Source organism: Dipodomys merriami, unplaced genomic scaffold, assembly GCF_024711535.1.
Source record: "Dipodomys merriami isolate MVZ:Mamm:240054 unplaced genomic scaffold, mDipMer1.0.p SCAF_242, whole genome shotgun sequence".
NCBI lineage: Eukaryota > Metazoa > Chordata > Mammalia > Rodentia > Heteromyidae > Dipodomys > Dipodomys merriami.
The window spans coordinates 1,646,436-1,718,524 of NW_027203849.1; the positions used below are offsets into that span (position 1 = coordinate 1,646,436).

Sequence of the window (72,089 nt, forward strand, 5' to 3'; positions counted from 1 at the left end):
GAGCAGTATCCTTTTACTTGCAAGAGCTGAGTGTACACATCTCTCTATCTCTACCCCCTGTGATATCACATTTGTCAAGTAAGAGTGTATAGGTCACAGAAATCAGGAAACATTACAAATCAAGACTTTTCCCTTGGAGAGCTGACATTAAATATTTTCTAGCATGTTCCTGAGCACAGACCACTTCTCTAGTCCCAGAGAAAAGCATTGTGGGAGCATCACAAGTTTTCTTAAGAAGGTTGCTTTTACAAAATGATAGGATGGCCTTTGGGTCATACCTGGGACAGTAAAAAATGAGATACCACTGACCTACCTGCAATCCAGAATGGTTTCCTGTCACAGGATGCTTTTCAGAAGCAGAGCTCTGTAAACTGAAAGAGTTTGAGGTGATTGGACAGGGTAAATCAGGGATGTCCATCGTTTTATCCATGGTCAGATACTATTGTCTGGTCCTGGAGCAAAGAATAAAGGTATCCAAAATCTAATTCCCCTGTCCCCCCACAAAAACTAGCAGTTACTTAGCAATAGAAGACAGGTACAAATGAAAGGTATGGCAAAGCTTTGAAATAATGAGTGAATTAATCAGTGTACAAAGACCTTTCTCTAGTCAACACATGGACCACTTGGCCACGCGAGATAAAGTGTCTCTTAGACCTTTTGTTGAGGGAGGAAGTGATGTTGTGTCTCCACTGGCCTGGTCCTGTTGGGTGTCACTGAAGATCAAATCTTACTTGGAGGAAGTTAGGAACCACAATATAGCCGCCACACTCATGGCTTAGTCGCGCCTCCGACCATTGTTCTCCTTTAGCTCATGTGCATTGTTTCCGCCTCAGCAGATGTTCCTTGTGACAAATGGAAAGTAAAAAAATCTGGAAAGAATGAATACACTCAAGAGAGAGCAGGTAGCATGAAAGGAGATGGTGGGAGGCACGTACAACTCTGGATACTAGGCACAAAGAAGGAGGCTTTGAGAGAAATCCCTGTGGTTCTCTGTAACCCAGGGCACCAGAGAGTGGTTGGCCAGCTCCCTTGTGAAGGCATGCAGCCCCATACAGCCTCAGGCACTACCTTCAGCTCTGAATCACTCATTTGGGCAGTGGAGTGCCTTGACCAAACCTACTTACCCTAGCCGGGCTCAAGCAAGCCTCATAAACCCTTTTTTTCTTTTTTTAGGTTTGATACCAGAATTTGAACTCAGAATCTGATGCTTTTGCTTATTGGCTAGCGCTCTACCACAAAGCATGAACCATGCTTCTAATCCCCCTCATGTACCTTCTTAAATGTTCTGCGTCTTGGACTCGCATCTGCAGAATAGGGGTGATATAATTGTACTTAACTCACAGTGTTATCAGGATTAATAGTATACATCAAGTGCTAAGACCTGAACATGGCCAATAGTACACCTACGGGAGCCCTGCCTTTTATTACTACAAGTGACAAATGACACTTGGCCTCCAGCAGTTCCTGTTCTGAAGAGGGTACCACAGTCTCATTTCTTAGTCAACTGAAAGGCTGGCAATTATGCTTTTAATCATTTTGCTTGTTCCTCTTCAGATTTCAGGCAGGGATATTGCTGCCCCCTTGGGGTTGTTATTTCTGGTTTGCTCATTTCCTGTGCTCTAGAAGAGGGAGGTGGAGATATGCCTGTCTTGGGGGGAGGGTGGGGTGTGTAGCTGAGAGGAAAGTTTGATTGAACTCCTGATGACTCACGTATCGCTGGCTGGATGCTTGACTTGGCAGGCTGAAGTCACAGCACAGACAGCACACCAAGCTCAGGTTTCTTGGCCAAGAAATAGAGCTATGTCTACATGAGTGATGCTTCACAGCCTTAGAGGTAATTGGACTCTACACAGTACATTCCTCTGAACAAAAGAGGAATCTGATGATCCTACATGCAAACATGGGCAGAATTGCTTCATTTGGCTTCTGGGTATGGAGGCCCATCTTATTTGTTCCGTATTCAATTTCTCAAAGATCATATGGCTCCCTGAAAAGCCACAGAGTGAATTATTTTGAACAATCCAGGCTTAGTCCTCTAAGAGGCAGGCTCTGTGACAGAGATCTATGCAGAGGACGTTTTTGGGGACTGTGGCTCAGGGCTGGCACCAGCATGGGAAGGGAAAGACACATGAGGGATAGAAGGAGAAGCCATATTCAAAGGCCATCAGAGCAAAGGCTAGTGGATCTCTGAAGGTAAGAAGTCTCTACCTATGGGAAAACCCACAGGCCCACTCCGTATCCCTGAATGGATGGTCAGATGTAGGTGTCCAGGAATTGAGAGAGGAAGCCAGTATAAGCCAGCTGACATCCCAGGCAGAGCTGGAGCAGGGAAGTTCTGGGCCAGGTCCCTCTGCAGAGCCTGTGGATGGCTCTTAGGTTTCCCTCCTGTTTCCTTGTGTCCTCTTCTTTTAGATCTGAGAGTATATGATTGAGGGTATGGCTTTGAAGTCTGACAGCTTGTGCTCCAATTCCACTTCCGTCATGTATTCAACATAATTTACATTTCAAATACTATTCAAGACACAGAGAGCGCTGCAGTGGATAAAAGATGTCACCTCCTGCTCGGAGGCTTACACTCTGAGTGGCAGGGGACATAGACCATTAACAAAGAATGAGTCATTTTGTGCTTTGTAATAATGTGTTTATGATTATACCTGGAAAGAATAAGAGGGTTTGTGGAAGAGGGAGGGTGACAGTGGAGTGGTGCATTGTATGGAGGTCAGGGAGGAGGTGACATTTGGGTAGAAATGAAGAGGAGATGGCAACACAGATGTGGGAACAGCGGGTTTCTGGTGGAGGAAAGCAAGCAGGCTAGGAGCACTCAAGGCCCACAGGAGAAGGGAGGTGTTTCAGGAACAGAGATACAATCAGAGAGGGTTATGGGAAATATTAACAACAGGAAAATCTGCAGAGCGAAGCAGGTGGCAACATGGGAGATTGCCCAGGGCTGGATTTGGGATGTGGGATTCTTTCCAAAATGATGAAAATGTAGAATTCACTGAGATGATGACTACATAGCTATACGAATGCAAAAACCTACACAACTGCATACTTTGAGTGAATTGTAGACATGTGAAGGATTTTTTTTTTTTAATGCTGGTCCTGGGGCTTGAGCTCAGGATCTGGGTGCTATCCCTGACTTTTTTTTTTAAATTGTTATTACAAAGGTGATGTACATAGGGATTACAGTTATATAAATCAGGTAATGAGTACATTTTTCTTTTTGGATAACATCATCCCTACCCTCTCTTTAACATCACCACTACCCTCTCCCTCTCTCTCTCAGTTTTTCCCTCCCATCTTCACCTACAAGTTACAGAGTTAATTTTCAACATAGTGTCTAGTGAGTAACACTGCTGCATTTGTTTCACCTTTTGTCTCTAGACTTCTGTGCCTAACCCTGAGCTTTTATGCTCAAGGCTAACACTACAACTTGAGCCACACTTCTACTTCCAGCATTTCTGGTAATTAATTGGAAATAAGAGTCTCATGGACTTTTTTGCTTGGGCTAGCTTTGAACCATAATTCTCAGAACTCAGCCTCTTGAATAGCTAGGATCACAGGCATGAGCCACTAGTGCCTGGCTAAGAAGGATATCTTAATATAGCTCTTAAAATTCAGAGCAGTGATTGGTGGGGGATTGTATAGTCATTGTGAGAATTTATACTTTTATGCACTAGGTTTGCTTTCAGACAGAACAGTGAATGGCTGGATCTATATTGTGAAGGACTCTGGGGCTAGGGGGTGTGGTTCAAGTTGTTGAGTACTACCCTAGTACCACTATAAATACCCTAAACTTCATTTTTATTTATACACTTTATAATTAAGCCAGCATACAAGAGAGATATCTATACACATGCTTATTATAGCACTATTCACAATGACCAAGTCAAGAATCGGCCTAGATGCTTCACAACCAGAGGATTATTCAGCATATACACATAATGGAATTTTATTCAGCAATAAGAGGAGCGAAATCACATTATTTGCAGGAAAATAGATGAAACGGCAAATGATCATATTGAATAAATCAAGTTTAGAAAGACAAATATTGCATGTTCTCATTCAAAAGCAGAATCTAGTTGTAAAAATTTCAGCCAGGTGCCCATGACTCATGCCTATAATCCTAGCTACTCAGGAGGCTGAGATCTGAAGATCAAGATTCAAAGCAAGCCCAAGCAGGAAAGTCTGTATGACTCTTATCTTCAATTAACCACCGGAAAACCAGAAGTGATGCTGTGGCTCAAGAGATAGAGCTCTAGCCTTGAGCTGAAGAACTCAGGGACAGTGCCCAGGCCCACAACTGACAAAAAAATAAAAATAAAAATATAAAAATAAAAATTCACATGGTGGTTTTATATACACACCTGTATATCTATATCTATATCTATATCTAGTACATGGTGACAGATAAGGGTCCAATCTTCAGTATTTCCCAACACTATTTGTTGAAGAGACTATCTTCAACAAATATACTTCCAACATATACTTTTTATTCCCAGGTAAAGGGTGACATAGTCCAAAAGGAAATATACTCTTTGCCTGATTACTTATGTAACTATAACCTGTTTTGGTTTTTTTCCCCCGCATTTTCAAATAAAAATGTAAAAACAGCAGATGGCTGTAGGTATGAATTCATTTCCATATTTTCTAGTCTGTTCCGTTGGTCTTCAGATCTGTTTTGGCTAGTACCAAGCTGTGTTTATCTATGACTGTAATAGATTTTTGAGGTTTAGAGTTGTGATAACTCTAGCATTGCTCTTCCCCACCCTAGGATTGGCTTGGTTTGGCTATTTGAGGCCTTTTTTGATTCCATATGAATTTTTTGATAGTCCTTGGATTTGAACTCGACCTAGGCACTATCTCTGAGCTTCTTTTTGCTCAAGGCCAGCACTGTTACCACTTGAGCCACAGCTCCACTCCTGGCCTTTTCTGTTTATGTGGTACTGAGGAATTGAATCCAGGGCTTTATGTATTTTAGGTAAGCATTTTATCACTAAGCCACATTTCCAGCCAGCTTCCATATGAACTTTCAGATTGTTTTCTCTATTTCTATAAAGAATGACATTGATATTTTGAATGATAGTATATTGAATTTATAGATCACCTTTGGTAGTATTGTCATTTTCACATGATTAATTCTACTGATGGACATTTGTCACAGAGTTCCTCAAGTCATGTTATGGAAGCCCTACCTCTCATAGCTGAGTACTGGAAGGTGAATAATGGACAAAAAACTCAGTGGGTAGCTCTCTCCTCATGAATTTTTGTCTCCGGTTCTTCAGATAACAGTGAGTTGCCTGTTCAGTTCAATGTGGATCTTATGCTCTAGTATTATAATTTCTCTCCTTGATCTGGTCATGAGCACTGACAATAAGTCAAATAAACATCTTGATCCATACTTTCTACCCTCCAAGGATGCACTACCCAAGGAACAAACCAAGTTTTTGATAATATGTGGCAAACTCTTTAAGAATTAAACAGGAACAATCTCTGGCTAGGATTGAGTAGACATTAATTCAGATTTGGAGACATTTGTGAGGACCCAGCAAGGAACCAGAACATGGGCTTACCACCAAAAAGTGTGTTGGGTAGAGATGAAGGACAGAGCAGACAGGGGCAAGCAGGAGGGAAGGCAACTGGGCCTTTGTGACAGGAAAGACCTCTAGGAATCCTTTGTGGTTAAAGGGAGGGATGGTGTTTGTAGGAATGGGAAGAGGGATCTTAGACTGTATGAGTCTGTAGATGTAAGTGCATTGCTTAGTTTGGACCTGGTAATATGCCTCACAGGTCTCTGTGTTAAATGGCATCATTGAGAGATGGTAGAACCTTTGAGGGGTAGGCCTGAGTCCTTTGGTCAATTGGGGAGTGTTCTCCAAGCAGATTGTAGGACCCTGGTCCACTTTGCTACCTTGCTTTCTGGCCATGAAATGGTTTTGCTCTGCCATGTTCTCCCACCCTGATGTACAAGCAAGTGGGCCAACTGATCATGGGCTGTAATCTCCAAAACTGTGAGCCAAAGAAACCTCTTCTCCTTATTGGCCAATTATCTCAAGTATTTCCTTATAGTAACAGGAAGCTGACTAACACTGGCATTCCATTTTAACATCCTGTACAAATGGACACATCTTCAACTTGTCTGGTTACCCAGAGTTGCTCTCCTAGGGTGCAAGCAGCCTGGGGTCTTTTGGTTCCTCTTACCCGAGGTCTATCATATTAACTCACCAGCATCACTGAGCTAGCCATTTCCTGCCTATCCACTCATGGCCTCGTCTCCTTTTGGGCCTCTCCTGTGGTCTCATCCTCAATTGGTTTGCCTCTTTGGCTTTTTATCTTATTATTTTATAAAACCCTAATTCAGGATTAGTTCAATAGCTTCTCTCCCCCTATTTCAAGGTGTTGATGTAGCTGGACAATAATCCCTTAATTGTACGTTGTAGCAGTTTCAGCTGGGTTGTCACTAGTGTCACTTTGTGTCCATTCTCTTATACATCATTAACAACCTTAACTTCCCATTCATAACACAGGAAATGGCTTTGGAGTTCATGCATCCTCAATTGTATGTTTTCCCTGTATGTAAACTTGTCTATATACACTAGTTATCCATTCCTACATAACAAATTACCCCTACATTAGTAGCTGAAACCAACAAGCATTATCTTGTTATTATAGTCCTGCTCATCCACTTCATGAGGTTTTAGTTGGCTTTGAGCATTTTTTTTTGGTAAAATTGCAATCAAATGGCTGATATGCAATCATCTCCTCTTCATATCACTTGACATAGCTACCTTGAATGATCCAAGGGAAAAAGACAGTGTTTGAGATTGAAGCCACAGTCTTTTAATAACCTAAGATCAGAAGTGACATACTCTCATGTGTACAGTGTTCTTGTTCAGTGTTTTACTCATTAGAACTGAGTGAATAAGTTTGGCCCCCACTCAAGGGGAATACCCAATGGCAAGAATACCTGGAGGCACAGATCCTTGGGCTCATCTTGGAAACTGTGTGCCACAACTTCTTCCCTCCTTTCTATCTTCCTACTCCTCTTTAGGGCTGGTTCCTTACTATTTGCAAATGTTCTGTCTTTTGCCTCTAGTTCTTATAAAGTAACATCATTCCACTGGCTTCTTCCTTAACCTTAAAGCACGTTTGTGAATCTCCCAAGTTAAAGATAAACCTCTTCATCTTGATCTCTGATCTCTGATAGTCCCTTCCCTCCTCCCCTAGTCTTCTTGAGAATGTGACCTTTATTCCCTGCCTTCATGTCCACCTCCATGGCACAGCTCTGCCATAGTCATCAGTGACCTCATAAATGTCAGATCACATGGTTGCCTCTCAATCTTTATCTAAGTTGACTTCTGCAGCTCTTCTCCTCCCCTGCCTTTTGCTGTACTGAGTGAGGATTGAACCTGGAGCCTCACCCCTGCTAAGCAGGCACTAAACCAACAAGATACACCCTTAGCCCTTTCTGCGCTAGTGCTAACTCTTCTCTTCAGTTTCTCCTGTCTGGATAACTTCAGCCTCTTTTTTCTTCACTTACCCTTAAATCTGAGATTTGCCAAGGCTCTGCCAACTCTTCTTGGCTTCACTTCCTCTGAATCCTCATCCTCCACTAGTCTTTGCTCCTCAGTGTTTTGTTATAGAATCGTAGTTTCCACCTTTGATGTGAAGGAAATAACATACATCTTGGCCTTGTTTAAATCATCTTCAATCGGAAATTACTCTCCATAGTTATTGAATGACTGACTCCCTTCTGCTCAGGGATGTGCCAAGGCCAGCTCTTCCTGGGAGGAAGAGTTTTGTTGCTTACCGCAAAGACATTTCTGGCAAAGCGAATATTCCTAACCCTGGGAACCATCTTCCTGACTATACCAATCAATTGTTCTTTTTTTTTTTTTTTTTCTTGGTCACCAACTTGTAGAGCTTAGAGCAACACAAACTAATTTTCTGGAGAGCTTGGCAGTGAGTTTTTCTGTCTCATGAGTCTGTAAGAGGCTCACAGAGATTTTAAAAAAATTACTTAATGATACAGCTGATTGGGAACTGTGGCTTTGGATCTGCTCCAAGGGAATTTGCTCTGTAGAACAGCTCACCAGGCAAGACCTGGCAGGCTACTGAGCACAAGACCACAAGAGACTTTAAAGGAGAGCCTGAAGGGCAAGGCTGCACATCAGGTAAGCTGTAGGCAGTCTGCTGTAGGCAGGAGAGTACAGTTGATTGGAGAGTTCCTCCAGCCTGACAGCCCCTCTCATGGGGCTATAAAGCCAGATTCCTAACAGTGATTTGTAAAGTTGACTAGACTGCTGTGAAATTTCAGTTTACAGCTGGAGCTTCATCAGGGCATTTCTCTTGGCCTCTGTGCATCTCCACGTGGTAGACTTGAGGAAAAGCTCTGAATCTGAAGTCAGGACCATCTCCTGTCAGCCTCCTCTGGTGTTCTGAGTTGAATAGTGACAATACGATCTGCCTTTCAACCAAGAAAGGTATGCATGATCCTCCACTCTCTGCGCGCGCCCCTCCCTCCCCCGCCAAATTCTACTTGGTCCTGTCTACCTCTAAAACCTCTTGAAACATTGTTTCTTCATGTTGCTTTCGTTTCTTTCTTTCTCATCTCTTAGCTGGACCACAGCTGGGCCTTCTCATCATCTCTCTGCCTCTATGTCTTCCTCTGCTATCCATGAGAAATGAAACTGCTTAGATTGCCACCCAAATACACATAATACCTCCACACAGACTTATTGTAACATCCAATTTCCAGATCCTCCATTCTTTGCAGTAGTAATTTTCTCTATACTACTATCTACTCTTCCACCCTTCTCCATCTTTTATCTGGAAAACTCAGTGATCTTCCAACTTTCAATCTTATTATTATTCTTTTTCTAGCACCCTTTGTGCTCTGCTGACAACAGCAGAGCCTAATCTAGATGGCTTGTTAGCCAATATTCTACTAGAGAAAGGGTATTTCAGAGTAGGGACAAGGTTCTCATTTGTGGTTTGGGTGCCTAGCTCAATGCTCAGTGACCTCAGGGGCGTGATCAACATACATGGAATGAATAGCCTCATGGCTACTGCATCCCAATGGCCCTCAACAACATAACCTTGTCAAACTGGTCTCATCCCTCCATCACCTGGTGACATTGGTTGAAGATGTCACAGGGAATTTAATGGTGCTTTCCCTCTGGGGTGCTCAGCGGGAGGCAGGCAAAACAGGCATCTCTGAAAGCAATGAGTGGGCCTTGCTAGGGAGTGACTTCTTTGTGCAACCTCAGGCCCTCCTTCAAATCAGACTTGATCGCCTTCACTTCCTGTGTTCAAGGAGATTAGATACTGCCTAACCAAGGGTGATTTTTTTCTCTTAATATTTGAAACTACCAAGTACCAGTTGCTATCCAAGTGGGTGGCTTTCAGAAATCCCCTCTTTTCTGGTGTTTGACTTCTTGTGTTTCAAGAATCTATTTGGAAAGAACCTGTACTTACAAGCCTTTGAACTGCTGTTAATTCCTAACAAGAAGTGACTTAGGACCATGCTAATCCCTAGGAGAGATGGGAGGAGTGAGGTACAGGTGCATCTAGTATGGGTGACTATAAATCATTCCTGTAGCTCTTTACTCTGGTGGGTGCTTTACAGATCTTGCTGGATCTGTAATCAGGATGTCTGTTTACATTGTCTACTACAATCCAGTGGGATGGCACTAAATTCAAGTCTTGGGATGGCACAGAAAGGCTTGCTACTGAGCTTTCTCATCTCAGCCTCACTTGTTTTAATCTTTAAGTAGATGAAGAACAGTTAAGTGAAATTTCATAAGAACTCAATGAATCCTACACATTTCTCCATATAAACTGTTCTGAAGTGTACTTGAGAAGGACTTGGTGGTAATGCAAAGGCCATATATCTTTATATCATTGAGCAGGGAGGTGGAGATCTATAAGTCTGGCTATGAGACACACTGATGTCCTTACTCTAATGATATATTTCTAAGAAAGGAGATGTGCACATGAGTCAAGTACCACACATAGCACATGGCATATGCAAGTTCATAACATGCCACCCAGATTGATTGAATTCTACTATGTCAGGAATTTTTGGGTTACCTCTTTTTTTGCTTGTTTCTATTTTATTTTGCAATGCTAGGGGCCAAAGACCCAAAACCTTATACGTGCTAAGCAAAGACAACCAGTGAACGATCCTGAACGACACTGAGCCACTCCCTAAAGTTATTTGTAAACATTTAACAAGAATAAGAAATTGACCCATAAAGAGCTAACATTACTCAAATATAAGTATAAACAAAATGTTTAATAATGTTTATATAATGTTAGGAAAACAACGAATACATCAAAGAAGCATGGTTTTAGATTGCGGGGCCAATCACAATCATTTACAGAATGCTTCTTCCATGAACCTAGCTCTTAGCACATGAATGTTACCTTTGGTAGTATTTGTTAGTGTATTTTGAGTGATTATATTTTATTATGGATATCTCTTGTATACATTAGACATCTGATGGTGGTAGGACACTGAGATCTGAGGTTCATGTTTCAAAACCAGCCTGGACAGGAAAGTCTTTGAGCCTCTTATCTCCAATTAACCACAGAACAATAACATTTGTGGACCATTTTGACAAGTTAATTTTCAGGTCTGAGTAGAGCATGGTTCATGCATCAAGCAGAAATTATTTTTGTTCAAACCATCAGTTTTAGGACAGAAGCTAGTCAGAAGCAGCTTTCTTGGGGAGCTATGTGGATATACTGCTAATTAGTATCTGTTTTGACTTGCAACTAATTTTGCTCATTTCAATTTACTGTCCAGGATACTTTGGTTGCCATACAATAACTAGGTAAAACAGTGAGTTGTATTAGGAAGAATCACAGCATGGTTGTTTTGATTTTAGGACTAAAGAAATATCCCATTGCCATTTATATCACCTGACAAGTGGCCATAGACACAAAATGGTACTCAGAAGTGCAAAAGGCTATTTTCAATGTCTGTAAGAAACTGGCACCACTGGGTTACTTCCTTTAATCCAAGTGACTTTTAGAGATAGGTTCTGTTATTGAAGCACAGGGAGATTAAGTAACTTCTATGGCTCCTCAGTCAACAAGTAAGTTGCAGGGATGGAACTTGAGCCTAGGCAGCATGACTGCAGAGACTCAAACTCCGTTATGCTGCCTCTCCTACTAAACAGGTATAGCTAGTGCCATCATATAGATATGTTACAAAGAACCCAAGGAGAGCAAGCAACTTGCCCAGGATCTCACAAGTGGTGAAATATAGCCAAGGTATCTTCCTAGTATAACAATACCTATTTTTTGGAAGTCATCTTTCACTTCCTTCTTCCACAATCTTGATTTCTGCTCCCTAGAGGTAAACATTCTAAACATTTAAAAAACTTTTCCCCTATTATTCACTTATATAACTTTTTTTCTTTTTTCCCTTCCTTCCCTCCCTCCTTTTCTTGCAGTCTCTTAATATGTAGCCCAGGATGGCCTTTAACTCGTGATCCTCTTTCCTCTTCCTCCTCTTATATGCTGGGATTACAGGTGTGCCCATCATGTCCAATATCACTTTTACAATCTAAATATGCTTATCAGAATCTGTTTCACTAGGCACTGGTGGCTCACTCCTGTAATCCTAGCTACTCAGGAGGCTGAGATCTGTATTGCAGTTCAAAGCCAGCTGGGGCAGGAAAGAGTATGAGACTCTTATCTCCAATTAACTACCAGAAAACTGGAAGTGGTGCTGTGGCTCAAAGTGGTAGAGCACTAGCTTTGAGCAAAAGAGCTCAAGGACAGCACTCAGGCCCCGAGTTCAACTCCATGATTGACACCCCCCCACCTCCCCCCCAAAAAATGATTTTAGATTTCTCAGTTTTATGCAGTTTCTGCTTTTTACCTCTGAAGACAAGATTTCATTCTTTTACTCTGTCTTCCCTCACTCTGGAATCCTTCTGAACAGCTATAATTTTTTGTTAGCTCAATATTCTCTTACTTACATTAAGATTATGTGAGGAGCTGGGAACGTGGTTTAGTGGTAGAGTGCTTCCCTAGCATGCATTAAGCCCTAGGTTTGGTTCCTCAGTACCACATAAACAGAAAAAACCAGAAGTGGTGCTGTTGCTCAAGTGTTAAGAGTGCTAACCTTGAGCAAAAAGCAGCAGGCCCTGAGTTCAAGCCCCAGGACTGGCAAAAGAAAAAAAAAAAGACTATGTGAACATACATGGTTGAGTCACATGGTATACTGCAGTTACATATTTTTACTGGCTTAGAAGAACAATGCTGGCAATATCATAATACTTAATTTTTAAATATGCTACCAAACGACAGAACTGTACTACACGAGCATATACTACAGTAATAAAATCAACATGGTACCAGCATAAAACCAAGACTTGCAGACCAAAGAAACAGAAGACAGAAATAAGCCCAAGCAGGTATTGCCACTTGATTCTTAACAAAGGGAACAAAAGCATACAAGTGGTAGGAAAAATGTGTATCCATGTGTAGAAAATTTAAATTAGGTCTCTATCTCCCATCATATACAAAAATCAACTCAAAATTGGTGTAAGTCCATAATTTAAGACCTGAAACGTTTGAAACTAGAGAAAAACTTAAGGGAAACACTTGATCAATGCTAGGCAAGAATTTGAACAGGATTCTTCAATTGTTCAGGAAGAGCAAGAATTGAAAAATGCGACTGTATTCTGCTTCTGCAGAACAAAAGCAAACAGTCAACAGAGTGGACACAGCTGATAGAATGGGAGAAAATACTTGCTAGATCTCTGACAGATTAATATCTTGAATTTACAAAGAACTGAAAGATTAAACTGTAAAAATGCAAACACTTTAATATTGTTCTTAATTTCATTGCACACTTTTATTTTGTGAGGTAGGGTATTGCTTCCTGCCCTGGGCAGTAGCTGGACCATAATCCTATTTTTTGCTTATCATAGCTAGGATGACAACATGTGCTACCAAGAGGCATAATAATGTAACAGGTTCTGTGCTTCTAGGAATATTACCCTAGGCTTGATTGCTAAATGCACTTGTGTCCAGCCATTAAGTTTCTTGTAACTGGTTTTTTTTTTTTTTTTGGGTCGGTCGTGGGGGTTGAACTCTGGACCTGGGCGCTGTCCCTCAGCTCTTCAGCTCAAGGCGAGCGCTCTACCACTTGAGCTACAGCACCACTTCCCCATTAAGTTTCTTATTGGCTTAGGCTGGCAACAAAGTTGACAGAATTTTTCCTGTAATATTTGACACAGATGCCTCAAGTGACCTATTCATGAAAAGTGTGGTCAGATAATCTAAAAGGACATTGAGACTTCTTTAAACTTAAGAGCCAGGTATATAAACTGCTGTTACTACTTGCTATTAAATGTTTAATGAGAAATTCTGGGTAAGGCAAATAGTCTGACCTTTGCCATATTAGAAAGTTAGGAAATAACATTACCTAGCTAATTGGTTGTTGGAAAAATTTAATTGGTTGTTGGAAAAATTATGAAGACTTCTAGTACTTCTGAGTTACTCTCAATTATCACTCAACCATCACCTATTTATCAAAGCAAGTTTATTTGATTACTTATTCCAGATAAATAAGGCTTATGTGTACAACTAAGAAATAAGACAATTCAAATAAATGGCAGGAAAAATTACTGTGGACTATATAAACAGCTGTCTAGAAAGCAACAGCAGCTGCATTCATTTTACAGAATACTGTGGGATGATGTTGTATCATTTATAAAGATATCCTAAGTAGTTTATAAAATAATTGCATGGGTCTTTGCTACAATGTAGCAGTAGCTTAAAAATTACCATAAACTGAATAACTTTATATTCAACTAGTTTCAAAAGATTATGTAAAAATTATTCCAGAAAAAATATAGGGAATTTGAGAGGGAACCTTGTACAATTCTTTCAGAAAACCCTAAGGAAATAATTATCACTATTGAGACTGGCTTCCTTCCATCATCTATTTACATTATTTGTTCTGTTCACAACTGATTTAAATGATACATTTTGGACAATTTATTAGGTAGTTGTCTAGTTAAATACAATTTTATTTATATAAAAATAGATATTTAGAGCTAAAGAATTTGCATGTATTCATCTGTTCAGTCTGTTCTAGAATGAATAAACTTGGGGAGGACCAAGTGAGAACTTTAAAGCTATTAAGCTCAAAGGATTAGGATCTTCTATTTCCTACCACTTCTAATAATTACTCTAACGCATTCACTTGGCCCACCTTTCAGTTAAATTTATGACACTTGCTTTTGACCTTGTTAATGAACCTAAGTTAACATGAGAACACTTCTAAATCTAATGATAAACATTTTTCAATACACAGGCCACATTGCCTTTTCATCTGAAGTCTATAAAGAACCTTAGAAACACAATGTTTATGAAACTGTACCAGCCCCTTTTATTAGTTAGGAGCTACAGTACATTTTTAGAAATATACTGCAGTGAAATTAAATGGTGAAAACTGTTAATATTCTAGGACTGTTCAATTCTGGTGATTCCTACTCCTCCCCTTTTGGAGGTCATGAATCACTGATGAAAGTTATAACTTCCCTCTAGAATTGCATATAAATAAAAACATATATAATGATACAAAGGAATTCCTAAAGATTCATGATCCTCAAGTTAGGATTTCCTATTTCAAAACTGTAGAACGTAGTGAAAAGTAACTTTAGCCCTTTTGACACTGCCATTTTCACTGTTACCATAGTAAGCATTTAAATAATATAATAAATGGCTGCCTTAAGGGAAAAAAGTCTTTTTTTAGCACCAATATAAACTTTGAAAGTTTGTTTTCCTGCCCCCGTTTTACAAGATGTTATCATAGTACCTTTGGTCTCAAATTGTTTTTGAAGTTTAAAGCAACATATAACTATTTTTTCCCTTTGATATATGCCATTTTCTAGAACCAGTCTTTTAAAAGTGAGCAGATTAATACTTTATGAAAACAACATGTGTCTATGTTGAAGAATGGGCTGAGTTCATAGAATATATTTCTTGTTATAGTTTCACACTTGAAACAAGTATGAAACACATGTAGTTAATACCTCTGAATGTAACATTTAATTCTACGCCCTATCTTCTCCTTTTACTTGGAACAAATCAAACAGGCCTCCCACTATGATAATGAAATGTAATGAAAGTCCTTTCTACTGGTCATTATAGGAAAACACTTCCTTTCAGAACAAACCTACCATCTCTAAAGCAGCTGATTAACTCAGAAGCTGCCAAGTAGGTTGAATAATAAATGTCTTTAATGATTCTGATATTCAATTATTGACGATGTCTGAATAGCATGGTGAATGAAACTTTAATCCAAGAGAAATGACTCTATGATAGTATAGGACTACACTTGTTTTATTCCTGAAGAAAAAACTCATCACTCCAAAACAGTATCCTTACGGATACATAAAGAATTCTTAAGAGACTGTAAAGGCTGATTTAAAAGCAGAGGATACGAAATATACAAATGTATATGTATCAAAAATATAAAATTTAATCAAATCCATTACCAAATAAATTTTCAGAATTCAAAGTTATATGACAATTATTAGGTCCTAGGTTTACTTTTGTTCAAATACAGTACTTATAGAACAAATTCAAAATATCTGAATTTAAGAAAGAGGTTGGCTAAACAGAAGCTGTATCTTTGTGATGAGATTTCATTCTTGTCTTTTGCTGCTGTGTAAAAAATGAATAGTAGAACAATCTCATTGCTTTTCTTTACTTCGTTTCTTTATGTTTCCTTTGTAAAAGTCAAAACGTAAGAATTTTCACATCAGAGACTTTGGGGTCAAGAAAAAGGAGTGGAAAAGAGATAATACTACACTCTGACAACCTGAATTCAAGAACTTAAACTCAAAGGTAAAGGGTTTGCAAGTAAAACAGATTTCTGTACCTGCATGAACTAGATGGCATCCCATGAGTCCAATAAAGAAAACATCCAGGTATTTCCCCCTCACAAAATGTACCACTTGTGTTTTTCTTGCTGGACCTACTAACTGCTGGATAAGAGATGAAGAAGTTAATATATTCTGGCACTCCTGACTGTGATTCTATAAATTTTCATTTTAAATATAATTCAAGTATAATGCACATTAAAAAATTAGACTAAAGATAGACAGTAAAGATTTTAAACGTTTCTCTTTGAAAAGATGTATCTTACAGTACATACAAAAATACTCTGAAAATACATACGACTTCATTTACAAAACACTGAATCAACATATTACAAGAATTACATGGTTATGGATTTTAATAAACAGCATGCATTCATGAAACTTAAAAAATATTAAGAAATGCACTGAAAAAAGCAGTGTAAAAAAGGACAACTCATAGTTAAATAAAAATTACAAAGGACCTGAGCCAATTGATGGTTGGTAACAGTGTCATCCAAAAATGCCTTTAGGTTTCAATAAATTCCATTGCTTATTTCTGCATGCCTAGTCTTTGAAGAAACTGTTGGTGGAGTTGTGGGGTAAGTTATGGTCAGTATTATCATGCTGAGTGAATTTTACACCTCAAAAAATACAAGTTGGCCATACTTAAGATATCTTACCATTGATGGTAAAATGAGTTGTTCCTCAATATAAAATACCAATTAACAAGAATGGCATGAAATAGGATATGGAATAATTTCACCATTCATATACTGACTTTCAGTATCCTGGTTACATTTTGATTTTTAATAAAGATGCATTTTTAGGGCCTCCATGGGAGGCAAAAAATAGAGAATTTATGGTGTCCAACTCTTTTGTAATCACTGGACTAATCTCCCTGGTAATGATGCAAATATTTGGACAGAAAAGTACAAAAAAATAAATATTCCATATGCCAATCTGGAAAATAATAATTTAAAACAACAGGACAATACATCTACACAAATGAAAAAAGCAAAAAAAAATTATCTCACATTCATTAATCTCAGGTTTCACAAATTGGCATCAATGTTAAAGTAAACACATTAATACTTAGAAAATTACAAGAGAATTTTTTGTTTTCTGCTTTTTCAGCATTATACAATGATTACAACATAAGACTTAAAAAAAAGATAAAAAGAAAAAATGGTTCAGGACTTTTTATAACACTGTCCAAGAGGCCAAGAACTGGCTCCCATAACAGAGAAACAAACAAAAAGTTAAGGCAGTAAAACCTCCAAATGCATGTTGTAGATGACAATCTGGTAGCAGGTGATCCTCAGAGGAGTGTGTGTAGCAATCAGTGAGGGAATGCTACAGCATCTGCAGGTCAAAGTGAGTTCAAAAACCACTTCAAGGTTGTTAGACTGAAGACTGTAACTCACCTATTTTATGGACGGCAGCCATTTCTACTTTGAAGAGTAGCTGCACCTATGCTACTATCTGACTGCATGTTCACATAAGTGAGGAGATACTGCTTTTACCGATTAAGGGTCAATCGAATGGAATTTTTGATAACACGTATGTTATTTGCTGGAACTGGAGATGATGAATCTGGTAGTTCTTTACTGGGTAGTCTCTATTAAAAAGAAACAGAAAAAAAAGGTTAACGAGTATTTATCTATCTACAAACACAAAATTAATCTAATAAATCAGCCACAGAATTATTCTTAAGGTGTTCTTCTTTTTTCTTTTGTATCTCTTAAGCTCCTAAATATTAAAGTGTGTTTTAAGTACTTCCTTCTGATGTTCACATTTCTTGCTTTTGAAACTTTTAAAATAGTTAAAAAGTTGAAAAGCAGGAACAGGGACAAGGGAAGCAGCATGGGTACGAATATAAACAGGAAAAAGCACTTTGTTAACTCAATCACCATTCCTGGATTTAAAAATGCATAAATAAACCTCCAGCGTTGCCACCTTTATGCTAGAGGATGGCATTGAGAAATAGGAAGCTCATGATGATAGAACAGGAAACTCATAGGCATGAAATGAAAAATTAGTGTTACAAGGGAAGGCTTAATAGCCAAGTTAATAGCCCTCAACTAGTGTCTATAATACATTCATGGAGAACACTAACCCAATTTTGAGATAACTTTCCTGAAGTCTGGCTAGGTGACTTTACTGTGTGAGAAATTCTGAGAACACTAAAATAATTATATAAGAAATCTAAGAAACTAATCTAAGAAACTGAGAAACAAAGACTCCTAAAAAATTAATTTTGTGCCAGGTGCCAATGGCTCATGCCTGTAATCCTAGCTGATACTCAGGAGGCTGAGATCTGAAGATAGCAGTTCAAAACCAGGCCAGGCAGGAAAATCTGTGAGACTCTTATCTCCAATTAACCAGAAAACTGGAAGTGGTGCTGTGGCTCAAGTGGCAAAGTGCCTGCCTTGAGCTGAAGAGCTCAGGGACAGTGCCCAGGCCCAGAGTTCAAGTCCCATGACTTGTGATAGATACTTACTCTTTATATTTGAAATACTTTAAAGCCCAAACATGATATTTCATCTTTATATTTTAATATGTACCTCAGTTTTTTCTTACATATAATTAGTATAGTTATATACCAACATTTTTTTTTGTCACTCAATCTTGTGTTTACAAATTCTGTAACTGATAGACGATGAGACTATTATTCTACTTTATAAGGGCCAATAATACATCCTGGGGAACCTGATAGGGTAACAGTTTCGCTCAAGGCTATTCCTCTACCATTTGGGCCACAGTTCTACTTCTGGCTTTTTAGTGGTTAAGAGTCTCATGCACTTTCTTGCCCAGGCTGGCTTTGAACTATGATCCTCTTATCTCCAGAACAGCTGGGCCTATGAATATGTGCTACCTGTCCAGCTTATGCTTTAAAATTTTTGCTTATTTACATTTTTTGTAGGTTGTGGGGCTTGAACCAGCCACCAGCTCCACAAGTTATCAGTGCCTGGCTTTTTGACATGCACCACTACATGTGGTTCCTCCAAACACTAATGTGTATGATTTCTAATATTCAAATGAAATAATGCTTCATTTGACAATAGTGTACAGAACAAAAGCTAAATTTTCATTTCTGTAAGAAACTCCTGTTCTTAGTTACCAAGTATTCCTCTACAGATAAATAAAAACAAGGTATGGGCTGGCACCAGTGGCTCATGTCTGTAATCCTGGCTATTCAGGAAGCTGAGATCCAAGGATCACCATTTGAAGCCAGCCTGGGCAAGAAAGTCCATAGACTCTTATCTCCAATTAAGCACCAAAAAAATTGGAAGTAGAGCTCAAGTGGTATAGTGCTAGTTTTGAGCAAAAAAGCTAAGGCATAGTCTAGGATCTCAGTTAAAGCAGGACCTGCACAAAAACAACAACAACAAAAAACCCCCCAAAAATTAGAAACAAAAAACAGGAATGAATATAAAGAAATCATTATGCCTTTTTAAGCAACTCTCCCTTTGATGTATGAATGTTCAAGACTATACAATTTGTTTGCTACCTCCAACCTTAAGGGTAAATATACTACTAGGACTTGAGAACAGGGACAAAGGTTTTTTGTTGTTATTGTTTTTTGTTTTCCCATGTTAGGCTCTTAATATGCCTTTTTTAATTCATTTTAACCTATGTAATAAGACTTATTACCTTTTTACGTGATGTATCAATAGTTGGAATAGGCATAGATTCTCCTCCAATAGTATCCTAAGAAAAGAATAATTATATACAAGTTTAAACTTTACTATATGCAACACACTGATACTTAAAACATAATGAAAACTTGACAGACCTGATCTGACTTGCTTTCTAAATAAAGTATTTTATTGTGTTAGTATTAGGGCTTGAACTCAGGGTATAGGTGTTGTCCCTTAGCTTTTTCACTAGAAGCTGACATTCTGCCCCTTGAGCCACAGTTCCACTTCTGGCCATTTGGTGGTTAACTAAAGATAAGAGGATCCCTGAGTGGGCTGGGTTCAAACTGTGATTCTCAGATCTCAGCCTTCCTGAGTAGCTAGGATTACTATTTAGTAAATCAGCCACTGGTGAAGAGTTAAAAGTGCTTTTCTAATCTTTAAAAGTAAATATTCTAAAAACATATTATTAATGTATTTACCACTGATTTTCCTGTTCTCTCTTCAGCAACACGGGGGTCCTTAAATGCTGATTCAAGTCGAATAAACTAAGATGATAAACATTAAAAGAAAGTTGCTATTATGTATCTGCAAAAATCATAGAAATATATGTAAACTGGGAAATTATAATCAAAAACTACTAAAATTTAATTTATTACAATTTAAATTAGAATGAATTTAACCACTGTTCTTAATTTTTACGTTTTAATTTAAAATTTTACATTTTAATTTTAAAATCAATTCAGTCTAAGGAAAAAAAAAAAGTTTTGCTACCCCCTACTGGAAATACCAAATATTCAAGAAATAACATAATTGGTTTACCAATAGTGACTTTTGTGTGAATTGAGGAGAAACTTAGATCAATCATTAAAATATTCAGCCAGTGCCAATGGCTCACAGTTGTAATCCTAGCTACCCAAGAGGCTGAGATCTGAGGACTGTGGGTGGAAGCCAATCAGGTTTAAAGTTTGTAAGACTCTTATCTCCAATTAACTACCAAAAAAGGAAAGTGGAATTGCGGCTCAAGTGGTAGAGCACTAGCCTTGAGCATAAAATCTCAGGAATAACACCTAAGCCTCTAAGTTCTCAGCATCCAGGATGGGCACCATAAACAAAATAAATAAAAATTCAGACCCATCAGTAATTTGAATTAAAGATAACAATAAATATTGTCCTCTAAAGTCAACTTCTTATGGAAAACTAAAATATGTACAGCAAATTTGAGTTTTTCTACTATTACTTTAACATAAAAAGTTTTAATTTACCTTTTCTATATCTTTCAACCTCTTAGAAGTTCCATCTATGGACGGAGAATGGGATCTTTTGGGTATAAGATTCTTAGCTATATTTGACATTCCATTTAGATGTGGTTGTCCCTGGGTAGGGTTGTGGGATGTTGTGATTCTAGGAATGACATTTCGTCCTACTACAGTAGGAATGGTACACACAGCTGGGGTTGATACAGCTTTTACCGTAGCGTCAACCTCTGAAAAGGAGAAAAACAATTTTAATAATTAAATATTTGTGAAATTAAATAATTAATAATGGAAGCTTAGATACCTACTTGCACCAATGACTGGAATAGATAGTCCTTGAGCTGGTGGGACATGCAGTGGCTTCTCCACAATTATACTAGCAGGCTCAGCACTAGTCCTAATGAAAGTGTCAAATGATAATCATTAAATGATTTAAATGTTCCTTATTTTTAAAAGCTTTAAACATAGAATTACTTCTTTCTAGTACTGTTATTTTATTCAATGAAGGAAAGGGAGAGAAAGGTAGAGGTCTCAATGAGGATTAGCAGAAAAAGCTAAGCACAAAATCTCTTTCTTCATACTTGATTCCTACATGCTCTGAACCTCATGTTCTCTCCCACAGCTCTACAACAGGTTGTCAAGTACTTAGCCAAGTTATGGAAAAGTCCCTATTATTCATAAATAACTGAACAGGAGACTGAAAGTAGTATTTTGATATACACACCTTTCTGTTTCTCCAGGAGGGCTATCTGGTTTGGAAGGTTTGTTTGTAGACAACGGAGAATTAAAAGGTGTTCCATTGTCAGTATCTCTGGAGCTATCCAGACAACTGCTATCCAGAGATAATCTTTTGGATTGACATCCACCTGAACTTCGACTGACATCAGAGAGACTTTGCTGAAAGAAAGAACAGTTATTAGAATTTCAAAAAGCATCTAAGAATAAAAAGTCTAGCTTTAATTCTAAAGTGCATTTAGGCAAATTATCTCTTGTGATTACTGAAGCTAAAGATTTTAGTCCTAAGACTGAATTGTCTACATCTTTTCTCTTTTTCTCAATAGATTTGGAAAATATATAACTTAAAATGTGGTCCCAGGATCATTTGCATGAGTGGAACTATGAGAGTGAGTTAAGATTATAAACTCACCTTTTTCTTCTTTTGAAGAATCTCTGCTGGAAGGTAGTGATGAAGTTGTTTTTTCTTTACATGAGTTGCTTCAATTTTCATTCCATCCTTCAGCATATTTATATTGTTTGCCTGTCTGTACACTGTAACAATGTAAATATATTAAATGGGAAACTTCTGAATCAAGAAGTTCTCTTTTTCTGGAGTGCATATACCTTTAGTATTTCCCCCAACACATATACAAATACAGATACATGTCTTACAAGTATTTCGAAAACACTTTCATCATGCCACAATCCTATTCAAGAATTGACTAGTTCTACCTGGTTCATCTTATTAAGACTTTCCCATAATCAAAGCTTGTTAACAAAATAAACAGAAGACAGTACTTTTCCCCCAAAAGCTTTCTCCAAATCTTGACTTATTAATTTTCCCCAAAGGGAAACTCTTCTAATTATTTGCCCAAGGCAAAGCTAATTCTCAGGAGAAGAGGGGGAAAATGCAGAAAAATCCAATATATATCCTACAAAATTAAGAGTAAGGGAAGAGATGGGTAGGGGAGTGATAGATAAGAATGTTGACAGTTGTGACTTTGACCAAGATACATTGTATTCATTTTGTTGCTTTGTTAAATGGCAAGCTCCTCTGTACAACTACTTAAAAGATACTTTAAAAAGGTATAAATTAAAAAACTAATTCTTATACCAAATATCCAAGACGCAAATAACAGCTCTCCCTCTTCCATGTTGTTTCTTTTACTTTTGTAGCTCACATCAATCACAGAATCTAAGATTCCAAAAACTTTATAGGTATATTTTTAGTATAGGTGGAAAAAGGTAATCAACAGGCCTGAACACCTTGCCTGGATCATAATACAATAGCTCTGAATTCTCATTCTATAGTGCTTCTTATAACTTGCTATGGGCCAGTTATATTAATTCTTACACAAATTAATATATTTTAACTGTGAATACTCAGAAAATAAGTGCTCTGAAAGCAGGGACGCTGAGGCTTGTTTTGCATAACAATTACTTGTAAAAATGGTCAATTATTTAATCCTTTACACCACAATTTTCCACATCTGGAACACAATGTTTTAGAATTCTATTGTAAATAGAGTATCTCAACCACCTTTTTGAAAAAACTGAGTTGTAATTAAAGTGGAAAAATGTATATCTATGTTTTTATTGTAGATTGCTTATAATGATCAGCAGTGCTTGTTCAAACTGCAGATACTCTGAGTTCTTCTTCCAAAGTATAATTTAGCAGTTTTAAGCTGAAGCTTAGGGAAATATATTATCATGATAAATATGAAGGCTAGTTCCAAAAAGGTTAGAAACTCAGATGGACGAATAATAACTGTCGGGGAGTATACTATTCCAGATTAATACAAGCCTAAATTTATAAATGATTAAAATGTTCTAGGGAGCTGTGATTGGGAGCTAGGTGAAAGATATTCTTATCATTGAAATGTATTCAAGTAAGACTATCTACTGATTTTTTTTCATATAAAAAAAACAAAAAATCAAGTCATCTTTATGACTGTGATTACAATCCCTGGCTGTGCACACATACAGAATCACCTGTGGAATTTGTTTTCTTTCTGCTTAAAACAGGTAATACAGTTAAATGGTACAAAACTCAAAAGAGTTTGAGTATTTACAGAAGTCTCCTCATCCCATTCCTTGGACACATTGGCTGGTTCCCTTACCTAGAAGCAACTGCCTTTGCCATGCTTTTTATTTTATTTTTTTAAATTAACTATCCTTTCTGAGGTGTTCTACACATTTTAAGTAAACATGTGTGTGTGTGTGTGTGTGTGTTTTTCCTTTAAATATATGGAAGCACACTAGACATATAGTTCTATAATTCCCTTAATATGTCTTAGCAATTGCATAATCATGCTTTTCATTATTTTAACAGCAGCACAGATCTCCACAATATGGATACACTGTTTCATTTAACCAATTGTGGGACTTGAAAATATATAGCCAGCTAGATCCTAGACAGATGATGCTGAGTTACAGCCAAAGTTGAGAATCACAGTTCTATGATGACAAAATCTTACCTGTATCAGTAAATGACTGTATATCATATGTCAAGTCTATGTTAACACTTTCTGCATTTTCTACTCTCCGAAAAATTATCCCGAGGAACCACATTGATACGTAATTGTTGCTATAAAGTAAAATTTAAGAATTTCCATTAATTGTTTTTATAATTTTACAGATGCTATTTGGTAATTAAAACTTAAGTTACTAATGTCTCTATCTCATTAATAGAGATTTCAGTGATTTGGCCATATTCTTCAAGATTACCATCCAGATCACTGATACTCTATATTGGTCTAACGAGGATTAAGTGGCCCTGAAAATGACTCTCTGAATATATTCTTATAGATGCTCTAAATATTGTAATGGAGGTGCTGGAGTCTATTGGCTATTGAAGTAGTACATACTCATTTTTCACCAGTGGTCACTTACACAAACATGTACTACATCCTCCCCTGTCAAGGCCTTTTTTAATGACAATCTCACAACTAATCTGAAATAATGCATATGCTTAATAACATTGTTTAAGAAACACCGTATTAAAATCAACTTACTCTTTATGGTGTTCCTTATTTCCTGGAAATGACTGGGGATTCACATGGGCAAGAGTAATAAATTCATTCCGTTCCAAGTTTCCAACAAGTACACGGATTTTAGACTCTACTAATCCAACCCTAAAACAAACAGGCAAGATTTTTCTTATGACCACATCAAAATTGGAAACCACATTGAAGTAAATCAAACAGCATATCAACTATGAAAATTTACATTTATTAAAAAAAACTAGCCCAATTATAGTAGGTACGCTTCAAAATACCAACCAAGTGATAAATTTAATAAGTTTTTGTGTGTTTTTAGAAAAATTGATCTACACAAAGCATGCGTCAATCTAAAATACCCTGTCTGTCTTGGTAAGACTATAAATCTTGATTGGGCATGAACAAAAATTTTGGTTAATTTGATCTTCAATCTTTTTTTCTATTTTGAAATTTTATGTTGCTAACAACTGGAACATAAATTTATGAAATCAGTATGTTTTGCACAAAATTCAAATCAGACATTGGAAAAAAATTTCATCAGATTGCTTCAATGTCATTTTCTACCTCACTTAAATGTGACTGTCAAATTTACTAGTGATTTTATGAAGTAAAATAAGGTCAAGAACACTAAAATTTTCTCAAACAGAAAAAGCTTACAACATTGTATGCTTCAACATGTATATAGTGACATATATACATATATTTATATACACATATATAAGCATATATATGTATATAAAAGCATATGTATATATCTGAGTTATTGTAGTGTTAGCTAAATGAAAATTGGCAATGTTTTTCTGTGAAGGGCCAAATACTGAGTATTTTAAGCTTGTCTCTGTTTTAACTATTCAACTTTGTTGTGAAGCATGGAAATAGTCAGACAACATATTATTGAACAAACATTCTTGGGTTCCACTAAAACTTGAGCCAACCTAGAAATATTAAATACTGTTTCAGTAAAAGAATTATTATCAATGAAACAGGATTAAATCTTTGGAGTAACAGTAAGACAGTATTATGCTTTTTTTTCCCTAAAGTCAGACCCAAGAAAAGTATAACTATCTCTGGTGGCTTAATAGCTGGTCCAGGTATGTGACTATATTAGAAGGAACAAGTTTAGATTTCACTAGAATGGATATGCTGCTTCTTGGTCCTAAACATGTCTTATCTGTTTTCTAATTCAACTGTCTCTTAAATTAAAAGGATTTATACAAGCCAGGTGCAGGTGGCTCATGGCTGTAATCTTACCTACTCAAGATGCTGAGATCTGGGAATCATGGTCTGAAGCCAAGCAAGGCAGGAAAGTCTACGGCAATCTTATCTCCAATTAACCACCATAAAGCTAGAAGTAGAGCTGTGGCTCAAGTGGTAGAATGCTTACCTTGAGCACAAAAGCTCAGGGACAGTGCCCAGGCCCTGAATTCAAGCCCAAAGAATGGCACAAAGAAAAAGAAAAAAAAAGGATATACAAAATGTCTTGAGTTTTGGACAAAACAATGATAAAATGAAGAAACTGGGTGTCAGGATCATTCAGACTACTTCAAAATTTTGCTTTCTCATTCTGAAAGCAATAAGCATGATCTGTACATATATAAAGATACCTCAGGTCCCACATGATTCTGAAATACAAATGTGATAACATTTTGTAGTCCCTGAATGCTCCACGGACATGTACATATCACCAATAAGATAAATAATATGAAAACCAACAAAAAACTGCTTTAAGTGATAAAGCACCATATAAATAAATTATTAATAACTAGGCACAGGCAGAGAATTTGAAATGTAAGCTTACCATTCTAGATGGTGTTCTTCTGTTGATGCACTGGCAGTCAATACTATATAATGTCTGTGAAGAATGTGCAGTAACAATCAGAAAAACAAAATAAACAACAGAAACAAACTATTAAGACTATTTTTCCATCATTCATATTTCCTTCTTTCCAATGAGAAGAGTATTACAAGCATGCAGTTTAAGAAAATGCAAGTATGTTCTAATTTTCACAAAATTTTGCACCTTATAATTAAGTAAAATCCTTAATACTGGAATCTACTTGTAGAATAAAGAAACTCTATTACCACTTAGGATTTCTATTATTCTCTACTTGCTTACAAAATGTAAGTAATAGCTGTCACCTATCATTTATTAACTCTAAATGTAGCCAAAAGTAGCCTTCTTCAATGCTTGTGTACCATTTCAGGAAATAACTAGATTTTTTAAAAAAATGTTTCTCACTGCATCTTTGATCCGGTCTTTATTCAACTAAGCTGTTCCATACTATTTGGCCTTTATGTCATTAAATAGATTTTAACAGTTGATGTAGCAGGCTTCTTTTCTTCTGTGGTAAGTTTCTTTTCAGCTGTTGGTTTCTTGGTAGCAGCTGCCTTTTCCCCTAAGGCTGCTTCTGGTTTTTAACATCAGCAGCCTTCGTTCCTTTCTTACTCACCATAGGCTTCTTCTCTCAAGCTCCCTTTTCTGCAGCTGCCTTTTCATCTAATTTGGCTGTGAGTGCTGCTGCTTTCTTCAGTTAGATTTTGGGATTTCTTGTCTGGCAAAGAATGGTGTTCTGGAGGTCTTTGCATATGGGTTCAATTTCAACATGATTCTCAGGTTTTTCAGTAGATTCTTCTGCAATGAATCTTCTTGCATGATTCTGTAAGGGCTCTTCGGATCTCTGGACTTTGCAAGGTTCTGCTGAAATCTTTATTGATCATCTTGCACAGAGGGAGGTCACAGTTACTCTTGAAACAGCTTTATATCAAGTGCCATACAATTCATTCAAATTTCCAGAAAGCACTTTCAGTCCAAATGCAGAAACACCCCACATGGCCACTAGGAGCAAGTCTTAAAATGTTCTGTTTGCTTACATTAAGCAAAGTAATTCCAGGAATGTTCCTGAAGGCCTTGCGCTGGTTCTATTGACAGTTTCTCATTTGCCCTTGCCCACACTCATTTGCTGAGAGGTATAGACCTTTTTGATGTCATTCTAGGCTTTCAGTTTCTTAAGAAACAAAACAGTCTCTATGGTTTTCTTGTAACCTTCAACTTCATCTTTGACTACCAAAGGAAGTTCAGGAACTTCCTCAGTTTGATGACCTTTAGACATGACCAAAGCTGGTAACGCTGAGACAGCCAGGGCAGAACAGATGGCATACTGCTTCTGGGTTGCTAACAACACCAGGTTTTGGTTGGTGGAAATATGACCTCCTTGACACATATTTCCAAAGGCACCCCTGGCCCAAACAGTGGTTCCCACCACCTCACAATCTGGGAATATGAGCCATAGTTCTACCTGTATTCCTAGACTCAGCACTGGTCTGATGACCTGCTAACCCACTGACAGCATAGGGGTGCCTGCTGTTTTTATGCAAGTTCGTATGAACATAGTTTACAATATCTGGTCAAATGAGAGCCTTAAACATGGCAGGTAAAGTGACATTTTTGCCAGATGACTCCTCTTTTCCGAAGTACACTGGTAATGGGATGAGTACATGCCATGGAAAGGAGAGTAGAGAGTGATGTTCCTCTCATCCCTGTGGCTCCAACAGGAAAAGCTAGCTCTGGTATTTTTTTTATAAAAGCTTTGCATATTAAATAACAGTGTACTTCAGAAGAACTGAAAACCAGTAACTCTGGAATCCATTAGTTATAGTGCTTTTCAATAGGTAAAGTAAGGATTTTTTTGTTACTTGTAATTAAGAGTTCCTTAATTTGTGAGAAACATCTCTAAAAAGTATGTTTTGGCTTAAAATGCTCATACATGCATACACACAAGACAAAATTTCAAATACCTATATTTTTGAAAGAAATTTGGTGGCTCAAGTAGTTTGGACCAATCTGATTTCCCTTGAAGAATTTCATCTGTAACTGCAAGACCTAAACAAAAACATTAAGAGAAACATGTCCGATTTTTGAAAACTGAGCAACATGTGTATTACTCTATCCTAACCTCAACAGAAAATCACATACCTCCTACCACACTCCAGCAAAACTGGGGTTTGAATTCAGGGCTTCATATTAGCAGGAAATTACTCAACCAGTTGAGCCACATGCCCAGTCTTTTTTCTCTGGTTCTCTTTGAAATAGAATTTCAATTTTATGACTGTGCCAGCCTAGACTTGATCCTACTTACACTTCCACCTCTAGCTGGGATGATAGGGACTTAGAATATTTTTTCTAGCCGGGTGCCGGTGGCTCACGCCTATAATCCTAGCTACTCAGGAGGCTAAGATCTGAGGATCGCGGTTCAAAGCCAGCCTGGGCAGGAAAGACCATGAGACTCCTATCTCCAATAAACCACTAGAAAACCGGAAGTGGCGCTGTAGCTCAAGTGGTAGAGCGCTCACCTTGAGCTGAAGAGCTGAGGGACAGTGCCCAAGCCCAGAGTTCAAGCCCCATGACCGACAAAAAAAAAAAAAAAAGAATATTTTTTCTGTTGGGATGGGATGTCCCATGAATGTCTTTTCCCAAGTGGCCTGGAACCACAGTCCTCCTAATCTTAGTTTTCTGCACAGCTAGGATGATGAGTGTGTGTCATCATGCCTCATTACTAGTTAAGATGGGCTCTTTGAAATTTTTTGCCTGGACTGGCCTCCAACCTCAATCTTCCTGATGATCTCTGTCTCCCAAGTAGCTACATTATGAGCAGAAGCCAACAAGTTCTTGACTTACAAAATATAAATATGATACTTCTTAGGACACATAAATTAAGTTCAACCACACCAAACTGGCTTAAGTTAGAAATTCCAACTACCAATTTATAGTTGCAAAAGAAACTTGTTAACCAAAATCTTGTGGGAATATGTTAAAGGGTAATAAGGCCAATATGTTTACCTTGTTTAAATTCTTCTACCATTACTGTTCGAGTTGATGTGGATACATTATATGTAGAATTCTGTTGTGGGTAGGCAGGGGTGATTATGGGCATGAGATGGTATCTATCTGATGGATTTACCTGTGAAATTAGAAGAGGAATGATTAATATCTTATTTCAGATGTCCGTATTTCATTTCCCTAAAGGTTTGAAGAATGAAATATAAATCTAATAGTTTATGAACTCAATCTAAGAAGTATATTTTTCTTCACCCAACTACATTTCTTTCTTGTCAGATGGTCATAGTCAAAAGGATTGCACTTTGTTTTTCCTTGGAAAAGTTGTTAAAACTGATGGTGCATTATAAACAATGGTCTTTTAGAATCAAGAAAATATACTATCACTAACTACTAAAAGGATTATCTAGTTTTAGGGCACTCAATCTTTTCTCTGCACTACTTCAGTGATGGCTTTCCCTTGTCTATGAAGAGGAATGACCATTCACTCTACAACCAAATTAAATTCACTACATATATTAAGAATTATGCTATTTTGGAACTATGAATCTGCTTTAACCTTCATTGAAAAATAAAATTTTTATATATCTTAGTGTAAGTAATTATTAGGCAGTTTTTCTACAATGGATTATGATACTGTTGATGGTTTATCCCACTCATCTAGTCTTATATGATTTTTTTAGTGACGTAACATTTCATCAGCATTAGAGATCCAAGTCATCTGAACCCCAAAATATGGCAAATAAAGTATAATCGCCATACAGAACAAAGAGAAGGAATAAGAATCTTTAGATGGTGATGGGAGAAATGCCTTCTTCCTAAAAGATTTAATACAATTCCATAGTAAGTCACATACCCGAGGATCCCAGACAGGCAAATTCAAATTGCTTTCTTCTGGCTGTTTCAAGAGCACAGGATTTGGCCATTCCCTAACACAAATAAGACAAATTAGCTCATATACAGTCACATTTGACATGCTACCCAAAATACTAAAATCATTAGATAGTTCTAATCTTCATACATCAAAAAGAAAAAATGGGCACCAGAAAAAAGGACAAGGCTATTTTGAAGTAGTAATCTCTGAAAAGGCAAATATAGTACTTTGCTTATGTAATTCATATGCACCGGAATCTCTTCCTTCTCATTTACTTTCATGGATTTAATTCTGATAATTTAGTAGCAGCAAAACTAACATTTGTTGAAAAAACCAGCAAATCAATGTCATAGTTATGATTATCATTTCCACTCAAACAACTTCTACAAAGTTGATAAATGTGCGCAGTCAAATCTATAATAATTACTCAAACTAAAGCTCCACTATATTTTTAAAAATATTTTTTCCTTCTTTTTTAAAAATTAATTTTATTCATGTTTTGTCTGTATGGTACTGAAGAATTGAACCTAGGGCTTCATGCATGCTAGGCAAGCACTCTACCACTAAGCTACATTCCCAGCCCGAAAGTCCGTTGTATTTATAAGCCCTGGAAGTATCACACAACTTAGCTATTAAAAAAATGGGATGAAGCTGGACTTGGTGACTCAGGCCTATTTAATTCAACTATTTTGGGACGTGGAGATAGGGGTATGGTGGTTCAAGGCAAACCTGGGCATAAAAATTCATGAGAGGCTAGGTGCCAGTGGTTCATGCTTGTAATCCTAGCTGTATTCAGGAAGCTGAGATCATGGTTCAAAGACAGACCAAGCAGGGAAGTCCATGAGACTCTTTAACTAGCTACCAAAAAACTAGAAGTGGAGCTGTGGTTCAAGTGTTATGAATGTTAGCCTTGAGAAAAAAAACAAAAAAAAAATAGGGAGAGTACCTAGGTCCGAAGTTCAAGCCCTAGGACTGGCACGTACAAGTGCACATGCTTACATATACCCACACCCAATTCATGAGTCAATCTTGACTAGGTACAGTGGTGTGTACCTATTTTCTTAGCTATGAAAACAGCACAATGGCTGGGTAAGCCTGTTATCCCCAGTGACACAGGGAAGTATAAATAGGCAGATCACAGACAAGCTGATCTGAGCAAAGGGAGACCTCCCTTGAAAATAATCAATGCAAAAAGGAGCTAGAGGTATTAGCTCAAGTGACAGAAGGCCTGCCTAGCAAGTGTAAGAACCTGAATGTGCTGGGCGCCAGTGGCTCATGCCTGTAATTTTAGCTACTCAGGAGGCTGAGATCTGAGGATTGAGGTTCAAAGCCAGCCTGGTCAAGAAAGTCCGTGAAACTCTTATCTCCAATAAACCACCAGAAGTGGCGCCATAGCTCAAGTGGTAGAGCACTAGCCTTGAGCAGAAGAGTTGAAAGACAGAGCTCAGGCCCAGAGTTCAAGCCCCATGACCAAAAGAAAAAAAAAAAAAAGACCCTGAATGTAATTAATTCCTAGTATTCCTGTACCCCAAAAAGGAGAGGGGAGGAGACTAGAGCTTGTCTTTTGGGTCAATATGGATGAAACTAGAGGTCATTATATAAACTGGAATAGGGCAGACATAGAAGACAGAAACTACATGATCATATATTGTACTGATCTTATAGAAGGACAGAATATAATAGTAGTTGCCAAGGATGGGGTGGCAGACTATAGGTAATGTTGAATATACTGTCTACTTAATTTTAAAAAGCTGGATGCCAGTGGCTTACAGCTATAGTCCTAACTACTCAGAAGGTTCAGATATGAAGATCACGGTGCCAAGCCAAGTTGAATAGGAAAGTCTTTGAGACTTATTGCCAATTAACAACAAAAAGCTAAAAGTGAAATTGCAGTTCAAGTGGTAGAGCACTAGTTGTGAGCAAAAAAACCTCAGGGAGAGCACTCAGGAACCAAGTTCAAGCTCTAGGACCAGGAAAAAAAATTTTGTTTTTTTAAGATTTTGAACATTTTTACCATAAAAAAATATGTTTGAGGAGATTCATATGCCTACCCTGATTTGAATAACATCCAATGTCCATATGTATCAAAACATCATGGTACCTTACAAATGTACAATTTTTGTGTCAATTTTACAAAGAAAGAAAAAAAAAGAACATGCCATGTAGGTGTTCCATAATTGCCTCAAATTTAGTAAAATTTTAAACTTTTAACTTAAGGAATGTAAAAAACAGAAAGTTTATGTATAGCCTTTAAATTTCCAGATGAATTTACATATAGGCAGAAGTTAGTCAACAGTCAAAGTACATATATAGTACATATGTACATATACTTACCATTTGGAAAAAACTAAAAAAAACTTATGAACTAAAGTTGATGCTGCTGCATTTGGATACAATTGGCAAGTTCTGGCAACTAGCATGGCCCAGGAGACTCCACCAAGGAAACCCAGCATGTTGGAATAAATACCACGACCTACAAAATTAACATCTAATTACTGTTAGAATCTACTATTCTTGGCATTCTATAATAACTGCTTTCTTTTTTAAAAATTATTGTTACCATAAAGGTGATGCACAGAAGGTTACAGTTACATAAGTCAGGTAAAGAGTACATTTCTTTTAATAACTGCATTCTTAAGATTGTATTTAAGACTTTTTCCTCTCTGAAAACATTGAAACCAAAGGGCAAAAATTTCATTCTAGACTTATAATTGATTAGTAAACCAGTTTACTTGTAAACCACTTCTACTTTGCCCTCAGATACAGATATTTCAGTGACCTGCTTCGGAACAATAGATTTCCGAAATTACACTGAAATTCTCCTTTTAATGAGGGAAAAATAAAAGGAAGGCGGAACCATCAGGAGATCCTATGAGAAAAATAAACATTTGCTAGTAATCACAATCATGGTAGCAAGACCAAGTATAAAGGTGGTAACTAACTTCAGTGATTTACAGAATTTGGATACCTCTCATTGCAGTAGAATCTAGCACTGATATTAGAATCATTTTTCATAATTGTGGCTACTATAATCTATTAAAATTATTACAATATGTCACTAAATTTAAAATGCTCTCATTTATATAAAGTGACATTATTTTATGCCTCTGAAAAGACCACTGTAATTTCTTGACATGTTAAATGTGAAAAATATACATTTAAAAACTGACAAAACAGTATTTAACCTGTAAGAAAAGATGAATTGTTCAGGTTATCCTTTCACTGCAAGTCTCACGGACTTCCATGCTTGGGCTCATCTCTGAACTGCGATCTTCAGATCTCAACCTTCTGAGTAGTTATGACTACAAGTGTGAGCCACAGCAAACAGCTTTAATGAGATTCTTAAAAAGTTTGAAAAAAGAGACCTCTAGCAGTAAAAGGTGGTAGCTTAACCTCTTCCATCTTAGGAGCCACTCCACTATCTTAGGCCTTGATGTAAAAGCATGGCCTTTCTTAAAATCTGTGACACAGGCCCTTCCCTGAAATTAGCTGACTCAGGCCTTATCTTATCAGGGGACACAGGCAGCTACAACCATAAACCTTAGCCTAGCCACAACAAAATCCCCTGCTCTCATGCACCTCACAAATTCCATGTCTCACACAAACCAGACTGCAGAGTACCCTCCTGCCCCTGGTAAAATTCTCCACTCCAAGCCCCCTAGCCATATAACCCCTTGCTCAAGAACAAGTGCTGTCCCTGTATGGGAGGGTCAGCCTGTCAGCTTGTTGACAATAAACTTTGCTGTATGTGCCTTGGTGTCTGTGTGGTCATTGGTGCCTTAACTCAGATCTAGGCTCCCCTGGTAAGTTTTGCTCTTCCCCTTTGGGAATCTGAGCTGACCTGGGGACCTTGGGACCTGACAACCACCAAGGTGAATTCCTCCAGACCAAGTGCCTTTCCTGCATTCGACACCGATAATTCACCCCTCTTTCGTGGTGAGTGACAGTTCAGGGCTCAAAGCACAAGGGTAAAAGCTCAGCACTGAGTTCCAAGTCTAGCCCAGGAGGCCTAGGCTGCTCACTGGCTAGGATAGGCCAGGGATTGAACAACGGCAGGTGACGAATCCTCTTGCTGCTTGCTCCCTCAATCAGTTGACCAGAGTTCCTCTGGGGAGGCCCATGGAAGCTCTAGCATCAACTCCCCACACTCATCTAAATGGAGAGGAGCTCCATCTAAAAATTCTTCAGAATTCTCCTCTAGGCTGCATAATTTGGAGACTTTAAAGATCCTGCCTGACCTTAAGCCTCATAAGCTTATATGCTTATACAATCAAATTTGGCTCCAATATTCACTGGACAATTAGTCCATGTAGCCCCTTTTTGGGACACTGGACCCCAATATTTTACAGGACTTAACATAATTTCTATGAGTACTTGGGCAAATGGAGGGAAATCATCTATGTACAGGCTTTTCCTTTCTCTCTCTCTTTCTCCCTGCCCCCCTCTGCCTTTCTGCTTGTGTCTTTGAGGGTTGAGACACAGGCTGGGTCCCAAGGATCCTCCTCTAAGTTTCCTCTCAAGGCTAGATACCCTGACTTAAATTCCCGTAGCTAAAACCATCTCTCTATTTCTCCTTGAGTATACCCACATTGTTAACAGTGTTACCTTGCCTTTTTGTCTTTCTGCTTGCTTACCTAATAAAGTTTCACCAAGTCCTTCTCTGACCTCCACTACAGAGGCCCTCCACCATGTTCTCTTGCCGTGCTTAACAAGTCCTTCTCTGTCATAAGCCTCCCAGCCATCTCCTCAAGAAAGGTAACTTTCCTTGTCTTGTAGCAAGCTCCATCTCTCCCTCCCCCTTCTTTCTGTCTATTTCTTTCTCTGATAACCTCCAAACTGGAGATTATTTGCCATTAAATTGCCTCCATTCCAGCCAAAGTTTCTCCGATTAAATGGCCAGTGGTGGCCCTAAGCCTTTTTTCCATCCTTGTTAAAAAGCAAAACAACCTCTTTCCCTCATGTAAGTTTACCAAACTGACAGCTTTGCAGTTTATCACAAACTTTGCTGAAGTTCATTGACAACCTTGAGGTTTATCATCAGCTGTACTGAGCTGCTGTATTAGCCAGAAATCCTTGCTAACAAAGTTGTTAACGAGATAAGGAAGAAAACAAAGGGTGGGATGTAATGAGTTTTACAAGACAGAGCTTATAAAACAATATAAGGAAAGGCTTTGGAAAGAGAATTGAGGAAATAGAAAAATGGTTTCCTTTAGAAGGATTTTAGAAAGTAAGAATTGTCTTAAAATGTTTGCTCAGAAGGGAGAAATTAAGACAAACCACAGAATGTTCAAGTTAGGAGAAGATAGTGTGAGTATGTGTTGAGTTTTAGGACAGCTTATCTTTGTAGAACACCTAGTGGCATCTACAATGCTGTTAATCTTATTTAGTAAATGACTAAATTGTTAAATAAGTTGTTTCAAACTTCCAACATAACTACTCTCAAGTCTTTTGTCATTGCAGACTTAATCCTCTGTAGCATTCAAGTCAGACTCAGACAAAAGTGCCTGGCCAAATGCATAACAGCAATCTCTCAGCCTGCAACTCTTTCACTGGATAACATTAGAATTTTATGTCATATAAAAGACTTGTGATACTTGCGTTTTGCCCATAATTTGACTGCTCTGAGGGTGAGTCTAAATGTTTCTTTATTTGGCACTAAATGTAAAATCTCATCAGTAACTCTGCATCCTGAAAAAGATAAAACATTCATTTTTCACTATAAAATGAACTAGTTAATTCAAATGTCCCCCTCCCCCCTTAGCTCACACTAAAAAAATGAAAGAGTAATATGGCAGAATTTATTTTGTCTGAGTATTTGAAATTTAGTACTTCTGTATTAGAAAGTATTTTGTTCTTGAGAAGTTAAAAAATGGTCAATTAAATTCATATTAAATAGAGATTAATTGGAATACCATTTTGGTTTTCTTCCACATCTGACGTTGTTAATCAAATGTCTCAAAGTTAAAAGACTATTAACTGTTCAAAACAAACTTCATCCATAAATAGTATGATTTACTGTTATATTCTGGAAGTACAGGAAGGTCTATGATCAACCAAAAGATATTCCAAAGCAGTGGTTCCTCAAACCCTGAGGATCTGTGAGGTTGCCTTGTCTTTTTCACTATGTTAACATCTGCATTGATGGTGCAAAAGCAATGGTGGATAAAAGTGCTATTACTTTAACTGTGAATTAAGACATTGGTAACAAACTATACAATATACAAGACAGCTTCCAGTAGACAAGAATATGTGTTATTATTTGGGTTGTTAGCTAGACCTTTTTTTTTTAATGGAACATCAATTTTACTTAAAAGTATGATTGAAAAAGATGGAAATTCAGTTAAGCACTCATCAGATATTCTATAATATATGAACTAAGTGAGCAACTCCAAGAAAAGTAAATGATATCATTTATTGTAAATAGTAAATTTAAGCTTTCAAGTTCCATAGAATTTTGGATGAAAACTCTTATCTGCCATTGTGAACTTGAAAACTTTCTAATAAATACTTTCCTGAAAAAACTGGTGGTGACATTAATGAATGCAACAATTATAATACTAATAATAATAATAACAATTTGTTGTTGTTGTTGTTGGTCATGGGGCCTGAACTCTGGGCCTTGACACTGTCCCTCAGCTCTTCAGCTCAAGGCTGGCATTCTACCACTTGAACCACAGCACCACTTCCAGCTTTTTCTGCTTATTTGGTGCTGAGGAATCGAACCCAGGGCTTCATGCATGCAAGGCAGGCACTCTACCACTGAGCCACCTTCACAGCCCTAAACAATTATTTTATAATGAAATGTGCGTTAAAATTTGGAAGATCTAAATAGCTTTGTGAACCAATATTTTCCAAATAGCTATGCACTGGTAAAAGTTCTATTTAAAAGACCAGACAGCCTATTTAATGTGATTGAATAGAAAATTTCCATACATGGTTTTTAGAATCCATATTCTAAAAAGAGAAAAAGGCTTGGTGGTAGAGTACCTGTCTAGCAAACATAAGGCCCAGAGTCCAAAATATAATTACTAATATGCATGAAGCTCACAAACATTACATTAAGTGGAAGATGAAAGGCAAAAGTGGGCTGGGAAGGTGGCTCAGTGGTAGAGCGCCTGCCTTGCATGCATGAGGCCCTGGGTTTGATTCCTCAGCACCACATAAGCAAAAAGAAAAAAGCCAGAAGTGGCGCTGTGGCTCAAGTGGTAGAGCGCTAGCCTTGAACTGAAGAGCTGAGGGACAGCACCCAGGCCCAGAGTTCAGGCCCCACAACCAGACCCCCCAAAAAAAGAAAAAAGAAAGGCAAAAGTGACCACATATTTATATGGAATGTCTAGAAAATGCAAATTTATATAAAGGCAGAGACTGAGGACTGTAAAGAAAAGAAAAACGTACCAAGAAAAATGTATCTTTTTATTTCTGAGAATTAAACACAAGCTCTCTCTTATTCCACCACTGAACTACGTATGCAGCCAACATCATTTTTTGAGTTAATTCCCCCCAAAAGTCCATTAATAGTTTTGCAAAAAGAGTCCTACTTGTCTAATTCTTTTCAAGGAGATACCTAATATTTCATTTTAGAAGCTTACCATTTAAGCTGCGAATACACCTTATATCAAGGCTTCTGAGGCGAGAGTCATCTCTTAGATCTAAATTATCTGATATAGTTTGTATTGCCAGTCTTGCAAAGACGAGATCAATCTTTGGAGTAGGTTAAAAAAAAGAAAAAAAAAGAAAAGAATTACATTTTCTCCTTCTAGTCAATCTTCCCCAATTCTATCTCAAAAATATGAAAAGTTCTAATTGATTTGAGAAGAACTAAAAACTGCAAAAGGACTGTCTGAAGGCAATTACATGTGGGAAAGCCAGTAAAATGTTTTAAGGTAATTTTCAAATTAAGGAAAACATTTTGATTTTAGTATATATGCCCCTCCAAACTAAACAAAAAGCAAAACCATCAAAGCCTTATTTTTTTAATGTTAAATTTTCAGAATGTTTATTTGAAATGTGCCTAATCTGAAACCATAATTGTCATATAACTGTTCTCCAAGGTATCAAAACCTTATATTTCTAGAATATGAAAAATTCAACATACATTAACATTCACTCTCTTGAAACCCAACTAAAATACCAGGAATATTTTGGAATTTTTTTGGTTCTGCTTTACTTTGCCTTGAAGGTAAAGTGATATAATGAGACAACAGCTAAAGTTATCAAAGCTTCAAAGTAGATAGGACAAGAGATTACAACAGACCCAGCAGACCTAAGAGGTTTAAAAAAATATCTTATTCAGGAAGGACAGCAGCTATGAATAAATAAGAAGAATCATTTAAAAAAGAATTCATCACTGAGGAATGTGAACTATTCAACATGGAGGCGGAGGTCGATAAGCTGGAACTCATGTTCCAGAAAGCTGATTCTGACCTGGATTACATTCAGTACAGGCTGGAATATGAAATCAAGGCTAATCACCCTGATTCAGCAGGCAAGAAAAATCCAGTTACACTTTAAAGGAATTGACAGCCTTAAAGTCTCGATATCAAACCTTGTATGCACGTTTTAAGCCAGTCATTGTTGAGCAGAAAGAGACTAAGAGCCACATTTGTACTACTTTGAATAAGACCATGACCATGATACAAGAACTACAAAAGCATACAGACCTGGAGTTGTCACCATTGACTGAAGAACAGAAAACTGTGACAGAGCAATTAAAACCTCACATGCCAGATTTATGATGAACTGAAATTTTAAAAGAGAACTCTAATGAAGAAGATAAAATTCCACAGCAAAATGACAACTGGAGGTGGGGTATTAGTAAAGGAATGGAAGTTTGGCTTGAGTGACAGGAAGGTTTCATAATAAGAGGGGAAGATAAAAAAGGCAAAATAATATATTAATGTATTTCAGCCAAAAGTATTGAATGGGGAAAAATATAAATGTAAACACACACACACACAAAAAAAAGAATTCGTCAGAAATTAAAAATGATAACATAAACGAAAAAACCAAACTATGTAAGACCAAAGTGCATCACAAAACTATAAAGATAATGCTTAATAAGTAGGATGAAATTTAAAACAAGCAAAGCAAAAAGACTATTTTCTGGAGACCCAACACACAAATGTTGTATTTCTAGGGGAAAAAAAGAGAGAAAGAAAACAAAGGCAGGAAATCAAATAGAACTCAATCATAAGTTCCAACAACTGAGGGACAAACTAGCACACTCACTGACTGGACTGATATATATCCAATATATTATTATCATGAATTTTATAACTATGAAGACAAAAATATTGAGTAAGCCCTCAGAGACAAAATTTTTCATAAAGAATGAGAAATCAAAATGGCATCATGCTTTCTCAGTGCAACACAGAAACGAAATGCCAATGAAAGGCCTTTAAGTTCTGAGAAAAATCATTTCTACCTAGAATGTCATTCTCAGCCAAATTACAAATTTTGTGTAAGACCAAAATAAGACTCTTGTAAACATGCCAGATTTTAAAAAGGAAAGGAAAGAAAAGAAAAAAAGAGAGAAAAGAGCCAGTTTTCAGGGACTCAGTGCATGAGCTCACAAAAATTTAAAAATTTTAAGCAAGTAAATTAAGAAGAAAATTCTAGAGAGAAGGAAAAAAAAATTCCAAGATGATAGTCAATGAAGATGTTAAAATGACAGGTATATACACCATGATCAGCTTGGACTGAAACAGAGATTCAGTAATGTTTTTTTTCCAAGATGATAATGATATAATTTAGCTATGAATCTAAACATATAAAAACCAAACAAATATGCTAGACACCAATGGCTTCTAGCTGCTTGGGAGACTAAATTTTGAGAATTGGGTTCAAAGCGACCACATAGGAAGCTCTGAGAGACTCATCTCCAGTTAACAGTTAAAAAAAAAAAATCAGAGTTGGGGCTGGGAAGGTGGTGGCTCAGTGGTAGAGTGCTTGCCTTGCATGTTTGAGGCCCTGGGTTCGATTCCTCAGCACCACATAAACAGGGGAAAAAAACCCGGAAGTGGCATTGTGGTTCAAGTGGTAGAGCACTAGCCTTGAGCTGATGAGCTGAGGGACAGCTCCCAGGCCCAGAGTTCAGGCCCCAGGACTGGGCCCCCCAAATAAAAATCAGAGTGGAACTGTGGCTCAAGTGGCAGAGCACCAACCTTGAACAAAAATACTAAGGGACAGTGCCTAGGATCTGAGTTCAAGGCTCCAGTACTGGCATATACACACACACACACACACACACAAAAACAAAATTGCAGAAAACAAAATATTAATTTCCAAGGAAACAATGTCACATAGCAAAAAATGATTATTATACTTAGTGCTCAGCTTTTAATACTACTTAATATGGTCCATTACTCCAATAAAAATACTATTTATAAGACCATAATACTGTAAATATAAAATATTACTCCAATAAAAAGTACTTTTAGGAGATCATGGAAATGAGAAAGGTACAGATAAAAATCATGAAGGGAAGGATGAGATGGTTCATTTTTCATGGTAAAACATTCACAGAAATAAGAAAAGAGAAGATGAAAGACTATTTACAGATTACTATTTAATTCTTTAAATTATGTGCCTAGCACTGGGCAAGGTGTTACAAGCCTATTCCAGCACTCAGGAGGCTGAGGCAAGAGAATTGAGTTCAAGAAAACATAATGAGACCACATATGAAGAATATTACAACACCAGCACCAACCAAAAGAAAATCCTATGTTAAAGCTAGTTTAAATTGAAAATAACTTACAGATCTATTATTTTAACTGTAAAGTCAGAAAAATATTAGCACTTACTTCAATACCATCAAATTCAAATTTTATAACAGGTACAAAAGCATCTTCAACAGCCTGTGAAAGAGGGAAACAATTATTACAATTATTGCCTAACTACAAACAATGTGAATATACTTGTTCCAGTATATATTTTAACTCAATAAAAAGTGAAAATGTCAACATTTTTAGGATAAGGCGCTTAATTTTGTAATCTTAATTAGTCAAAAAATACAAAGTAACTACGACAGTAGTTATCTTGACATCCTAAAATATTTTGTTGGAAACTGGAAGGCAGAATTGCTATCATCTAGGTACATAAAACTGATATCACAATTAACATGGGTATAAAAATTAAAGACAATAGTACTCATGACTAATCTATCAAAAAATATTTGAAAAACTAAGTTCACTACTCAACAAATTATTGATACTGAAATTTTATCTAATGAATGGAGGGATACATACATATATGTATATATATGTGTATGTGTATAGATATGTATGTGTGCATATATGTATACACACAAACTATATATATATATATATATATATATGTATATATAGTATTCACAAGTTGATACATATTAGCAATTCAGATTAAAAAAAAATTTTTTTTTTTTGTTGGTTGTGGGACTTGAACTCTGGGCCTGAACGCTGTCCCTCAGCTCTTCAGCTCAAGGCTAGAGCTCTACCACTTAAGCCACAGCACCACTTCCGCCTTTTTCTGTTTATGTGGTGCTGAGGAATTGAACCCAGGGCCTCATGCATGCAAGGCAAGCACTTTACCACTGAGCCACCTTCCCAGCCCCCAGATTAAAATTTTTTTAAAACCTTAAAGAAATTATCACCACACTTCTAGTTATAGATAAGGAAACTGAGTCTGAGAGAGACAGGTAAAAAGGATTAAGACTAAAAGTATAGATTTTTAGCTCATGTAACTGTAACCCCTCCTCTGTACAGTATTCTCACAATAAAAAACTTATTTAAAAAAAAAAGTATAGATTTTAAGGCTTGACTCAGAGCCTGGGCACTATCCCTTCGCTTTTTAACTCAAGGCTAATGCTCTACCATGTGATCCAGTTTCCATATCGTTTTTTGTGTTGGTTATTTTTGAGATAGAATCTTGTTTTATGCCCAGGCTAGATGATGAGGCTCCTATATATGCTTCCTTTTGTTGCTAGGATCACAGATGAGTGCCATTGTGACCAGCCACTGTGCTTCTCCGTGGCTTGGCACATATGACAGGCACATATTATCCATACTCAATCACTGGTTGGGAAGAAGTCTTAAAAACTTTCATACTTAATTGACTGAATCTTGATGCTTTCTCTGATCTCTGCCTCCCTAATAGCTAGGTGACAGACATGCTTAAGCTAATGCATCTGGATGATATAGCTTCTTAAGAGGTATTTCAATAATCTCAAGCCCTAGCTTCTAGAGTTATTTGTTACAAAGTTCAAAATATTAAATGCTTAAGGATACTTACTCTTAGGTTTCTAATCCCATCTTGATGCTTCAGTTTTTCAAAAAAAGACTGAAAAAAATCAGATCTTTCCACATGTCTTGGAGCTACACACAGTGCATCAATGTCAGCTCCTACAAATCAAACTATATCTCATTAAAAGAGTATTATGTATCATATTTCATCAAAGTTTACTTTAAACACAAATAGAACAAAATATGAAAGGTAAGTATAAGAAAATGTTAACAATGATTAGCTCTTAATAGAAAGATAATGATTATGAAAGATTATAGAATGATTATGATAATTATTATGAATAATTATAGAAAGATAATTATTACAGATAATGATTAGCTTTTAACAGAAAGATAATGGGGTTTTCTCCCCTATATTTTCTAACTGTGAACAACATTATGAGTTTATTGGAAATTCTAATTACTAAACATAATAGAATAGCAGTTACCTTTGGTGTGTACTCCCAGTCTGTAGGATCCAAATGTGAAAATTTTACCACCCACAGTGGCTACAACAGAAGGTGGAAGATTCTAAAAAAAAAGTTAGGCAAAAGTTAATTATTCAAGTTATCTTGTGTGAAAAGCACCTAATGCTAACTGAATTTTGTTACATAATTTGTGGCACACTTGTTAATCTTGATGAGATTTATAAAAGTACTTTAAGGCTCTTTCAGTTGCGACTTGAAATAAAGAGGCTGTTTCTAGAGGGAAGATAAAACAAACTCATGCCCATGATACATGCCCACCTCTCTATCTTCAAGCATTTTTTTAAAAATCACTTGGTCCAACTTTTAGTCTATCTTTTGTTTTATTGCCTTGAAGTGTAACTGAGGAACTCTAACTACAAAACCAGTGAGCTTTCAACTTAGTTTCTAAAACAAAACTCTCATTACTGAATTATTCTATTATACAGCTACTCTTTTCAAAACTTGACAGTTCATCCTCAACCCCACATGACAAAAGAACATACTTTATTAAAATCAAACCCATAAAAGTAAGGATTATACTTACCAGGGTTCATTAAAAAACAAACTATATGGATAGTATGAATTTGGGGGCTTACTATTGAAAAAAATCTGAAGCTCAAACCACCAATTTTTCATAATCCAATTTCCTTTCCATTGCATTTTCTGTGTGTCTGCTTCAAACATTTGTTCATTCTCATTGTAATATTATCCATTTTCCAAAATTCACTTTAAGTTCAGGCTCTTCCATCAAACCACCTCTGATTATTCTTACTTTGTAGCTCTTTTTCCTGTCCTCTTCTACCATTATAATCTTTAAATTCTTTTTCCTGTCCTCTTCTACCATTATAATCTTTAAATTCTTTTACGCTACATGTATACCTACATTTTAAACTATGTTGCAGTTCTTCAACCTATTTAAATTGCTCAAAGGTAAGAAATTTATCTCCTATTACTCTCTATTTCCCTATAATACCCAACAAAAAGTTCTGCAGAATAACTGATGATTAATGGGAATAAACCATGCTACTTTTGTCTAATGAATATTAATGTTTCAGGAGTAACAAATTTTATAGGCAGAAAAGAGAAAATTTACTGATGATTAACATAAACAAAAAGCAGGAGCTAGGGCCTTAAAAAAAACAACTCTTGGCTTTCATTCTATTTTGAAAGATATGATCCTTGCAAGATGTATTTTAAAGTAATATGCTGAATCACAGGATATAATAATATAATAATAACAGGTTCTACGTGATAGTTAACAAAAATGATTTTTACCATGTCAGAGAGAATTGAGAGTGGTGGGGGCTATATGAGGCACAGGAGGGCATTCAAACTTCTTTCTGCTGTGTACAAAAGCAAACCTAATGTTGCCAGATCAGATACTTCATAAGAAGTGTGAAATCTGGCTTTGCAACTAAAATATCTTAGTATTTAACATTTTAACTTTACTACATATAGGACAAAGAAGACTTTTATATGGATTTGCAGCTATAATTGGCTATGCCTGGAGTAAATCTTTATCTATTTAGATATTAAATTGTTTGAAACAGTTCATTCCTAAATATATCAGAGAACTGAGGAGTTGTTTGTATTGGTTCAATGTTCTTTATTATAAAATTTTTTATTTATTATAAAACTAACAGACAGCCATGAAATTATAGCTCAAAATAAGTAACTTAAAGGAACTACAGATCCTGACAATAGGTATCAAAATCAAAATCAAAATCAAAATCAAGCTAGGTGCTAGTGGCTCACATTTGTAATCCTAGCTACTCAGGAATCTGAGATCTGAGGATCACGGTATCAAGCCAGCCCGGTATCAAGCCAGCCCCGGCAGGAAAGTCCATGAGACTCTTATCTTCAATAAACTACTCAGAAAAAGCCAAAGTGGCACTGTTGCTGAAGTGCTAACCTTGAGAAAAAGTTGTTCAGGCACAGAGCTCAGGCCCAGAATTCAAGCCCCAGTACCAGCACCGAAAAAAATAAATAAGTAAAATAAAAAATAAATCTAAGGATTGAACCTATATATTTCATTTGGTAACCAAGCTGTACACCCTATTATTCTGCAAAAAAGGTAAGTGCATCAAGAAAATGAATAACACCCTTTTGTAAACATGAATAAAAGCATTCCACCAAAGAAGTAAATATGAATACAGATATATATATGCATGAAGTGTTAACTTGATAAACACATATCCAGAGTTGAGTTTTAAGGTATTTCAGATAATCGTCCATTCTTATAACTTGTTGCTTAGATGAATACAAGAAAACACAAAATTTCATGTAGTTCAGTCTTACCTTACTCTCACTGACATCAGAAATCCATTCTTTTACTAAGTTATTCAATTTACCAAGAACAACAAGCCTATAATTAAAAAAAAGTAAAACTTTAGATTTAAACTTAAATATGCAGACAGTACCTTTATATTGGTGCTGGGATAAAAGCATATTATATATGTGCTAATGATATCTGTTGATACACAGCAACATCTTTGACATCCTTTGGCACCTTAAGAGTGTAGAGGATGGTAAACAAGATGATACTACTATGATCTTAAAGCTATTTTCACAACTTAAGAAATTTAATACAAGTTACAATACATGAAGTTACTTTCAATGGGACTGTAAATGCCAAGTGAATTGTCAACTTTTTTACTACACAATTTTTTCAATTCAATGTGGTGTTAAGGCTAGCATTTTCTTATTGATAGTCATAGGTTTTTGGATAATTAAAATGGGTAAATTATTGGTTAATTTTTATTAAATATTACTTAACTAGTTCAGAATTCTGTATTATTACAACATATTGCAATTCACTGTATAAAGAATCACATTAAAAACAAACAACAACAATGATGATGATGATGATGAAAGTGACGATGATGAAACCCAGCTGGGTGCTGGTGGCTCATGCCTGTAATGTCAGTAAACTGAGATCAGAGGATCACAGTACAAAACCAACTGGGGCAGGAAAGTCCACTCAGACTCCAATCTCCAATTTACCACTAAAAAGCCCAAAGTAGAACTTAGGCAAAAATGGTAGTATGCCAGCTTTGCGCAAGAAAAAGCTCAGCCTCAGTGCCCAGGTTCTGAGTTCAAGCCTCGTACTCACACAGACAAGAAAAAAAAAAAAATATATGGTTTAGGTAGCTCAAAAACAGCATGCACAATTGAACTTCTTTCTAAACTTAGTTCTCTTCCATCTTTCCCAGAAAATGGAATTCCATCTTTCAAAAGTGATGTGATTAAATGCTTAGTATCACCTTCCCCAATTTTTTTTTCTTACATTTCTAGTAAGAAACACACTACCTCTAAAACATACCTAGATCATACCTTCTGAACAACCCTACCATTAAAACATATCTGGAATTTACTACCACTTATCACCTTCATTGCCTTTCTCCAGGTTCCAGACACCATCATTTCCTCCTTGGGTCATTATAGTAGTTTTTCTTACAGACTATTCCCAATACAGGAGCCACAGTTACTATGTTGAAACATAAGTCAGATCTTGTCAATCTTTTATTCAAACCCCTAATAACAACTTTTTTTCCAAAACTTCTATGATGTCTTACAAAGTCCTAAGTGCCCTTGTGCCAAGCTCCTTCTGACCTCACTAAGCCCAAATTGCCCTCACTTGCTCTGCTTCAGACAACCAAGATATCTTCCTATATACTCAATCATACCAATTACACTCTCCCTCAGGCTTACGGAACAGAAAATTCTTTAAATATCCACACAATTTCATCACTCACCTTAAATGTCTCTTTTGGGTGTATGCGTGTGTGTGCGCAATTTTATCACTCACCTTAAATGTCTCTTTTGGGTGTGTGTGTGTGTTTCAGTACAAGGGTTTGAATTCAGAGCCTCATGTTTGCTAGGCAGGTCCACTACTGCTAAGCCATGCCTCCTACCATTTTTGTACAGCTAAGGATCTGGACTGAGATATTTCTATTTTAGAATTCCATTGTCCTCAGGATGACAGGCATACAACAACATGCCTTCCATTGAGACGAAGTCTTGCAGACTTTTCTGCCTGGGCTGGCCTGGAATCTCCCACTCCCTCTAGCTTAGCATGACAGACATATACCATCATTGCCCAACTATAGATTGAAGTCTTGTGAACTCTTATGTTCAGGCCATTCTCAAACTGATTCTCCTATTCTCAGTCTCCCAAATTGCAAGGATTATAATCCTAACTAGTATGAGCCACTGGTGCCCAGCAAATGTCATTTTCTTTTCTTTTTCCTTTTTGATTCAGGGCCTGGGTGTTGTTCCTGAGCTTTTAAACTCAAGGCCAGCACTCTACTACTTGAGTCACAGCTCCACTTCCAGCTTTTTGCTGGTTAACTGGAGGCAAGAATCTCACTTTTCTGCCTAGACTGGCTTCGAACTGCCATCCTTGATCTCAGCCTTCTGAGTAGCTAGGATTATAGGTGTAAACCCCTGGTACCCAAATAAACGTTATTTTTATATGAGACCTTTTTTGAAGAACTCTTTTTGTCACTGCTGCATTCTAGACAGGGACACAGTGGGCTCGCAATACACACACACACGCGCGCGTGTGTGTATTGAATTAATGTTCAACAGTTGACAGTTTTCAATGACTTACCTGTGGTTCAATTCTTCCTCATCTTCAAACACTCCAAATGGTTTCATGGCATCAATTAATTTCTGTGTGTAAATATGGTCAATTTCTTTAGGACATGCCAAACTTATTGGAGAAGTTATTCCATAATGCTTTTGTTGACGCTGGCTGTCCAGCATGGTATTTCTGTCCAAGAAAAAGAGAACAGCAGAAAAAGAAGTATTATATCATACTAATGTATTGCTCTCTCATTCTATTCATTTTATCTGAACTACTTTGTTGTACTAACAGGCAAGACAGGCACTTCAAAAAAAAAAAAAGAAAACTAAGTATTCTGTATCTATGTTTATGAAGAGGTATTCATCTTATCTCTAGTTTTCATGTTTAGGATGTCTTTTCAAGCCCAAAGCAGCATATGTTGGCATCAAGCTAACTGTACCAATACTACTCAATACTACTCATTCAAAAGCACTAACACTACTCAGTTCAAATGTTCAGAGCCTGAATGGGATTTGTGACAGGGTAACCCCAGTATACCCTGCAGACTTAAGATGTTAAAATCTTTGGAAAGCAGTTAAAAACCTGAACAAAACTTATGTAAAAACAATGCTTTCTTTTCTCCCAATAAAGGAACAAACATCCATCAAAAAGCCCTTGTTATATAATTTGGCTTTTAAAAAGTAAACACAAACTAGATTATGTCTTTGGGAAACCTATATTAACACCTTTTGTTTGAGAAGAATGTCTAGTCCTATTTCTTTTTGCTGGTCTGTGACTTAAGACTCTGTCTCCAAGCTTTTTTGTGCTCAAGACTAGTGCTCTACCATTTAAGCTCCACTTCCTACTTTTGTGTGTGTGGTTAGCTGGAGATACCAGTCTCCTGGACCTTTCTGCCCAGGCTAGATTCAAATTATGATCCTCCTGAGTAGCTAGAATTACAGGTGTGAGCCACTGGCATCCCGTTAGTCCTAATATATATATATATATATATATTTTTTTTTTTTTTTGGGTCCGGTCGTGGGGCCTGAACTCTAGGCCTGGGCGCTGTCCCTCAGCTCTTCAGCTCAAGGCTAGCACTCTACCACTTGAGCCACAGTGCCACTTCCGGCTTTTTTCTTATGTGGTGCTGAGGAATCGAACCCAGGACCTTGAGCATGCAAGGCAAGTGCTCTACCACTGAGCCACCTTCCCAGCCTCTAGTCCTAATATTTTGTGGTTCTACTTAATTGTTCTCTTCATTTTAGACCTATACTCATACATAATTTTCAAAATGAATAATTACATTTTTTAAACTCTAAATGGCAACCTTTTACAGGATACAAGTGACCTACCTGCTACAGTCCCTAGACAGCAGTCTTGAATAATGTGCAACAAAATTTCTGAGCCTTGGGGTTTATATAGATAATCATTTCAAAGTAAATTTTGGGAACAAGATCTGGTAAAATTTTATTTTGCTATGCAAGTACAGTTAAAACAAGCATATACACTAACCTACAAACTCTACTATATATCTTAGTAATATTTTTATGAAGGGCCTTTAACACCAGCAGTATTAAGATATTGAAATGCAGTCTTTTAACTTGAATAAATTAGCCTTATTTTTTAAAAGTGCAGAGAGATGGAGACAGGAAGGTTAAAAGGCCAGGCATGGCAGTCATGCCCATAATCCCAGCCACTTAGGAGGTTGATGTTAAGAGAATCCAGAGGGTCAAGGGTAGCCTTGGTTACACAGTGAGATCCTATCTCATTTGAAAACAAACAAGTTAATTGGTGAAGGGGTGAGATTGGAGGACTAACTTATATTTTATTCTATAGCAGTCTAATTGTAATTGTCAAAAACTGTGTACTTCAAAATAGTGAAGATGCTGAGTGTTCCCAACAAATGTCTGAGGTTTTGTTTTTGGTTTTTTTTTGGAGGGGGGGGCAGTCATGGGGCTTGAATTCTGGGCCTGGACATTGTCCCTCAGCTCTTTAGCTCAAGGCTAGCACTCTACCACTTCAGCCACAGCACCACTTCACTTCTGGTTTTCTGAGTGGTTTATTGGAGATAAGAGTCTCAATGTCTTTCCTGCCAGGACTAGCTTTGAACCTTGATCCTCAGATCTCAGCCTCCTGAATAGCTAGGATTACACGATTACAGGCCTGAGTCGCCTGCCTGGCTGAGTTTTTTTTTTTGTCAGTCATGGGGCTTGAACTCTGGGCCTGAACACTGTCTTTCAGCTCAAAGCTAGCACTCTACCACTTGAGCCATTGCATAAAGAGTTTCATGGACTTTCCTGCCCAGGCTGGCTTTGAATGGTGATCCTCAGATCTCAGCCTCCTGAGTAGCTAGGATTACAGGTATGAGCCACCAGTGCCAGACTGAGATTTTTAACTTGTCAAAAGCACTGGGAGCTGAGGATATCGTTCAGTGGCATATGGTTTGCCTAGCATGTTTCTCTTTTTTGTTGTTTTTTTTTGTTTTTGTTGTTGTTGTAGTTGGTCATGGGAGCTGAACTCTGGGCCTGAGTGCTGTCCCTCAGCTCTTCAGCTCAAGGCTAGCACCCTACCACTTGAGCCACAGTGCCACTTCTGGCCTTTTTCTGCTTATGTGTTAACTGAGGAATGGAACCCAGGTCTTCGTGCATGTGAGGCAAGCACTCTACCACTAAGCCAACTTCCCGGCCCCACATTTTTGATTCTTAGTACCAAAAAACCTTAAATCTCACACTAGCTTTTGCATTACTAAGTTCACAAACTAAGACATTTTAGTTAATCATTAGGTAAGGACAGAGACTCAAAGAGAAGACAAAATAACCTTATGTCTTCTAAAACGATTCAAAGAAACAAAAGGAGAAAGAGTATCAGGAATAGTTATTTTCTCTCCAATATTTATTTTGCTGTGGAACAAACAAAACTTCAATTAGTCATTTTAAGTTGTATTTTTCTTAAAGATGTGGCTTTACGCTGTACGGTATTTTCACACACACACACACACACACAAAGGTAAACAGAAAAAAAGAAAAAGATGTGGCTTTATATTCCTGAGTATTGTTTGTCCATGTGCATGTCCATACATGATATAAAATCATTCAATTGATTACATAAAAATCTCAAAAAAAAAAAAAGCCCAATGAGAGATAAATTCTCAACTGCTAGTTATGCTACAGGTAAGAACCTGAGAAAAAGCCCAATTTGGAACTCTAAAACCTCTTCCCACTAGTCCAACTATTTCAGTTCTGACAAGCCTTGTCTCAATTTCTTCTCTCAGAAAGTTGGCTATCTGTAAGTCCTTGCTGGTCCTCAAATCTAGGGTTCTGAACATTATCATCTACTTGGGGCAGAGGGGGAGCAAACAACATATCCCCCTTTCCCTTCAACCCACCAATTTCACTAATAGAGAAAATCTATCGAGTAGTGCTATAAAAGAATGTTCACTGTCAAGTGCTAAAACTAAACATTTTGAAGTAAATAAATAAATAAGATAGTCATGTAACAACCACCCGGGCCCTGTAGACCCGGCTACTAGAGGGGGTGAGGCACCAAGCCCCACACGGTGAGCTGTCAAGAAGTGATTGGACAGTGGACATCTTGGGGGAGGGGCATGAATGGCGGTTGAAAACCGTTAGGCAGTTGACCCGTTAGAGTGGGGGAAGGGCACAGCTTATATATAAGGGAGTGTGTAGAGAGGGGGTGGTGGTGGGGAGAGAGAGAGAGACAGCAGGAGGGGAAAGTCAGGAGTGACTGGAGCAGAGCAGGGCAGGTCTATGGTGAGGTCTCTAGAGAAGCCTGTGGAGAGGCACCTACTGGAGCACAGCAGGGAAGGCCTGTGGAGAGGCCGGAAGAGGAAGGAAAGAAAAGGAAAACCCTTCCTCTTTGGAGGTTTGGAGCTTTGGAGGTCTGAGGTTTGGAGGTTTGCAGACTAATAAAGGTCGGGGCTGTCCATTAGAGGCTTGGAGGTTTGGTAGTTGAGGCTGCTTTTGGTTCTGGGTATCTAGCCCAGGACAAGGTAGTCACAGGCCCCCTTTCTGGTGTAGGGTGAATAAATTTGTTATCTTTAACCGTGCCTCGATGGATTGTCTCATTCTTTGGAGGTCATAATTGTCACTAATAGTTAAGCTACTAAATTGGAGTGTATATCTACAATGGGATACAACCTATTAGTTAATATGAATTATATTTGAAAACATCTCCATGGACATAGCTCAGAGATGTATGTTGTCTCTGCTTGCTTGCATGTAATACTAGATATGCAAGAGTCTGAGATCTGAGGATCATGGTTTCCTGCCCCAGCAGGAAAGTCCATTAAGACTCATCCAATTTACCACCAAAAGTTGGTAGTGTAACTGTGGCTCAAGTGGTATAGCACCAGCCTTGAATGAAAAAGCGTAGGGACGCGCCGAGGCCCTGAATTCAACTCCCAATACTGGGGGGTGTGTATGCGCGCGCGCGCGCGCACCCGCACATACAATTTAGGAATAAGTGATTACGACTTAGAGAAAGTTTAAAAACAAGCACACAGATGACAGTTGTGGACAGAGGCACATATGATAGCCTAAAACACCCACAGCAACAATACAAATCAAATTCAGGGCTGTGGGGACCTCTGGATGGGGCCAATGAACGAGACCACAGGAGAGAGATGTATTTGGAACACGGACACCACGTTATCCTTGGGCAGAAATGGGTGGTGGCTACACAAACGGCAATATCTGTCATTCTCCGCATTTTTCTGTAGGTTTAAATGATTTCTTAATAATACACCGGAACGCTGGGCTCGAACAAATTCTCAGCGAGCACGGAAACTGTTCCGGACTTATCCAAGTGTGAGCGGGGGGGGGGGGGGGGTGTTAGGGAGAACGGTAGCGATTGGGGGGGGGGGTAGACGGGCGGGAGGGGGGGGGAGGCTGAGATGCGCGAGGAAGACCTTGGGCTTGATCACCGAGCAGCCATCCAGCCGTGGGCTGGGCAGGGTCCTTTCCCTCCCGGGAGACGCGACCCCAGCGGGGTCGGGCGGGCATGGAGGAGAGGAGGCCCGGGGGGGGGGGTAAGAGGGGGGATGGTGTTTGCGCCAATGCAGGCAAACGGGAGCCGGGAGTGACCGACAGTTGCTCCCTGCGCCCCCTCTCCCTCCCCGTCCGGGTCGGAGGTCGGCCCGGGACTCCCGCATCCCCCGGGCGGGTCCGGACCCGCGGCCAGGTGAGGCGCCGGCTGCAGGGAGGGCGCCCGGGCGGAGCGGTCCGAGCCGGGACGGAGAGCCGGGACGGAGAGCGCCGGGGCGCGGAGCGGCGGGCGGGCGGGCGGGGCTCGAGGGGCAGGGCCCAGCACGCGCCGCTGCCCCCGCCCCGCCGGCCCGGCCGCCCCCCCAGCCCACCTCTCCCTCCGCACCGCCAACCGCCGCCCCCCGCCACTTACGCAGACATTTCTTTCATCGCTTCCTGCGTCTCCCTGTCTTTGGCGGTGGAGTCCGAGTCCCTGTTCTTCCTTTCTCCCTCTGTCGGCTTTCCTCCCGTCGCTCCGAGCTCGCTCCGCGCTCTCACTTCCGCGCTCACTACTGCTGAGGCACCCAACCGAGCAGTGAAAACACCACAAAACCGGCTCTATTTATGACAATACAGCGCGGCCGACGCCAATATGGCGGCCCTCTCCCAGCCTGCCTCTCGTCTCCCGTGGCCCCGCCTCCGCCGGCCTGAGCCCGCCCTCGGCCGCGCCTTTTCAGCCTGGGGCGGGGGCGGGGCGGGCTCAGGTGGCCCCGCCCACCGCGGCGGAGCGCTTGCCTCTGGCACGCTGGCCGAGACGCTCGCTGCGCGCGCCTCTCGCACACGCTGCTCCGGAACCGCGCTGGGTGCGCGCCTCTGACGGGTCGCCTGTCAGTCAAGGTAAAACGCTCGGAAAGTAGTTTGCAAACACGTTTTTTTTTTTTTTTTTTTTACTGAAAGCATGTATATATACATATATATGTATATATATGTATATATATGTAAAAGACCATAGCCTTTCCCGATTTTACCACTAATTTGAAACTCTCCCACTCTCCCACAGTCAGCGCTAATCAGCCCCGTTCTTGTCACCAGAGGGTCAGACTGCAGGAGGGCGAGACTTGGGCACACGTTATTCTAAGGAGTCTTCACTGTCACTGCGATCGTTAAGTGCCACTTCCCTCCCCCGTTCACAACCTTCTGGCACTTAGCTTGAGGGGGATTGAAAGGAATGCTACCAGTTTACCATAAGAGAAATCAGAGACGGAATCAAACTCTCACACTTTGGAATGGTGGAAATCATAGTCCATGCGGGGAAGGAAACCGTGGGCAAACGACCAGCTTAACGATGTTAGAGGTTAGGAGTACTGTCAAATACGAAATCCTTCCCAGGGAACGGGTGCCAAAAGCTGCTTATTCTTGGAATGTGAGTCAGAGGCACAGTAAATGCAGATTGCTTACTGAATTATTCATTTGTTCATTCACAAGTTATGTATCGGAAACCTGGTCTGTGCCAGGGACTGTGTTAGGCTTCAGGGATTTACTGGTGCGTAAAACCAGATGCACTTTTTGACCTTATCAAGTTCATAGCTTAGTGGAGCAAGCAATCAGATATCAATGGTATTCTGTTGTAGAGCTTTATGCTGGGTACCGCAGAAACTTAATTCTTGCCCTCAAGAGTCCACTGTCTGTTAGAAGAGATGTTATACACAAATCATAAAGTATGATGGGTGATATGGATGAGATCAGTAATGACAAGGGAGGCACAGAGGGCCACCTAATCTGGGGGTGTGGGATAATGGTGGTTTCCTAGAAGAGAGGGTGCTGCTGAAATTAAAGATTTGGGAATAGAGATCAGATGAGAAGGCAAAGCCTATTCCAGGAGGCATAACATGGGCTTCAGTACAAAGGCAGACAAATTTGAATTCTAGTTTTCCTGTTTACTAGTGTGATCTCAAGAACCTAAAAATAAGCTTTTTTTTTTTTTTTTGGAGCAAACTGGGGTTTTATCACAAGTCTTCACCTCTGCCAGATAGGCAATCTACCATTCGATTTGTTTTTATATTTGTTTTTAGATTTGTTTTTATATTAACCTTAAGAAAACTTTTTCCTTGGATGTTATTTCCCTGCTGAAATGGAAAGACACAGATGGCTTTGCCTTTTATCCATTCAGCATCTTATCCTTGCCTGAGAATCAGACCTGATACTTGGAGTACAGCAGCCAACTTGTAATCGTGAGGACAAAGCCAGTGGTAAGGGTGGTGAACCCAGGGGATCCAGATGAAGCTGAGGTCTTTGAGGACATCATAGAATCACTGCATACCAGCTTTGGACTACTTGCCCCTACTTAGTTAAATCCCGCTTTTACCTGCAACCAAACACAACCCTAATGAACACTCATGTTTATCATCTTATTGATTTATTGCCATAAATGTTACAATTTCAACATTTGTTAGAATATTAACCAATTTTGCAACAGCAAAGAAAATACTCATCTGCCAAACAAAGAGAATTATAAGAGAAGTAAAGAAAGTATGGATAGCCCACAGGAATCTGAATTCAAGAATTCAGACATGTAAGAAGTAGTGCTTTATTTTCAGAACTTTAATTTTTATTTTAATCTCCACATTGCAATAGAAGACAGATAATCTTAATTTTCTACCCACTCTTCCCTCATTCTTGGGATGGTGCTTAAGGACTTTCAGAGATAGGACAGATGGTACATTTCTGATTCATGGTCACCTTCCTGTCTTCTTTGCATCTAAGTCTGGAGGGTCTCAGCTGCATTTGAGTCAGCCTGGGACTTAGTGAAAGGGCATGTGATTAGCTTAGAGAACCACAGAACTACAGTTTTTGTTTTGTTTTAATATTTTGCAGTGCTAGGGCCAGCCTGGGCTTTATAGAGTTTATCTTAAAAAATTATTGCAAGTGACTGAGGAAAAACCTCTTCACAAATTATTCATTTATCATATTAAGATCTATTAGGCTGTTTACTTGTTTGTAGGACAGGGGCTGTATCAGTCTTGTGTTCTAGTTCATTTTCAGAACTTAGCATAAGTACTCAATAAATATTTGTTGAATGGATTTATTTTTAACTCATTTCTTTTCTAAATATTTTTCTTTATCTCTTCATCTACTTTTTGCCCCTTTTTACTAACTTAATATTTGGTGAGTCTGAATGTTATACAGTTATTTCATTGAAGCCTTTTCATCTCTAGACAACATTTCATTAGCTAGAAAATTCCTTTTTTTTTTTTGCAGATGTATCATGGTGTTGTTTTTTATAGCATGATGTTGTTCATACCCATTTTCAGTAGGTCATTATGGTGGTCATGACTACAATGCATGTGTGTGTGTATTGTTACTAGGGCTTGAAATCAGGGCCTGAGCGATGTCCCTGAGCTTTTTCACTCAAGATTCACTCTATACCACTTGAGCCACAGCTTCAGTTCTGGCTTTTTGTTGTCTGGTTTAGAACTGAAATCTTCAGATGTCAGGTTCCTGAGTAGTTAGGATTATAGGCATGAGCCACTAGCACCTGTTAACACTTTTTAAAGAATGAATAGGGCTCAGTGGTAGAGCACTTGCCTAATAAGTGAGGCTATGGCTTCTATCCCTAGCACTGTAAAAATACAACAAGCAAAAAAAAAAAAAAAAAAAAAAAAAAAAAAGAATACTAAAGAATGAATGGAAAAAATGTAATACCTTAGGTAGGATCAAAAACTGAAACTAAATCCAAAACATGGAAACCTAATGCTGGGGTTGCCTACAGATTGTGCCTGCTGGGACTAAGGTTTTTCCTTCTATCAGCAGGAAGGATAGTTCTCAAACTTAGCTTCCTACATGATGGCTTTTTTGTTTGTTTGTTTTTATCCCTAGCAAAAAGGGGCTACAAATGCCTAAATATCCTCAGGTTCTGGGAAACTAGCTTTTCTAGACAAGTCCTATAAAAGCTGGAACCTAAGCTCAGTCACCTTGACTCTAAATAGTTTCTTTGTCCACACACTGATAAATATTTTCTAAAATTTTACTTTAAGAATTTATCTTATAGGGAGTGGAAGCATGTCTCTTCACTTTAACAACTATGAAAGATTCCTTCCTAACTTTGAATAACAACAAATAAGAAAAATATATGATTGAATTCAGTCTCAATGGACACATATCTAGTTTTGCTCAATTGATTTTGAGCAAACAAGAGCTTGGTTGGATGTTGACAAAAATGGATTTGGACCCCTCCCCTCAAAAAACCATATTGTTTTTTGTGGTACTGGGGCTTGAACTCAGGACCTTGCACTTACTAGGTGGGTGCTTTACCACTGAGCCATGCCTCCTCCAACCATATATTTGATAGAAGGATCCAGAAGTAAGGAAGGGGGAAAAAAAGCTGGCAGTAATGACATACCAGCAATGAAGTTAAAATTATGGAGGAGAATGAGAATGTAATGAAGGAGTTGGAGTCATAGTTGAAGCTCTAATGTGAATAGATTTTGGGGCAAAGGACCCTACTCTTTCAGGTTTTATTCGGTCATGGTGCCTGAACTCTGGGCCTGGGCGATGTCCCTCAGTTCTTCAGCTCAAGGCTAGCACTCTACCACTTGACCCACAGCACCACTTCCGGCTTTTCTGCTTATGTGGTGCTGAGGAATGGAACCCAGGGCCTCATGCATGCAAGGTAAGCACTCTACCACTGAGCCACCTTCCCAGCCCCTTAGGTTTTATTCTTGAATGGCTAATTTGTGCTTTATTGAAACCTCAGCTCAGTATTCAGGATGTATGTCAGAAGAGGGAGGGAAACCCAAGCCTTGCAATTTCCTAAAAAGCCTCACAATACCTTCTTTTCTTTTTGATAATATTGGGGTTTGAATTCAGGCCTCCTATTCACTTAGCATTTTTTAACTATACATTCATCCCTACCTTTTTGTAGTGGTTTTGGGGTGTGGTTTTTTTGGGGGGGGGAGGTGTGAGATAGAGTCTCACAGACTTTTCAGCCTAAGCTGGCTTCAGTTTACAATCCTCTAGATCTCAGCTGTATTATAAGGCATATATTCACTAGTATTATAAAGCAGAGGCACGAGCACCCAGCTCAACCCACTTTCTTTTAACCCACTGTCATATTAGCATCCACCACTTTGCATTATGAATCTCTAGCACCTTCTAGCTTTGCACCCGTAACTTGTCTTCTCTCAGAAGTTTGCCTTCCATGGTTTATTTTTATTTTGCTAAGTTCCTTCAGCATTGAATTTTAATACAAATGTTTCAGTGTTTCTAATGTGAAATTTTTGTTGCTGATGTAGTTATAGTCAATCCTCCATGTCCATAGATTTTACATCTGTGGATTCAACCAACCTGAGATTGAAAATATTCAGTTTGCACTGAACATGTATGGACTCTTTCCTTTGTTGCTATTCCTTACTATTCACATAGCATTGACATGGTACTAGAGGTTATAAATGATCCTCACATTTTTTAATTATATGGGAGGATGTACATAGATGATGTGGGAATTCTATGCCATTTTATAAAAAGGACTGCAACATCGTTTTTTATAATTTTGTCAGCTGTGGAGGAGGGGTTTCTGATACCAATCTCTCAATAATGGGGGGGGGGGGACTATTTTATCTGTATGATTTAAAAGGTACAAAGAAGGGGCAAGCTAGGTGCCTGTTCATTTTCCTATATGTAGAACACTGTGTAAAGCTCTGGACATACTCTGAGTCCATTGTTTAGGAGATTTTTTTTTTCTTAACAAGGTTTTCTTTTTTTTTTTTTTTTTTGGTCAGTCGTGGGGCCAGGCCTGAACTCTGGGCCTGGGCGCTGTTCCTCAGCTCTTCAGTTGAAGGCTAATGCTCTACCACTTGAGCCATAGCACCACTTCCGGCTTTATTTTTCTGCTTATGTGGTGCTGAGGAATCGAACCCAGGGCCTCGTGCATACAAGGCAAGCACTCTACCACTGAGCCACCTTCCCAGCCCAACAAGGTTTTCATTTTTAAGTGTCTGTTTTCATGGTTTATGCTTGTGGATTGAAGCTCCTGGGTTCCTCAGAGTATTTTCTTGAATTACAAAATCTGCTAGCTTCTTGGAAAGAGCCTTTAAATCAAGCACTATAGCAATCAACAGCTTTCCTGTGAGGCACCTTAACTGCTTGAAGTGAGAGGACTCAGAATTCCCTCCCAACTGCTTGTTCTCCACACATTTGAAAGGGCAGAAAAAGTCTTTATGCCAATTTGAAAACTTTCCCCCAGAACTCAGGGGGTTCACATATAAACTCAGTACACAAAGAGGTAGGTTTCTTGCTTTCCTCCAAAATGAGACCAAGAGTAATTATGGGATTCACCTGTTCCTGAAACTGGCTGGGTAATGGATCCTAGCTGTGCACTCTCAGAAACAGCACTGATCCCACAGTTCTTAACAGATTCACTTGCTTTGATCAAACCATTTCTCCCTCAGCAGGCAAAACCGTAGCCAATGGACACAGTGCTTAGTTTACAATCATGTTAATTTTGCTTTTTGTTTCTCTTTGGCAGCTGGAGATTAATGGCTAAAGAGGGTATTTAAATTTTCAACCAGTTCTCTTCTAATCACTTCGTGGTCTTGTCACTGGCAGTTTTATTCCTTTGATTTCCTTAATCAGATATAGTTTCTTTGTCCAACATATTGGGTTATGGTGCAGGAAGATAGTCCTAAATATATTAGCACCTTTGTAGCACTTTTCTTTTTTCTTTTTCTTTTTGTTGGTCATGGGGCCTGAACTCTGGGCCTGGGCACTGTCCCTCAGCTCTTCAGCGCAAGGTGAGTGCTCTACCACTTGAGCCACAGCTCCACTTCCAGCTTTTTCTGTTTAAGTGGTGCTAAGGAATCGAACTCAGGGCCTCATGCATGCAAGGCAAGCACTCTACCACTGAGCCACCTTCCCAGCCCCTTTGTAGCATTTTTCATGCCATTTTGTTTCTGAATGTGTGCATCGCTGGCATTTAAAACAAATTCAGACATTTCTGAAGCATTTACAAAAGCTGTACGCTTATGTCCATTTTCATAGCCGGGAATCAATATGCATACCTATTGGAATGGTGAAATTTAATTGAAAGTATGAAGTAAATTCCTTAAAAGCATGAACTTTTCTAGGCTACAGTGGCTTGTTCCTGTAATCCTAACTACTTGGAGGATTGAAATTCGAGGCTAGTCCTGAAAAACAGGATTTCCCATCTCAACTTAAAATGCTGGCGTGATGGTTCATACCTGTCATCCCAGCTACAGTAGGTAATCAGGAGGATTGCAATCCAGGTCTCTTTGAGGAAAACAGTGAAAAATAATCAGAACATTTCAGGAGAGGAGGAAATGGCATTTGGTAAAATTATGTCCATGACTAAAAGCAAAAGGTCAAGTGTCAAGGGTTAGAAAATATTCCTTTCTGGTTTGATAAATGGTCCTATAAAATAGCTATATAGCAAATATCTTAACTAATAAAATATAAAAATCTTTTCCCCCTTAAGGTTGGAAATAAGACAAGGATGTCTACTACCATATCAATTTACTATGCTAGCAAGTATGAAAATAAAACTACAAAGTAAGATGTGTAACTCTTGAAAAAGAAGGTAAAAACTATCATTACATGGAATTAGCTACTCATATACTTAAAATTTTTAAATAACCTAAAGGTAGAAAACAAAGAATTTAAAAATAATTGAGCTGAGAGTTGGTGGCTCATGTCTGTAATCCTAGCTTCTCAGGAGATTGAGACCTGAGAATTATCATTTGAAGCCAGCCAATGCAATAAAGTCCATGCATCTCTTATCTCCAATTAACCACCAAAAAATTGAAAGTGGAGCTGTGGCTCAAATGGTAAAGCCCTTAGCTTGAGCAAAAAAAGCTTAGGGATAGTACTTAGGCCCTATGAGTGTAAGCCCCTGAAGTGGCACACACAAAAATTGAAAAAAAAAAAAAAAGTAAAAATTTGAAGGACCAAACTTTATAGAGAAATTAGAATCTACTAAGATTGTAGACACCAGGTTAATATACTATATCAATTAAGTTTTCATGTATCATTAATAATTAGACAACAAGATTTAAAATACACTATGAGGTTGAACTGAAACCTCTTTGTACAACTATTTAAAGATAATAAAAAAAAATACTATTAAACATAGCATCATCCCTACCCCAGAACACAAATCAGGTAAATAGATAAAATTATAGCTGAGATGGATGGACTTTAACCAAGTTATCAAGATTATGAAGCTTAGTGGTGCATATCTTTAATCCCAGCACTCAGAAGGCTGAAATAGGAGGATCTCAAGTTCTAGGCCAACCTAGATTACATAGGAAGACCCAATCTAAATTTTTTTTTAAAGTTAACATTGTTATTATATGGACAATTGACATTATCTATCTCCTTATATTTTGTACCAAGAAAGATACAATGTCACTTCTGTGTTATTTTTTCCTGCTCAAAACACATAACCTTAGATTTACTCATGAGCAAATATCAGATAAACCCAAATCAAGGTTATAAATAAATTGCTTGTATTTTTATAAAAATGCCAAGACAAAGAAAGGCTGAGGAACTATTCTAAAGAACACTAAAAAGTCATAATGTGGTAAAACATGGAAGATTTTTTTTTAACTTTTTTTTTCTTTCTATAGAGGTCCTGAAGCCTTTGAATTTTCTTCAGTGATTGATGTCTCTTTTGTTATTAAGTGACCTCTTTCAGATCCCATAGGATTTTATGCTCTATGACTAGAAGCTGGTCCCCTAGATAGACTCAGCGCTAGTATCTGGGGGAAAAAAAAGTTGAACCACTAGATAGACTCTGTGCTAGTAACTGGAAAAAAATAAATGATTAGGAAATGAAAGGTTTGACATTTCATCTTCATCCAACAACTTCCTGGAAGGGGCTGGGTTGAAGATCAAGCTTTATAAAAACTGTCAAGATTTGATGAGCTCTGGCTTGTTCAGACTGTGGAGGTTCAGGAAGATAGAGGGCCCACAGAGGACATGAAAGCTCTGCCTGTGCTGGGCACTGGTGGCTCACCACTGTAATTCTAGCTACTTAGGAGGCTGAGATCTGAGGATCACAGTTCAAAGCCAGCCAGGGCAGGAAAGTCCGTGAGACTCTTATCTCCAATTAACCAGCAGAAAATTGGAAGTGGAGCTGTGGCTCAGAGTGGGAGAGTGCTCACCTTGAGCAAAAGAGCTCAGGGATAGCATTGAGGCTCTGATTTCAAGCCCCACAAACTGACAAAAAAAAAAAAAAAAACTCTGCCTGTGCTGCTCTTTCATATTTTTTATCTGACCATTCATCTGTATCCTTTAAGATGTCCTTATAATAAAGTGACAGATGTAGCTAACTTTCCCTGAGTGCTGTGAGGTATACTATACCCAGTGAGGAAGCTGCAGAAATCAGGTTGTATCAGTCAGCCAAAAGTACCAGTCAGGGGCTGGGAAGGTGGCTCAGTGGTAGAGCGCTTGCCTTGCATGCCTGAGGCCCTGGGTTCGACTCCCAGCACCACATAAGCAAAAAGAAAAAAGCCGGAAGTGGCACTGTGGCTCAAGTGGTAGAACACTAGCCTTGAGCTGAAGAGCTGAGGGACAGTGCCCAGGCCCAGAGTTCAGGCCCCATGACCGGACCCAAAAAAAAAAAAAAAGTACCAGTCACCAGAAGTCTGGTTGTCCAGGCTTATGATTGGCATCTGAAGTGAGGCAATTGTGTCTGGTCTCAACCTGTGAGATCAGATATCATTTCTAAATAGACTGCATAAGAGTTAAACTGAAACTGTAGGACACTACTGGGGAATTCACTGAAGGATTGCTTGGTAGGAGAAATCACATATTTTGGTGACTAGGACTCTCAGAAATATTGATGTTGATTGTGAAATTAGAGAGAAAAATAGGTGGCTCGTGTGCCTGATAGTGTCTCGCATTATTCTAGAGAAATGCAAAGTGATATATATATATATATATGTATATATACATATATATATATATACTAAAACCTGTACACGAGTGTTAGTACATGAGTGTTACAGCAGCTTTATTCATAAGTGCCTTCTTACCAAACATGAGGCCCTGATTTCAAACTCCCCCTCCCCAAAGTGTTAAACTACACTAGATCATTGCTTTCCCATGCAAATTTTATATTAAGATTGCCTATGTATTAAACAATTCTAGAATTATTAGAGAAATTTCATAAAACCTATATGGGGAAAATTGACATCTGTGTTATATTAAGTATTCCAGTCTGTAAACATTATATACCTCTCCATTTATTTAGATTTTTAATTTCTTTTATTAGCGGTTTGTATTTTTCAGCATAGAGATCGCCCATGTGTGCTTTACAATTTATCTCTGAGTATTTAATTTTCTTTGTGATGATCTTATATATTATTGTGCTTTAACTTTTTTTTTTTTTTTTTTTTTGCCAGTCGTGGGGCTTGAACTCTGGGCTTGGGCGCTGTCCCTCAGCTCTTTAGTTTGAAGCTAGCGCTTTACCACTTGAGCCATAGCACCACTTCTGGCTTTTTCTGCTTATGTGGTGCTGAGGAATCGAACACAGGGCCTCATGCATGCAAGGCAAGCACTCTACCACTGAGCCAACTTCCCAGTCCTGTGCTTTAACTTTTTATTTTCACATGTTCATTGTTACCATAGAAATGCAATTGATCTTGATGTGTTAAACTTGTATCTGTGACCTCTCTGAACTTAGTATTCCTAGAAGTTTTTTGGTAGCTTCCTTGGAATTATGTACATAGATACCCCTGTTATACTTACAAATTAGAATTTTTATTGTTTTTGCTTCCTGATCCATATTTTTTTCTTTTCTTTCTTTTTTATGGCACAAAGTAGAAATTTTAAGACTATGTGAAATGAAAATGATAAGAGAACATTCTTAGAGAAAAAAAGTTTGATGTGAGACATAGACTTTCAGTATGTGCTATCTCTCAAGTTGGGGAAATTCTTTCTATCTTTAGTTTGCTAAGAGTTTCTTTTGAACAAGTATTATATTTTGCTGAATGTATTTTTAGCAGTTGATATCACTATATTTTTCCCCCTTTGGCTTGTGGATATATGGATTCCTTTTTATTTTTATTTTTTTCAAAAATGTCAATAGATGTGGAATAGATCCCATTTGGTTACAATTATACACCAAAATCCATTTAGTATGTAATTCTTTGGCTATACTGTTGGATTAGGTGTGTTAACATTTTTGTTGAAGATTTTTGTAGTCTGAGTGATATATTGGCTTGTACTTTCTTTTTTCATTTTGCCTTTTGCTTTAGACTCATAAAATGAATTGAGTAACATTTCCTTATTTATTTATTTATTTTTTGTCGGTTGTGGAGCCTGAACTCTGGGCCTGGGTGCTGTCCCTCAGCTCTTCGGCTGTAGACCAGCGCTCTACCACTTGAGCCTTACCCCCACTTCCGGCTTTTTCTGCTTATGTGGTGCTGAGGAATCGAACCGAGGGCCTCATGCGTGCAAGGCAAGCACTCTACCACTGAGCCACCTTCCCAGCCCCTCCTTTTTGATTTTTTTTGGAGAAGATTGAGTAAAATTGGTATTAATTTAATTTAGGTTGAATTCATCAATGGACTGCTTTGTAATTGATCCCTACCCCCAAATTTTTAAAAAGGGGGGGGCGTAAGATTACTACAGTTGTCTCTTTCTTCTTGGTTGAGTTGTGGTGATTATTTTCTGAGATGTCAAATTTACAATGTTAACTGGTATTATTCTAATATTTTAATTTTAGTTGTAGACTATGCAGTGGTATTCCTTGTTTCATGCCTGATATATCACACATACACAATTGGGGACTTTCTTCCCCAAGACTTCTTTTTTTTCTCTCCCAATGTAGCATTTAATATTTGAATTTTCTTATTTAACTACAGTTAGATAAATTCTACATACTGTGATACGTTTTCTCTCTTTTTACTATTTAGTATTTTGTTTGTTTGTTTAGTACTGGGGATTGAATTCAAGGCCTCCAACTTGCTAGGTAAGCACTCTACTATTTCAGCCAGGCCTCTTGTCCTTTTGTTTTCTTCACACTTTTGCTTAGGTAAGCCCTGGACCCTGGTTTTCCTACCTTTAACTCTTCATTAGCTGGGATTGCAAACATATACCACAACATCCAGCCCTCCATTTTCCTTAAGAGTTTCTATTTTATCCATGCATTGTTTAGAAGTGTATTGTTTATTTCTCAGTGTTTGAAGATTGTCCTGTTATCTTTTGGTATTCATTTCTAGTTTGACTTCATTATACCATAGTGCATATCTAGGATATGTTCTGTATGCTTTCAGCAACTTTGTTGAAGTTTATTTGGTGGCTTAATTCTAAGTGTTTAACAGAAATGTACATTGTGCTGTCGGGTATTTTATATATTAGATCCTGTTGTTTTGATTTTGTTGTTGAGTTCTTTGCAGGTTTTTAAAATTGAGTTTTCATTTATGTAGATTCTGTTAGTTGTTGAGAATGGAGTGTTGAATTCTTCACTTGTAATTTATTTCTGTTGTCAGTGTTTGCTTCATGGATTTTTTGGTTCATGTGTTTCATATGCTTAAGATGTTTTTAAAATCTATCCTGTCAATCTCTTTTAGTTGGCTTATTTAGTCCACTTACATTTAAGGTTATTATCGTTATTTATTTATGATTATTATTTTGTGTTGGTTCTGGGGCTTGAACGCAGGTGGTGTCCCTGAGTTTTTGTGCTCAAGGCTACTGCTCTACCACTTGAGCCACAGCTCCATTTCTGGCTTTGTTTGGGTTGTTCGTTGAGATAAGAGTCTCACAGACTTTCCTATCCCAGCTGACCCATTGACCTTCATATCTCAGCCCCTTGAGCAGCTAGGATTACAGGCATGAGTCACTCATACCTTGCAGTTCACTAATTATTAATATGTTTTGCCTTTTATGAATTATTTTCTGCTTACTTTCTCTCTTATTTGAACATTTAAAAATTCTTCGGAAATTAAGTAATCACTTAATCACGATCAAAAAAAAAAAAAAAAAAAAAGAACCTTGGGGAAGGGAGGGAGGGAGGGGATGGTAGGGGGAAAACAATGGAGGGGGTAACAATGTTCAAGAGGAAGTGGAAGTGTACTCATTACCTCACTCATGTAACTGTAACCCTCTGTATAGTATCTCTACAATAAAAAAAATTTAAAAAAAAAAATTCTTGATTGTTTTATAGTGTTTTGGAGTACATTTTCTTAGTAGTTGCTTTAGGTATTCTAGCATACATGAATAATTAAGGTTAAAGATTTGAGTGCTTTTCATCCATTTTATGGAATCAGTCCCTCAATCTGAAGCTCTGTGCAAATCTTAAAAGGATGGCTTTTGGACATTTTTCATAGATACCAGATTTTTGTTTTTCCTTATATTTCTTACCTGTAATATTGTAGCATTTTGTTTCTGTTTTGCACAATTGCTTGAAAAAAATGGAACAAAGGAGGAGTATAGTTGGCTTCTTACAGTAAGCAAATGTTATATAATTTTTATCTATGCCTCAGCTATAATTGTGTGTGTACCAACATCAGCTTATTTCTGAAGCAGAAAGGAGACTGTCTGCAACAGGTATTATGTAGGAAAGGCAAGATTTGAATTTATAAATCATGTCAGTTAGTTATTTCTTCATCAGGTTCCAGGCAATTAAGTACTTTCTGTGTAGGTATCTTTTGACCTATTACCTAGCCTTGCTTCATTGGGATGGTTTTCTGTGACATAAATTAATAAGACTTTTCTTTTGTTCAGGTGACTTTAAAGCATATAATAGCTGCTGTTCCATTATATTTGAGCATCTTTCATAGTAAGTAAAAGATAAGAAAGCTCTTGGATCTTTTATCTGCTCCATAATTTGCTTTTAGCTGAAGAATGATGGGAGAGACTCACCATTATTTAACCCATAGCCAGTAATCCTGTTACATTAGTCTGCATTCTAATAACTTCATTGAACACAAAGCTAAAGGAAGTGGACATCAAAGGCTTGCAATTCCTAAGTTATTGTTACCCTTGATCATGCTTGTTCCATGCAATGACAATTGCATGATACTTAACTGATTTTTCATTCTATTACTATTTTATCAATAGGATTCACTGTGCTGTTGACTTCAGAAAGATCAAAAAATATCTCAGTCACCAAGGCAAGCACATTTAGACATTATCCACAGAGCTGATTTTCTTGACATGGTTCTGTGTACATAAACCATTTGAAACAACACATTCAACAAAGACACTACATTTGGTGCATGGCAAATGAAATTCTGAAAGGTTTTTCAGGATGCTCTTGAAAGAGCTTTGTACCTAGGATTCATAACTGGGGAAATCTCAAAAGATGTTTTTTTACTTTACTTATGGTAAATGGTAGAAGTGCAGTGAAATAAAAATGTGTTCAGGGTAGTTTTTCTCTCTCTAAAACTTCTCTCCTTTAAAATGTTATATATAAGCATATATATATATATATATATATATATATATATATATATATATATACGTAGATACTATATATAGTATTACAGTGTATATACATATACTATATACTATCTATCTGTCTATCTATCTATATGGTAGCACTGGAGTTTGAACTCAGAGCCTTGATTTGCAGATGCCCCACCACTTGAGCCAATGCACCTACTACTTTTGTGCTTTTTTTCCCCCCACAAACCAGAGGGTGTTTATTGTGGCCAAATTCATGCTACTTTTGTGCTTTATGTTTTAGATAGGATCTCATGCTTTTGCCTGGGGCCAGCCTTGAACTAAGATCCTCTTACTAGAATCAGAGCTGGGATGACAAGTTCCAGCCACCTTGCCCACTTTATTGAACCAACAAGGAGTAATACTTTTTATCTAACCTCTGTTCTTGAAATGTGATTCCCCCCAATTTCTGCCTCCTAAATAGCTGGGATTACAGGGATGTGCTACTGTACCTAGTTTAAATTCTTAAAATTATTTTTGTTGTTATTATAAAGGTGGTATGCAATAACAGGGGTTACTGTTTATAAGACAGGTAATTAGTACATTATTTTTTAGACAATGTTGCGCCTTCCTTTGTTCTTTCCTAGTTTTTCCCTCCCATTCCCACCCACAAGTTGTATTGTCCGTTTTCAACATGGTTTCTGCTGAGTACCACTGCTGCATTTATTTACTCTGTCCCTCCATTTTTGTGTTCTCCTTGTCCCCCCCGCCCCGAGACACAAAAATGAACAGATAAGACAAAAAGGAAAAGAAAAAGAGGTTGGGAATATGGCTTAGTGGTAGAGTGCTTGCCTAGCATGCATGAAGCCCTGTGTTCAATTCCTCAGACCACATAAACAGAAAAAGCCAGAAGTGGCGCTGTGGCTCAATTGGAAGAGTGCTCACCTTCAGCTGAAGAGTGTAGGGATAGCACCCAAGCCCAGAGTTTAAGCCCTATGACCGAGAAAAAAAAAAAGAAAAAAGAAAAACGTTTTGTTTCCATTTCCTGGAGTTTATTTTGATAAATAGTATTTTGTATGATCAGAGGCAGAGAAGCATTGAACCTCTGTGTTCCTCTCCCAAGAGTGTCCTCCTTTGGTCTCACTGTGTGTGAATGCCTAGAGTCTTGTATAGTTATCATGTTCAGTTATATTTTAGATCTAACTTCCACATGTGAGAGAAAATGTACTGTTTGTCTGAGCTTGGCTTACCTCACTTAATATGATTTGTTCTAGGTCCATCCATTTCCCTACAAATGACATAATTTTAATCTTTTTAATGGATGAGTATAATTCCATTATATATAGTCACCACATTTTTTTCCCTCATCTATTGTAGGGCATCTCGGCTGTTTCCATTATTTGGCTATTGTGAATAGTGCAGCAGTGAACATGTTTTTACAGGTATCTTTATCCAGGCTTGTGATTTACTGAGTAAATGCCCAGGAATGGTATGGCTGGGTCCTAGGGAAGATCCATGTTTAGTTTCTTGATGAACCTCCAGACTGCAGTCCAAAGTGGTTGTATTAGTTTACATTCTCACCACCAACACAATAGGGTTCCTCAACATTCCTGCCAACATTTGATATTGTTCCAATTCACGATGTTGACTAATCTAACGGGTGAGCATGGTATCTCAGAGGTGTTTAGATTTCTATTTCCTTTATGGCCAGGGATGTTGAGCATTTCCTCATATGTTTCTTTGTCATTCTTACCTTTTCTGAGAAGTCTCTTCTTACTTCCTTTGCCCATTTAGTGTTGGCTTATTAGCTTTGGGATTTGGTTTATTAGCTCTTGAGCTCCTTGTGTATTTTGGATATTAGGCTTTTGTCAGATGTATTGCTGGTGAAAATCTTCTCCTAGGCTGTTGGCTGTCTTCCTGGTTTAGTAACTATGTCCTTTGCTGTGCAGGAACTTTTAATGTTGGTATAATCTCATTTTTCAAGTCTCTCTCTTACCTGCTGTGCCTCTGTGACTCTTCAAAAAGTGTCTACCTATAAGTTCTAATGTTTCTCCTACTCCCTTTTGCAGCAATTTCAAAGTTTCATGTCTAATATTGAGGTCTTCGATCTACTTTGAGTTGATATTAGTGCATGGTTGTCAACGTCTAGTGCGTTGGGGTTCCTGGGTAAGGGTCACGAAATCACCAGGACACAGGGGATGCAGCATGCAAACAGCAATTACCACTGCATGCTGTGCTTTATTGTTAGTGGGTATTTAAAGACAAGCAAGCATAATCTTTGCCAAGATTTGGTCAGAAAACATTCACACAAAAATTTTAACAGATACATTTTTACTTAACCTATGAGACAATGTCTAGGTATATTATTATCTAAACTATTTTAGAGCAAGCTCAAACCACTTCTCCAATCTCAGGAAAATGCTTGACCAGCTGTTCATCTATGCTTAAGCAAGCAGAAGAGCTACTTCCTCAGCTCCCAGGAGTCTGTGACATGTGTTTTGAGATAGGGAGAGAGAACATTTTCCCTCTCCAGCCTGGCTTTCCAAGAGCTTTCCTAATCCCAAACACAGTCCTCAGATAATCCTGAGGCTGGAGCCTGCATCATTCTGCCCCCTCAACATAGACCCTGAGTCTTCACACATGGTGACAAACAGGGGTCCACTTTTAGTTTTCTGCATATGGATGCCAAGTTTTCCCAACACCAATTTTTGAAGAGGCTAATCTTCTTTCCACTGTATGTCTTTTGCTCCCTTATTAAATATCAGATAACTGTAAGTGTATGATTTCATTTTTGGGTCTTCTAGTCCATTCCATGGGCCTTTAGGTTTATTTTTGTGCCAATACCAAGCTGTTTTTGTTATTGTAGCTCTGTAGTGAAGCTTGAGATCTGGGATTATGATACCACCTGTGTTACAGTTTTTGCCTAGAATTGCTTTGCCTATTCCATGTCGTTTGTTGTTCCATATAAATTTTTGGATTGTCTTCTCTATCTTGGTAAAGAACATCAGTAGGATTTTGATGGAGATTGTGTTAACTTTGTAGATTATTTTTGGCAGTATGGCCATTTTTACAGTATTAATTCTACCTATCCATGAACATATAAGGTCTTTCCATTTCCTGATGTCATCTTTGATTTTTTCTTCAAGTTTTTATACTTTTAGCTACAAAGTTCCTTAGCTTCCTTGGTTAGGTTTATTCCTAGATATTTTTTGAGGCTATATTCCTCTCTGTTTTTCCTATATTCCCTCTCTGTTTGGACATTGTTGGTATACAGAAAGGCTACTAATTTTTGTGGGTTAATTTTGTATCCTGCTACTTTGTGAAAGTTATGGATTAGCTCTAGGAGCTTGGGGATGGAGTCCTTTGGGTGCTTTAGATATAAGATCATGCCATCTGCAAATAAGGATAGTTTGACTTCTTTTCCTACATGAAACTCTTTTATGTCTCTTACCTTATTGCTCTGGCTAGGAATTCCAGAACTTATATTGAAAAGGAGTGGAGAGAGGGGACATCCTTGCCTTGTTCCTGATTTTAGAGAAAAAATTTTTAGTTTTTCACCATTCAGTATGATACTGGCTATTGGTCTGTCATATATAGCCTTGATTATTTTGAGGTGTTTCCCTTCTATTCCTAGCATCTCCAGAGCTTTTAACAAGAATAGATATTGAATTTTGTCAAAGACTTTTTCTACATCTCTTGGGATGATCATGTGGTTCTTGTCTTCAGCTATTTTAATGTAATATATTATGTTTATTGATTTATATATGTTAAATGAACCTGCATCTCTGGGATAAAAACCCACTTGATCACCCATCTGTATTCATCAAAGATATTGGTCTATAGTTCCCTTTTTTCATTGGATTTCTACCTGTTGGATGAATGTGATGCTGGCTTCATAAAATAAGTTTGGAATTGGTCCTTCTATTTCTATGTCATGGAAAAGTTTGAGGAGTAATGGTATTAGTTCAACTTTAAAAAATCTTACAGAATTCAGCCGTGACTCCATTGGGACCTGTGCTTTTCCTTGTTGGAAGATTCCTGATTACTTCCTCAATCTCATTGCATGGTTTATATCTTCTTGGTTCAGTTTAGGCAGTTTGTATGTCTCTAGGAATTTATCCATTACTTCTAGATTTTTCCATCTTATTTGAGTACAGGTTTTGAAAGTAGAGCTTCATTTTTTAATTTATTTTTATTTTTTTGTGTGAACATACTGTACAGAGGGGTTACAATTACATGGGCAGGATAATGCGTACATTTCTTATCAAACATTGTAGCCTCCTCCTTTGTTTACCCTTCACATCCCTTCCCAGCCTCCCCCCCCCCCCAATCCTCCCCTCCCTCTCCCTGGCAATAACATTGTAAAGCTCCTTTTCAACATGACAACTTGTACTTCTCATTGTTGCAACAGGTCCACCTGTATCCTTAAACGACTTGTTTTTCCCCATCTCCTCCACAAGTTATACTGACATCAAATATAGTGAAAGCAGGGGTTATACTGTGGGGGAGGGACATACAAAACAACAAAGAGATAATCTTATAAATGCGTTAGAAACGAATGCATGAAAGAAAAAAAACATTAAAATACATGTCTAAGGGTTCATTTTCCTAACATCACATTATCTGACCTTTTCTGCTTGACTCATACATATACTAGATATTGCAAATAAGGGAAACCATGGGACCTATGTTTCTTTGGGCCTGGCTTACTTCACTTAATATAATTTTTTCCAAGTTTTTCCATTTCCTAACAAATGGGGCAATGTCATTCTTTCTGATGGAGGCATAAAATTCCAATGTGTATATATACCACATTTTCTTGATCCATTCATCTACTGAGGGGCTTCTGGGTTGGTTCCATATCTTAGCTATGGTAAATAATGCTGCAATAAACATAGTTGTGCTGGTAGCTTTAGTGTGGTCTTGTTTGTAAACATTTGGGTAAATGCCCAAAAGTGGGATTGCTGGGTCATAGGGGAGCTCTATGTGAAGTCTTTTGAGGAACCTCCATACTACTTTCCAAAGTGGTTGAACAAGTTTACATTCCCACCAACAATGAAGTAAGGTTCCCTTCTGTCCACATCCCCTCCAGCATCTGTTGTTAGAGTTCTTGATTTTTGCCATTCTAACTGGAGTGAGGTGGTATCTCAATGTTGTTTTGATTTGCATTTCTTTTATGGCTAGGGATGGGGATGTTGAGCA

General features: G+C 38.0%; 1 protein-coding gene and 2 pseudogenes across 6 annotated transcripts; 1 reads left to right on the plus strand and 2 right to left on the minus strand.

Moving 5' to 3' along the window:
- Nucleotides 1-215: 215 nt before the first annotated feature.
- On the minus strand, nucleotides 216-53,139 carry LOC138835952 (poly(A) polymerase gamma). 6 transcript variants are annotated; one of them, XR_011374812.1, is made up of 23 exons: nucleotides 52,918-53,139; nucleotides 47,548-47,709; nucleotides 45,234-45,300; nucleotides 42,918-42,999; nucleotides 42,479-42,588; nucleotides 41,014-41,067; nucleotides 37,801-37,912; nucleotides 35,810-35,899; nucleotides 32,546-32,684; nucleotides 30,194-30,266; nucleotides 29,341-29,461; nucleotides 28,299-28,383; nucleotides 26,302-26,355; nucleotides 24,519-24,638; nucleotides 23,982-24,091; nucleotides 21,935-22,056; nucleotides 21,512-21,684; nucleotides 21,096-21,184; nucleotides 20,797-21,017; nucleotides 20,014-20,079; nucleotides 19,548-19,604; nucleotides 15,914-17,511; nucleotides 216-842 (listed from the first exon to the last, which is right to left on the minus strand). XR_011374812.1 is itself a non-coding variant. In XM_070034535.1 (22 exons), exons 1-22 carry the CDS (start codon nucleotides 52,932-52,934, stop codon nucleotides 17,413-17,415), a joined length of 2,223 nt encoding a protein of 740 aa, XP_069890636.1. In that variant the 5' UTR covers nucleotides 52,935-53,139; the 3' UTR covers nucleotides 12,226-17,412. The 6 variants fall into 6 exon arrangements, 2 of the variants coding, with proteins under 2 accessions (XP_069890636.1, XP_069890637.1); XR_011374814.1 differs by lacking the exon at nucleotides 216-842 and adding an exon at nucleotides 6,436-7,658; XR_011374815.1 differs by lacking the exon at nucleotides 216-842 and having other exon boundaries at nucleotides 12,226-16,019; nucleotides 17,318-17,511.
- On the minus strand, nucleotides 26,796-28,150 carry LOC138835932 (large ribosomal subunit protein uL4 pseudogene; annotated as a pseudogene).
- On the plus strand, nucleotides 38,565-39,026 carry LOC138835931 (SKA complex subunit 2-like; annotated as a pseudogene).
- Nucleotides 53,140-72,089: the final 18,950 nt, after the last annotated feature.

What these genes read in the sequence shown, in the direction of transcription:
- LOC138835952 (XM_070034535.1), bottom strand. An exon ending in ACTGGGAGTACACACCAAAG is followed by an intron (nt 42,589 to 42,917) that starts GTAACTGCTATT and finishes TTTGATTTGTAG; the next exon opens with GAGCTGACATTGATGCACTG. An exon ending in GAAGAACACCATCTAGAATG is followed by an intron (nt 24,639 to 26,301) that starts GTAAGCTTACAT and finishes TGTTTGTTTTAG; the next exon opens with GGTTGGATTAGTAGAGTCTA.